General features: G+C 29.5%; 1 protein-coding gene and 1 pseudogene across 2 annotated transcripts; one reads left to right on the top strand and one right to left on the bottom strand.

The window, feature by feature from the left end:
* The window catches only part of LOC113375916, a 5,746-nt pseudogene extending 4,533 nt beyond the window's left edge, over positions 1 to 1,213 (bottom strand).
* Positions 1,214 to 52,304: 51,091 nt separating this feature from the next.
* Positions 52,305 to 71,658, top strand: LOC113376941 (nipped-B protein). 2 transcript variants are annotated; one of them, XM_026617062.1, is made up of 30 exons: positions 52,305 to 52,487; positions 52,942 to 53,059; positions 53,872 to 54,040; positions 54,158 to 54,297; positions 54,618 to 55,097; positions 55,293 to 55,438; positions 56,549 to 56,677; positions 56,869 to 56,962; positions 57,126 to 57,245; positions 57,317 to 57,472; positions 57,590 to 57,771; positions 58,064 to 58,307; positions 58,495 to 58,721; positions 58,937 to 59,401; positions 59,953 to 60,147; positions 60,855 to 61,083; positions 61,219 to 61,502; positions 61,595 to 61,840; positions 61,992 to 62,285; positions 62,452 to 62,724; positions 62,890 to 63,127; positions 63,290 to 63,450; positions 63,519 to 63,783; positions 64,051 to 64,241; positions 64,316 to 64,509; positions 64,867 to 64,990; positions 66,037 to 66,392; positions 68,373 to 68,544; positions 70,245 to 70,511; positions 71,187 to 71,658. In XM_026617062.1, the coding sequence occupies exons 2-30, from the start codon at positions 52,984 to 52,986 to the stop codon at positions 71,361 to 71,363; spliced, it is 6,294 nt and encodes a 2,097-aa protein (XP_026472847.1). In that variant the 5' UTR covers positions 52,305 to 52,487; positions 52,942 to 52,983; the 3' UTR covers positions 71,364 to 71,658. The 2 variants fall into 2 exon arrangements, with proteins under 2 accessions (XP_026472847.1, XP_026472848.1); XM_026617063.1 differs by having other exon boundaries at positions 52,305 to 52,494.
* The last annotated feature ends 431 nt before the right edge of the window (positions 71,659 to 72,089 follow it).

Here is a 72,089-nt window from a genome sequence, read left to right as displayed (position 1 = left end):
TGATTCTTGTATTTTTTAAAATCAGATAAGTTTGAAATTGTTGTTTTAAAAATAAAATTCGTTCAATAATTTTTCGAAAATTACTAATAATTAATTAAAATAGAAATTCAATATACAGCAATTCAAGTTTTTCAAAGATTGTGTAAAATTGTGATACTATTAAAGTGATAGTTCTAAAATTAAAATCGTTATTTGACATAAGTTATATGTGCAAGTAATATATAATAATTTTCATTAATTGGTAAGAAACTTGAAATTACAAAAAGTTCAATGAAAACTATTTGAATACATGAACAAATTTTGAAAGTAAGTAAAGTAAAAGTCATGTATTTATAGTTAGTGAAGAAACTTGAATTTGCATAAAGGCAATAAGTATATAGGTATATATACATATAATATATATATATATATATATATATATATATATATATATCTGGGTGTATGTGCGTGTGCATGTATATATATATTGCGATAAATTGTGTATATAATGTACCTGGAATTGGATCGTTTCGAACTATCTTTCTTGCCGGCTTGCAGGTTTGGCAGATCCTTTTGCCGTTTCTTCGTCTCCCGCCAAATTTTAAAATATAATATACACATGACAGTGACCGGCACATAGAACGCGGCGATCGCCGTCCCGAAGGTGATGTAATGATTTGTTTCAATGAACTGAATGTAACATTCTGTATTAGGCACTGTTCTCTCCCCCTCGATGTACGGCCAGCTGTAGATCCAAGGGGGCCAGAGGAGCAAGCTGATGCCCCACGCGCTTGCAATCATGACCGCCGCCCGTCCGGTGGTCCGTTTCGCGCGATACGTTAACGGGCGCGTGACCGAGAAGTAACGGTCGAAGCTGATGATCAGCAGGTTCAGGACGGAGGCATTGGACGCCAGGTAGTCTAGCGCCAGCCACGTATCGCATATGTGTGGACCGAGCGGCCAATATCCCAGGATCGTCGTTATCGTAAACAGGGCATCGATATCAGGCCAATCGCAAAGTCCGCCACAGCCAGCGAAAATAAAAAGTAATTGGAGATCGTCTGCAGCTGTTTGTCGATTTTAAACGATATCATCACCATGCAATTGCCAATGACCGTCAACAGGCTGAGGATCTGGCGACGATTGCAATGATGACCATCTGTGGTATCGAATAGCGGTAGCCTTGCGTGGGCAACGCGGTTGAAGATGCATTTAATATATCCACCGTTTCCATGGTGTACCGGCGGCTCGCGTTTGCACTTCGGGGGATCACATGGTGCTGACCCCTGCACCCGTTCAGGTGCTCGCCAAGCGTCAAGCTCTGCCATAACAAAAATTCAAAATATTAATACAATCGTTACACACAATAACATAGGGTAGGGCGGGGCTAGTTGAGCAACTTTTTACTTAAACGGATGTAGCTCCTCAATGAAAAGTCTCAATAAATTGCTATACGGCTTAATGGATTTGTTGTTTATCGCTTAACAAAAGTGTTAATACTATTTTTTGGCAATAAGTAAAATTTAAAAGCTACAGCTGTTTAAATGCAAAAAGTCAAGTATGCTCAATGTACCCCATAGGTGGGGCAAGTTGAGCACTAAGAAATTATAATGAAATTATAGGTTCAATGTCGATTAGTGATGAAATAAAATTAGTTTTTAATAACCAGTTCTATATTTATAGTCTTTATTGACAGAAAAAACAAAACTTATAGTAATTTTCTTTGAATAATTAACCAAAAGTAGAATCAACAAAACAATATCGTATCTTAGGAATTATTTTACCATTAAATTCAGTCTTTTTGTTTAAAATCATTATTTCTTTATATTATTACTCATAGACTTAGCTTAAATTTTAAAAATAATAATTAATTTTTGGAAGTTAATGGTAATTGTCTTAGTGACAAAACAAGTTTAGCAACTATGCTCAACTAACCCCAACTCGGAATTTCAAAATAAAAGTGAGTTTATAAAAAAAACCGCGAGAATTATACCCAGAATCTCTGTGCATATCAAAAGTACTATAATTATATGGAAGAATATCATTTACCTGATTAAAAATAAATAACATTTGACAAAACCAGACGAAAAGTCGTGATGAATTACGTTTTTACTTTTTGGTCTCAAAATAAACAAAACGCCCGCGAGCCTCACTCAGTTGTCCAGCTTCCACTAGCGATCGCGGGATGTTTATTTCTCCCAAACCTCTATCTTACCGCCATATGATGCCTAAACGGACGGTGAATAGTTTTCGAGATATTTCGATTGCTCAACTTGCCCCTATGCTCAACTAGCCCCGCCCTACCCTATGTATATCGCTTCAGATTTTCAATTTTATATAAGAAAATAATGCAAAACATACTATAATACATTTTAAAAAATACGGCAAAAAATGAAAAAAACTGTTTAAAAGTACAGAGCTATAAGGAGCTATATATTCCAACGCAACAAAAACAACAATAAAAGAACGCAAATGAATAGATCAGAAAAATACATAATTATAAATAATTTTTGTTTATACATTTTTGTCAATTTAAGAAAAATTATTAATATAACAGCTGTCATTAACCATCAACATTCCACAATTCCAGAATTCTTCAGCCAATATATGGACGGATAACACACGAGTAAATCGCACTTTTGAATTTTATGTTTTCATATTTTCTACGTAGTTTTCTATTTAATGAAGTATACGCAAAATAATTATTATATTATCTATTCGAGAACTGTTTACAACAAATACAGCTGCATCTGTTGCATAAACCGAAATAATGAATTTTCTATGAATGCGAATTGAAAATTATAATATAATATAGATATAATGATGGATTAAAATCCTCTCGGCAGCAATTGGAATCAGCAGATCGAATGATTCGCATCACTAAAATCGCGTCATTTGATTCGATTGAAATGAAGTGAACTCTACTGGCTTAATTCGGATTAAGCGAAACAAACTAGCCATTGAGCCAGATATTTGTATTTTGTCACAGATAGTACTAATTAATTATGATATACTTTTGAAACGAAGGTTTATGAAAAAGTTAAGTCAAAAATGCTAATTTGAAATATGTAAAATATAATTATAACTGGAAACCTTAGTTTGCCTTCCGATAAGGCACAAAGGTCCAATTTAATTTTGAGCAATTACGTTGTGAAAACCAAACCAATTAGATTAAAAAAATAACACATATCAAACAAACATGTATCTGACTATGTTTAGTAAAACTCCTAGCTAATTGTAGAAATATGTTTTTTCTGTTTTACAAAAATTTGTCACCTGGTCCTTTTTACCCGATAATAAAATAGGAGAGCTAAGAGGCAAACAGATTCTTAAATCAGGTAAACAAAGTCTTATCTTTAATTTAAAAAAACAATTACAAAATAATAGCTAAAATATTCAATCAATGCAAAATATATATATATTTCATGGGTACATTTTTTACAAAAATAACACTGTATATAACCTTGATCTGGTATTTTGTCAGAAATATTTATCACCAGGATTTTAATAACTATTGATTTAATTTGTCTTTTATAAAATTGCTTTTTTCAACTTAATTTACTTTTTTATTTACTATTTTTTAAACTTCCCGTAGGGCAAGTTATAGTAATCGCAAAAAATCGAAAATGAAAATTTTTATATATCTTTACGTTTCAAAACCTTCTGAACATTTGGGCATACCTTAGAAAAAATGGATGTATGTGTGTCTGTATGTATGTGCGAGTGTGTATGTATGTGCGGATACAAATTTTCGTCGACGATTTTGGGAACACGGATCAACCGATTTGAATAATTCAAAAAACATTCGATTCGTATTGATAAGGAGACGTGTTGATTAGTTTTTGGCGAAGGCAGGTTTAGCCGTTCCGAAGATAAATGCCGAAAACGGTAACTCAGTTTTTAAGAGAACGGAGCGTCCGATTTGAATAATTCAAAAAACATTTTACTTGTATTGAGAAGATGAAGAATTGATCAAATTTTCATAAAGGCAGGTCTAGCGGTTTCAGAGATCTAATGAAAAAAGTAAAAAAATCCCATTTGGCGGTTAAAAATGATCATTAGACATATGCACATCAAATTATCAGATGTTTTATAGAGATTTCAACAATAAGTATATTTTTTTTTACATTTCTATGGGTTCCGTACCAATGCTTTTATTTATTTTTAAGAATACCTTATTGAATTGTTTTATTAATGTTTTGCTAATTTTAGGTATTTATTTACTCAATTTTGAGTTTCGTTTCGATAAATTAGAACTATCCCAATATTTATATTGTTGACTTTTTAATGTTGTTGCATTTTATTTTTAATGGGCTATCTAATTATCAAATTATTCAATGTTATTTATTCAAAAGATAGTTTACATATTTATTTGTACGGTTGCAAAAATTTTCAATTAAAAATATTAACTTAAAAATAAAATTACATTCATTAAGTGACAGAAAAATTGGAAATGCAACAGGGTGTAATGAATAATTTTACTTTTCTATTGGACATTATTGAAATTAATGAATTATATGCTCAGCCAATTTAAAAAGTGCTTAACTTAGTGATAACTTTATTAATTTTATTTATTGACAAAACCATATGTATCAGTTGAACTTTCTTAAAACAAAACTTTTATTTTGATACCTTACAGATTTAAATAAACTATTCAAAGTTCTTTCTTAATAAAATAATTACTTTTGTACATCTTGTAATATTCACGCATGATTACAAATCATAACACTTACAATAACTCCGGAAATTATACTTCGAAGTCAAAACTACAAATATAATTAAATCTCTTGTCAAAAATAGATTGCTCGTTGAAAACGTGATTGTTTTGAAAATATAAGTTAACAGGCCTGCGATTTTATAGTACAAATATGAGTTCTGCATAATAACTTAATCACAGAAATAAATGTATTTTTTATTTTCTTTAATTTTTTTAGAATGGATGCATTATTTAAGTTAGTGAATTAAAAGCTTAAATATTGTAATTATTTTTTAATTAGGGTAGGGCGTTGCTTAAAGGTCCGCAGTTAAAAATGACCACCACCGATATATTGAACAATAATTGAAAGTAGAGGGAAAAAGATGTATAACCAACCATCACCTTGATTCTTAGGACGTTGCTATCGGGATATAAACGGCAATGTTTGAAAATTCATATCTAAAGTATTTTGTTTTATTGTTAGTTTTTAGGTTGTGAGCAATGTCGTTTAGTTTTCGAAATCTTAATATAATTTTAAGTATACGTTATTCAATTGTTTTATAAGATGTATTGTTAATAGTTACATTCAACAGCTTTTACCATATAATCTTTATACAAGCTTACACGTGGATGGGGTAAAAAACCAACTAAACTTTTACCCTGGCAAAGATGTACACAATAAAAATAGTAAACAAAAAGTAAATTAAATAAAAATCAATTTTACTACAGATAAATTGAATTAATAGTTATTCTAACTCTGCTGCCGATTATTTCTGAGAAAATACCACATCAAGGTTATATACAGTGTTATCTCTGTAAGAATTGTAGTCATGATATTTATATTTTACATTGGAATAATAATGTAGCTATTATTTTGCAAAATTTCTTCAAAATTAAAATTGACACATTGAATCTGTTTGCCACTTGGCCGTCCTTTTTTCTTTACTTATGGGATAAAAAGAACCAGGTAACAAATGTTTGAAAAACAGGTTTTGAATGTAGTCAGATGGTTGGTTTAGTTTTTACAATATAATTGCTCAACGTGAAATTGGACGTTTGTGCTCCACTCTACTCTCTTGGTATCGATTCGATGGCATTTAGCCATCATACTTCTTTTCTTAATTATTTACATAATACATTTTCTATATCCTATTGCGCATCAGTCTATTCAATGTTTTACATCATATTGGTTTTTGCATAGTTTTAACATTTTTAATATTTTCAATCTTAACTACAATCAAATTGAATCTCCATATTATTTATAACATCTTTTTCATTATCAGTATTGCAATTCAGTATTATATTTATGGACTATGTCAAGATTGTTTCTATCTATGAAATTAAAATCATAATGTGATTTGAAATATGGGTTTGTGCCTATTATTTGCATCTTGAACTGTTTCTTCATCTACGTCCTTGTGCATTTTATTACATACCATAGAATATTAGTAATTTGTTTTAGCATGTTTAACAGCTTTGAAACTAATTTAGTTAGTTATAATACTTTTATTTATATAAATATTATACACATATATATATATATATATATACATATATAGTTAAATATAATATAGTTATAAAATAATAATTTGTTGTAACAACGTCCAATGATGCAGTGAAGATGCAAAAAGGAAAAACATAAAATGAATTTTGCTTATTAGTATACTTAAATTAGGCCATTAAGATTTTTGTGCTCTTTTTGTTTTAAATTTGATTTAATAACTACCTTTCTATGCTATTAAAATGTTCAGTCAATCTGTTGTGTCTATGCATGAGTATCTCATTTCTTACGGAGCCTTGAAATTAATGATTATATTTTCTGGCGCATCTCTACAGTTCGACAAATTGCGCTAATCGCTACTTTATTAATAAGTTCTTTTACTTTGTGGAATACATTTTGCTTTTCGATGATAGTTTCGAGCTTCGTCTAATCAATCGATATAAAGCTTTTCCAATGCTTCCATTTATTACCCAGATTTCTTTATAATTGGTACATAAGGTATAGTTTTGTATGTAAGGTGTATTTTGTTGTTTGTCATTTGTAGCATCCTAGAAAATCCGATTTCTTAATTTTATGTTTTCTCGACGTTTCAAGACATCGTTTGACACAAAAATTGTTAAAAGTATATATTTATATTTATAAATTTATATGCATGCGTATTTGGATCAAAATTTGAAATTTTGTTGACGTTATCCTACAAACAGCTGAACCAAATTCTAGCTATTTGATTTAACTCGATAAAGACTCGTGGTTGATCACATTTTCACGCCAATCGGTCGACCAGTTTCTTTAGAATTAGCAGAAAAACAAAACAATGTATTCGTCTAGTTTCAGCAAGAAAACTAGCTGTAAGTGGAATTCTGTCTTAAGGCAATTAAGGCATCGTGCCTTAAGGCAAATTGCTGGAACTTCCCGTACCAAAAATTATTATTTTTTTAAAAACGATTAACATTTTTGAAAAAAATTTACTTTGAAAAAATAAGATTTTTGAGAAACTATAAATTGAACAAAAAATTATTTTTTTTTTGAAAAAAAAATTTTTTTTTTTAAATTTTTTTAATTTTTTTTTTTTTGAAAAAAATTTTTTTTTTCTTTATTTTGACATATTGTGGAAGATCTGAACTTTTTTTTCAAAGCAATCGTACTGCTTTAACTGCATAGGGACAAAATATAAAGCGCGTAAGCGCCGCGTCGCTGTCTAACGCATAAGCATTGGTACGGAACCCATAGGAATGTTAACAAAATGTATACTGATTGTTAAAATCTCTATAAAATATCTGATAATTTGATGTGCATATGTCTAATGATCATTTTTGACCGCCAAATGGCTCATTTTTTTACTTTTTCCTCCATATCTCCGAAACCGCTAGACCTACCATCATGAAAATTTTATCGATTCTTCACCTTGTCAATACAAGTGAAATGTTTTTTGAATTATTCAAATCGAATGCTCCGTTCTCTTAAAAACTGAGTTACCGTTTTCGGCACTTTTTGCCCCGTATCTTCGGAACGGCTAGACCTGCCTTCGCCAAAAACTAATCAGCACGTCTCCTTATCAATACGAATTGAATGTTTTTTGAATTATTCAAATCGGTTGATCCGTGTTCCCGAAATCGTCGACGAAAATTTGTATCCGCACATACATACACACACATACATACATACATACATACATACATACATACATACACACACACACACACATACATCCATTTTTTCTAAGGTATGCCAAAATATTCAGAAACCTCTGAAACGTAAAGATATATAAAAATTTTCATTTTTGATTTTTTTGCGATTACTATAACTTACCCTACGGGAAGTTAAAAATTCGGAACTGATCTTGAAAACTTAAAAACCTTTCAAAATATTTCATTTGGGAATCGTGCTGATTAGTTTTAACTTCCTGAAAGATAAGTTTGTTTTCATAAAAAAATCCGATTCGCTAATTTTATGTTTTCTCGACGTTTCAAGCTATTCTGAATCGAATGAGACCAAATTTGGAAAAAGTATGTGTGTGTGTGTGCGTGTGCATAAACAGATTTTTTGACGTAAATCGTTTGTCACTTTTGTGCTACGATCGGCCGAGACGTTTCTTTATAAATAGCAGAAAAGTGAAAAAAAATTCGTCCACGTTTTAGCCCGCCGTTTCGAAACCGTTCGAAAAATATTGGTTGGGAATCGTGCCGAAGTATTAAAAAAAAATTTTCGATGGTTTTTATTATTATTTTTTTGACGGTAGATGCCATAGTCTTCTAGATCATATTAAAATATTACGGCCCTACGACAATTTGTTTAACTTCAAAAATTCGTCAAAGTTGGCAAAAATTGGTATCGTTTTTATTGGCATTTGTCAAAATTAGACCTTTCATCGACGTTTTCTCAAAAAAGCCTGAACCTATTTCAAAAATTTAAAAGCCATTTGATGTATCTCGTTGAGGACTATCGTTTGTCAGTTTTGTGCGGCGATATGCCAAGCCGCTTCTTTATAATTTGAAAAAAAGTGTTAAACTTTTCGTCCATATTTAAGCTCATACTGCCGAATCGATTTTAAAAAAACAAAAACTGTTCGAAAGATATTAGTTGGGAATGATGCTGATTAGTTTTAGGTAAAAATTTACCGAGCCGTTTTCTTTTAATTAACTGTTGAAAAAAAAATTTAAGCTAATTTTTATGGAACTTTTTTTAGCGATATATATAATCATGGTCTTATAGAACTTACTGTAATATTACGGCCTTACGACAAATAGTTTAATTTTAAAAATTCATCATAGTTTGAGAAAATGAGTAGTTTTTCTGACGTTAGCTAAAATTGAAATTAGATTTACTTGGTATAACAATAGAGTACTTGGTCTTAATGAACATACAAAATCATTAAAGTCCTACGGAAATTGGTTCAATTATAAAAATTATTGATTCTTGAATATTTACTTTTAGAAAATACTACGTGTTAATGTGTTCGTTCGTTTTCAATTATGTATAATAAATCCACTCGAAATACTTTTAATCACTCATAAATTAATTCATTTCTTATTGATTAAGTCGATTATTTCAACATATCGGGAAGTTCGTGTAACTTGCCTCAAGGCAAAATACCAATACCAAATAGTTTGATATAGATTTGCCGTGCCGTTTTTCGCAATTGTTACATTTTTTGGATGATTATGATGAAACTTTGTATAATAATAGAGATCATAGACTTGACGAATATCATAAGATATTAAGGACCTGCGAAAAGTGATTTATTTATAAATATTTATTAAAGTTTGGAATATTGGACTGCGTCAAAGTTACAAACTTTTATCGTTACAATATTAAACTTACAATATCTGGAACTTCTCGTACAAGAAAAAAATATTCGAGCAAAAAATCTATTACGTAATAATCAATAAATATTTTCAAATAGATAATTATAATTACCATATATCTAGTCGTTCATATCATATACAGTAACGATCCTATCGCTCAAAACACTTAAAAATGTTTACATTAAGAAGATATGTCGAATGAATCTATCTGAAGATATATTTCTTACGATTACAATAACGCATATAAAATATATACATGTTTAAACTGAATAGAAAATTTCAAATTTATATTTAAATTATAAAACTTTGTATATTTTTGGAAAATATGAAAAATTTGAAATTTGTTTGAACCGTATAAGTAAACTTTAAAAATCAAAAATCTTGATACGGAACCCAAAATTTTAACAAAATTAGTACTCATGTTTAAAATCTCTTTAAAATATCTGGTAATTTGATGTGCATATGTCTAATGATCATTTTAGCCATATAACTTTTTTTACATTTTCCTCTGTTTTTCCGAAACCGCTGGAATTGCATTCCCAAAAATTCAATCAATTTTTCATTTTGTCAATACAAGTAAAAAGTCTTTTGAATAATTAAAATCGAGCGCTCCGTTACCTCAGAAACTGAAAAACTCTTTTTGGCACTTTTTGCCCCGTATTTTCGAAACGGTTGGACCTGTCTTCGCCCAAAACTAATCAGCACGTCTTCCCATAAGTGAAAATCGAATGTTTTTTGAATCATTCAAATCGGTTGATCCATACGCCCGAAATCGTGGACGAAAAATTGTGTCCAAGCATACACGCACATTCATTTTTTTCTAAGGTACGCCAGAATGTTCAGAAATCACTGAAACGTAAAGCTATGCAGAAATTTTCATTTTCGATTTTTTTGCGAATAACTTACCCTACGGGAAGTTAAAAATGCTAACTTTGAAAAGTTTAAGTAATTTTCTTTAAGCATGATGACACATATCATACCCTGACGTCCAATCGCTCGATTGGCATACGATTTGAAATTTCCAAATACTATATTTACTAATGTTCCATTACGGAATAGGCGCAAATATAAAATAATAACTAGTGGGGCGCATGGCATCGTGCCTTAAGGCAAATTGCTGGAACTTCCCGTACTGTAATTAAAAATTCGAGGAATGAAAATAATTAATAATTGTTTTGAATAATTTCAAATAGATTATTTATTACATACTGTAAACTTATAAGTGTTTTTTAAATTGGGCGACTAGCGTATTTTATGAACAACTTATACTCGTATATACGTTTACAACTGTCCATTTTTTTTAAATTTGATTTTTTGATAATTTAGATTTTTTTTAGAAGTTTTAAATTTTTTGGAATTAAAAAAAACGTTTTTTCTAAATATTTTGAGAATTTGGAAATTTTTGAAAATATTCGATTTTTTTTTTAAATTATCGAAATATTCTCAAATTTTGTAAGCAAACTTTTTTTTTGATCTTTTCAAATTTAGTTTTTTTGAAAATGATGAAAAATTTCGAAAATTGAATTTTTTTGAAAATTTTGATTTTTTTTTTGAAAATTTTCAAAATTATTAAATTTTCTGTAAATGCATTTTTTGCACACCGTCTACTCAAGCAAAATATTTTTTGAATTAATCTAATCGGATGATCTGTTCTCTCAAAAACTGCATAGCCGTTTTTACACTCCGAAACGGCAAAATTGCCTTTTGCAAAAACGCCTCGCGATCGAGTACGAACCGAAGGATTTTTCAATTTTATAAATATGTTATTCCATACTGTCGCTGGACCTGCCTTCTCAAATATTTTACCAGTTGTTCATTTCGTCAATACAAGTGAAATATTTTTTGAATTATTAAGATCGGACGCTCCGTTCTCTTAAAAACTGAGTTTTTAGCACTTTTTGTCCCATATCTTCGAAACGGCTAGACCTAATCGGCCAAAAACTAATCAGCACGTCTCCTTATCAATACAAATCGAATGTTTTTTTAATTATTCAAATCGGTTGATCGGCGTTCCCGAAATCGTCGACGAAAATTTGTATCCGCACACACACACGCACACACACATATACACACACATACATCCATTTTTTCTAAGGTATGCCAAAATATTCAGAAACCTTTGAAACGTGAAGATATATAAAAATTTTCATTTTCGATTTTTTTGCGATTACTATAACTTGCCCTACGGGAAGTTAATAATAATGCCACTTACAACGTTACAACTAATGAATAAAGCTACAGCTCGAGTATTATGGGGCGAGGTCCTCGCCAAATCGTACAATCTTATCAACTAAGACGAGGAGTCCAAATTTATTGAAAAACTTACGTAATAAATGGACGTCCTCTTAGTAGAGAAACTACTGTGATAGATAGGACAGATAAAGTTATGTCTTTGTTTGGTACCATTAGCAGATTCAGAACTATGAAAAAGTGCTTGTAGTTTACTCTAAATTAGATCAGTAAGCACCATTGACTCGCACATTATTGTTCTGTTTTTATGATTTATTATACGTTTATTATTTACTTACATAACTCACAACAGTGCTTCGTATATATTCTCTGTCGTGTATATATATTTTTAAATTCCATAAATTGATAAAAAATGTTGAAACGTGTTTTTGCACATAATTAAGTTTTGTCACTTTGTCACATTGTGTATGCGCGGAACACAACTGAAACGATTTCCAGAAAGCGATCTACGATTCTTGAATTTATAGTCGGAACTCTGGTAGCACTTTTACAGCAATTGTGCTTACAAAAGAATAATGTATTTTTTAACGTACTATTGCCTGGTAACTTAATATGGATCTATTGAGGGAGTTTTTAGTAAATTAGCTTTTACCACAAATGGTGGCGTTTGGTGTAATTCAATTCAAAGTTTTGAAGCGTACCAAAGTAAGTATTGTAAAAAAATATGAAGAAAACTAGTGGTGTATGGCATCGTGTTTTAAGGCAAATTGCTGGAACTTTCCGTACCAAAAATTAAATTTTCTAAAAAGATTAATTTTTTTTAACTTTGAAAAAAAAAAAAGATTATTGATAAACTTTAAATTTTTGAAAAATATGGACTTTTTTGGAAAAAAATGTTTTTTTTATTTTGAAATATTTTAGAAATTTTGAACATTTTTTCAAAGCTGCATAGAGACGCAATATCGAAGCGCGTAAGCGCTGCGTCGTCGTCTAACGGACAAACGATGTTACGGGACCCATAGAAATGTAAACAAATTGACACATTATTGAAATCTCTATAAAATATCTGATTATTTAATGTGCATATGTCTAATGATCATTTTTGACCGCCAGTTGGCGTTTTTTTTTGCTTTTTTTTAATAGATCTCTGAAACCGCTACCCTTCCCAAAAATTTAATCAGTTCTTCATCTTGTCAATACAGTAAAATGTTTTTTGAATTATTAAAATCGGACGCTCCGTTCTGCGTTGAATATAATGTTCTCACTTTTACTAAAAACTAATCAATGCGACTTTCAATTGATATGATATTATATCTTTTAAACAAACTTATAATATATGTAATTGTATTAATTATAATGCGCAAACACACAATTGTCCTAAAATCGCAGCTTATTATACCAAACTTCAATGAAATTTTATAATTCAAATAGTTTTCGTAGCTGTATATACTATATATGTATAAAATTATATATGATAGGATGTTCATTTAGGCCATATTAAGTTCTATTGCCATATTAAGTTTTATTAAATAGCAAAAATAGTAATTCTCTCCTAATTCTAACGAAACGCTTCGACCGATCGTCGTGTAAAACTAATCATCGCTATTTAACGTAAAACTCGAAGCTAATTCGCCATTGTAGAAATATATTATTTTGCTATTTTATAGAAAATTAAGAAATTTTAAAATTTTTAACTTCACTGGTTTTTGAGATATCGGTGGTGGACCTTTTTACCCGCAGACTTTTAAGTCCCTCCTTACCCTATTTAATATTATTTATTATTTCATTTACTAAATATTGTGTTTTTTTCAATGATCTTGAATGATTTTATATGATTTATATTGACGACTTAAAACATTCACAAACATTTCAACTAATTGAGTGAAATATTCGATTTAATAATTGAAAAAATTGATAAAACAAGTTTGGCTTTTTGAAGGGTAAGAGCTCAAGTGGTATGGCCTCGGCATTGCAACCACAAGATTTTGTTTTCAAATCTCGGATATCAAGATCTCAATTTTTGCTTGAAAATAGAGATATGTTTCCAAGTATAAACAGACGTTTTGTTTTAGTTACATCGTATCTGGTTAATTGGGCAATAATTTTTATTTATTTTTTTTAACTACATTCTACAATAGGTATTGGGTTCGAAAATTTTATTTGTATGTTGCTACATAAATTCGTATTAACTTTCCGTAGGGTAAGTTATAGTAATCGCAAAAAAATAGAAAATGATTTTTTTTCATATTTTTACGTTTTAAAGGTTTCTGAACATTTTGACGGAACCTTAGAAAATTAAATAGTTTCGCCCACGATTTCGGGCGCATTAATCAACCGATTTGAATGATTCCTACTGATGGAAAGATGTGCTGACTAGTTTTTGAGGTAACGGAGCGCGCGATTTGAATGATTCAAAAAACATTTTATTTGTATTGACGAAATGAAGAATTGATTAAATTTTTGTGTAGCAGTTTCGGAGATATAGAGAAAAATGTAAAAAAGAATGATATTTTTTGGCGGTCTCAAATGATCATTAGACATATGCACATCAAATTATCAGATATTTTATAGATATTTTAATAATAAGTTTTATACTTCGAATATAAATTTTAAATTTTCAATTCAATTTAAAACTGTATATATTTCATACGCGTTATTTTACTTGTAAGAAATATATCCTCAGATGGATTCATGCAGCATTTCTTCTTAATGTAAACATTTTCAAGTGTTTTGAGTGATAAGATCGTCACTGTATACTATATGAACAAAAAAATACATAGTAATTATAATTATCTCTTCGAAAATATTTTAAAAATTGTTATTAATCATTGATCAATATTAATTGATTATTAATTTTTTTGCTCGAATATTTAATTTTGGTACGGAAAGTTCCAGCAATTTGTCTTAAGGCTCTAGTTTTTTTTTTAAATTCTATTGAAATTGTTGCAGCTTTTTTTGAGAAAACATCGATGAAAGGTCACATTTTTCACACACACTTTTTTAATCAACCGTATTTGGTTCCAAAAATTCATAATGACTTGAAAAATTAAAATATAAAATTAGGAAATCGGTTTACTAGCAAAAAAGCAAACTTCTTAGCAAAGTTAAAAACTTGTTTCTGCTTCATTTATACAAAAATATGTAATCTTTGTAAATATTACTAAAAAGAGTGATTTTGATTTTTGTTATGTAACAATCGTAATTTTGTAATTATCTTCCAAATTAAAAAAAATAAGTTTTCAAGCATTGCCGAAAAAGAAAAAAATATTCAAAACTTCTAAACTTTCAATACTAACCAACTTTTTTTTTCAAAAAACCAAATACTTATATAACATATTAGTTTATAAAACTGGAATCTCCATCAGTAATTTAAATTGAGGCACAATGCCATACGCTATTAGTTTTTATTTTGATTTCAATTACATTCGCGTGCTCTCGTATTAGTACACGCTCAAGTCATTAAGATACCGCGTATATATACATCATTTTAGAACAATCATTTTCAACACAAAATATCATTGAATGATTTCATAGCAAATAATACTCGGAACATTAAATTCGGGTTAATCAACAAACTATGTTGTACAATCTAATGGCACCGGCAGTCATTAATTTTATTAAAAGGAAAAACAAACTGGTAATTATACCAGCACATAATACGAACTAATACATACATAACATACACACACATGTGTATATGTAGTATATAGTGCACTGGATATAGGGTAGAGGGGTATATATATATATATATATATATATATATATATATATATATTTGTTCTTGGGCATCCAACCAATAATTAAAGAAATTTAATAGAGGAAATGTGTTTATTATAGTAGCAAACGTTTCGAATTTGGTTTGATCTATCTTCAGTGCATACAAATATTTAAGAGATAAACACAAAAATGTGAACACTAATCAATATAACATATAGGTATATAACAAGAATTGTTTAATAAATAATAAATTAAAATAGTAAATGTTAACTGTTCGAAAGTTTGTATGCATGTCAATTTAAATTAATAAATGCATACAAAGTTCTTAACTTTACTTATTTTTTAGATATCGGCGATGGACCCCTAGACAATATTAGAATACGATGTATTCATAATGGACCTATTTACCCGCGGGTCTTAAGCCGCGCTCTACCTTATATATAAATATGTATTAATATATATATATATATATATATATATACATATATATATATATATATATATATATATATATAAGACTAGGATAAGATATATATATTAGGGTGGTCCTTAATATGGACATTTTCAAATTTCTTTGCTCCCAAGGGCTCCAATGGTTCCGAAATGATAAAAAACAATTCTCTTAAAGTTTTAGCTCTTAATATTGTTTTTTAGATAGTGTGCAATTCAATCAAAGTTTTGTATGGAAATAGCATGAAAAAATTTTCAAAAATTTTGCAGAGCAAAATGACACGAATTTTCACTTTTAATTCATTTGGCGCTAAGTTAACCTAAAAAAATTTTTTTTTTATTTTCAAAAATTTTTCCATGCTATTTCCATACGAAGTTTATTGAATTGCGCACTATCTAAAAAGTATTATTAAGAGCTAGAACTCTAATATAAAATAAAAGTATTATTAAGAGTTAGAACTATATATATATATATATATATATATATATATATATATATATATATACATATATCTTATATATAAAAATGGATCGCAAAATGTGTTGGTAAGCGCATAACTCAACAACGCCTGGACCAATTTGGACAATTCTTCTTTTAAAATGTTCGTTCATGTCCAAGGATGGTTCTTACGGCGAGAAAAAATCGAATAATTGCCGGGAAAAACCTTAAAAACAGCCCTTTTCTTTTTTAATCGAGTAGGCAACGAAATTTGTAGAAAAAACAATGATCTATGTCATGACATTTTGTGTAGTTTTTGATAATCTAATTTTTAATATATTCATATCAACATAGAAATATCTTTCTATTAATTAACGAACTATATTGGCAGCCAAAACATTGATGCAAATAAATTGAATTTCAAAATTGAAGAACAAATTACAGGCGAATCAGTTGATTCGGCAACTAATCAAGACGATCCACCGGAGTTTTTAAACTCGCTGGATTTGATAGGATTGTCACCTCACAATCTTCAATTAAAGGTTGGATCGGCAATTATAATGTTGCGAAATATTGACCAACCGCGCCTTTGCAACGGCACAAGGTTAGCGATAAAAAAAACTATCAAACAACGTGATGGAAGCAACTATATTGAAAGGATTATACTATATTTACATATTATACTATATTTAAAGCAGAAGATGTTCTCTCACCGTGCATCCCAATGATTTCGACTGATGTGCCATCTGAGATTAAACGACTGCAGTTTCCAGTGCGTTTATGGTATCATTAAGTGTTTGTGGTATTAATTTAGAAAACCCATGTTTCTCACATGGAAAATTGTATGTTGTCTGTTCCCGTATTGGAAAACCATCAGATTTGTTTGTCTATGCGCCAGGTAATCAAACAAAAAACATCGTTTATCACAAAGCACTACAATGAAAATTGAACTGATTTTTGAATTATGATTTACATTATTAAAATTACTTACTTTTAAATGCTTATAGTGTTTTATTTAATTATTTTTAATTCACACCGAATTATTACCACGGTGACCTTTCTGTTCAGGATAATTTTTTGCAAAGAATAGAAAAAAGGTAGGAACAGATCACCGCCACATTACAATTTTTTTTTGACAGGACGAAGTCTGTCGGGTCGGCTAGTATATATATATATATATATCTAAATATTTATATTTATATATATATATATATATATATATATAGGTTAATGTTGATCAAGTCGTACAATCATCTAAATTGTACTCCGGATATATTTTGTCTGAATATTATGAACTATATCATCTGGTACTGTTAAATAGAACTATTTAGTTGACTAAGCAAACGTTTACAATTGGAAAGCTCCCCGACTTTGTGAAACAGAAAAAAGTACTATTGAACAGTTGTGAAGTCTCTATTAATATTTTGGACTAAGTTGTAATATAATAATTTTAAGTACTTTCCTTATTTTTGCAATTATTATTTTACTTTAGGTATTATTTTATTATACTTGACTTGGTAACTAATAACTAAAGAAAAGTTGATCTCAGACTGAATTGTACATAGTTTTTAGTAGTAGATACGACTAAGGTTGCTGGTGGAAAGACAAAGACGAGTAATCTCCTTAATTGTACCTGAAGTACATTTTTGAAGAACGTATAAATTCTTAATTTAAAGAAAAATTAGTGATTATCAGTCGAAAGCAAACTAAATATATTTTCAATAAACGCCAAAGATTATCTATTACTTTGATTGCACTAAATATTAGCGAGATTCATTTCAATTAAAATACAAATCAAACATGTTTCCATATCAAAGTAGCCTATTTGAGCATTGCTGCAAGACTTTGAAATATTATCATAATAATAATAATAGAACCTTTAGGTTGCTTTCTAATAGAAATCTTATATATAAAAATGAAAAATGTGTTGGTGTTGGTAAGCGCATAACTCAACAACGCCTGGACCAATTTGGCCAATTCTTTTTTTAAAATGTTCGTTGAAGTCCAAGGATGGTTCTCACGGCGAGAAAAAATTGAATAATTGCCGGGAGAACGCTAAAAACAGCCCTTTTCTTTTTCACATACAAACGTTTTCTAACTAAAACGTAGAATCAATTTGAGCTTTATTGCTATTATATAAAGTTCATATTAAATTACAAGCACTTACTGTATACTCCTCCTAAACGATTATTCGGATTTTGATAAATCTTTCTGAAGTTTGTTAAGAAAATTTTCTAAGATGTATGTGTTTATAAAGTACTGGGATGTATGTGCAACATTGTAGAAATAAATGGAAAAAAATGCAAAAACGACATGTCATTGTTTGCATTGAAAACAAATGAAAACTATCATCTGTCAAAAATTTTAATTTACGTATGAACCTAGACAATACTAGAATATGTATAATAAATTTATGATTATGAATAAGAAAAATGAAATGTCCACATTATTATTGCCAAAAAGCAGCTGAGATGTGCCAGAAATTAAAATAATATAAGATACGGTATACGTATGGAAGATAGAATGATACACATATGAAAAAATTAATTCACTTAAAATATGAAATTAAGTATTAATCAGGGCCGGTCCTACCTTTATTGCGATGCATCATAAAAATAAATACGACACTAATTTGGTTGCATTCTAATAACAATTAGTAAATAATAACTATCACAAAAAAATTAATTATTACAACAGATTATAGAATACCAAATTCTGATTGATGTTCAAAAAAGAAAGAAATATACAAATATTCGAAAATTATTTGCTCTTTTAAATTCTTGCGTGCAACGAATATATGCAAAAGCTTATGCAAAAAGCAGTTTTTACGAGAGGTATAATTATGCGAGGAGATAGCTACATTATGCAACCAAAGCAAAAAACTAGTGGGGCGCATGGCATTGTGCCTTAAGGCAAATTGCTGGAACTTCCCGTACCAAAAATTATTATTTTTTTTGAAAAGATTAACATTTTTGAAAAAAATTTACTCTGAAAAAATTAGATTTTTGAAAAACTATAAATTTTTGACAAAAACTTACTTTTTTTGAAAAAAAAGACTTTTGAAAAATAATGTTTTTTTTTATTTTGACATCTTTTGGAAATTTTGAACTTTTTTTTAAAGCAATCTTACTGCTTCGACTGCATAGAGATGAAACGTCGAAGCGCGTAAGCGCCGCGTCGCCGTCTAGCGGATGAACATTGGTACAGAACCCATAGGACCTTTGACCGCCAAATGGCGTTGTTTTTTTACTTTTTTTATTAGATCTCCAAAACCGCTAAACCTGCCTGCATGAAAATTTGATCAATTCTTCATCTTGTTAATACAAGTAAAACGTTTTTTGAATTATTAAAATCGGACGCTCCTTTTTCTTAAAACTGAGTTACCGTTTTTGTCACTTTTGCCCCGTATCTTTGGAACGGCTAGACCTGCGAAATTTTCATAAAGGCAGGTCTAGCGGTTTTGGAGATCTAAAAAAAAAGTAAAAAAAGTGCCATTTGGCGGTCAAAAATGATCATTAGACATATGCACATAAAATTATCAGATATTTTAACAATAAATAGAAATTTGTTTGCATTCCTATGGGTTCCGTACCAATGTTTATTCGTTAGACGGCGACGCGGCGCTTAGGCGCTTTGACATTTTGTCTCTATGCAGTTAAAGCAGTACGATTGCTTTGAAAAAAAGTTCAGAATTTCCAAAATATGTCAAAATAAAGAAACCATTTTTTTTTCAAAAAAAATTTTTTTTAAAAAAAGTACATTTTTGTTAAATTCCTAGTTTCTTAAAAATATAATTTTTTCGAAGTCAATTTATTTCAAAAATTTTAATCGTTTTTAAAAAAATAATAATATGTGGTACGGGAAGTTCCAGCAATTTGCCTTAAGGCTAGATGCCTTGCGCCCCACTAGTTAAATTATTCAAATCGGTTGATCGGTGTTCCCGAAATCGTCGACGAAAATTTGTATCCGCACACACATACACACACACACACATACATCTATTTTTTCTAAGGTATGCCAAAATATTCAGAATCCTTTGTAACGTAAAGATATATAAAAATTTTCATTTTCGATTTTTTTGCGATTACTATAACTTGAGAACGGAGCGTCCGATTTGAATAATTCAAAAAACATTTTACTTGTATTGATAAGATGAAGAATTGATCAAATTTTCATGAAGGCAGGTCCAGCGGTTTCGGAGATCTAATGAAAAAAGTAAAAAAAAAAGTCATTTGGCGGTCAAAAATGATCATTAGACATATGCACATCAAATTATCAGATATTTTATAGAGATTTTAACAATAAGTATATTTTTTTTTACATTTCTATGGGTTTCGTACCAATGTTTACGCGTTAGACGGCGACGCGGCGCTTACGCGCTTTGATATTTCGTCTTTATGCAGTTAAAGCAGTACGATTGCTTGGAAAAAAAGTTTAGATCTTCCAAAATATGTCAAAATAAAGAAAACATTTTTTTTTTTTTTTAATTAAATTTTCTTTTTCAAAAATGTTAATTGTTTTTAAAATAATAATTTTTGGTACGGGAAGTTCCTGCAATTTGCCTCAAGGCACGATGCCTTAATTGCCTTAAGACAGAATTTCACTTACAGCTAGTTTGATATCAGATTGCACAAATCCACTGGCTTTGAACTTGAATCTTTGTGGTTGCAAGATCAAAGTTATATTATCGCGCCACATATTACCCATATAGATTTTTAATATTAGTAAATAAAAGTGACATATTTTTCAAATTGTGATTTGAGCCATAATAAGTATTCATGGTATAAGTATTAAAGAAATGATACTTTAGTAAAAATATAAAACGGTTTATTTTAAATAAATTTATCGAAATATATGATTTTTTATGTTATGTCCAATTATTAGACACTTTTAATAAATATGTCAACATCAAACTTAGAATTATACAATATAATATACAGGGAAGCTAAGGGTTATTATTACAGAAAAAAGTAGTAACAGGTGTTTTTCAATAGGATCTTAAAAGATATTAAAATATTTTTTGTCTCGAATGAACATGTAAACCACCTTCATCATGTTGTCATATAACTGTCCCGCAGGCCGACGCAGTATACGAAAGTGTGCAGTTGCGCCGTTTTTTGACGTTTATTATAAAATTGTACTATCATAAAATTTCGGTTTGCGTTATTATTAAATTCCCGTAGGATAAGTTATTGTAATCTTCCAAAAATAGAAAGGGAAAATTTTGCATATCTTTACCTTTCAGAGGTTTCTGAACATTTTGGAATACATAAAAAAACTGATGTGTGTGTGCGTGTGTATGTATATGTGAATACAATTTTTCGTCGACATGCCGCTCAACCGATTTGAATAATTTCAAAAGCAATCGATTCCTATTAATTGGGAGATGTGCTGATTAGTTTTTGAGAAAGGTCGGTTCAGCCGTTTTACGAAGTAAAGAGTGCAGAAAATGAAAATTAAGTTTTTGAGAGAACAGTGCATCCGATTCGAATGATTCAAAAAACATTTTCCTTGTGAAGAAATCATTAGTGTTTGGAGAAAGCAAAAAAAAAAAAATATTGCAAAATGTCAAAAATAATTCGGATTTTAATTTTAATTCTAAAGTTAAAAATTCTAAAATCACTTATATACTTCAAATGAATAATTTTTTTAACTTAGCAATTGAGTTTATATAATTTTTAGAAATAAGAGATAAGATCCTTCATTCTAACACCGCTTGATGAAGTTTTAGTCATATACTTTTCATGTAAACATATATGAAAGTCATTGTCCTATTTATAAGTTCTCAAATTTTTCCTATAAATTACGAATAATCTATTTAAAAGAATTTAATATTCTCCTAATATTTCATTACGGTAAGGAAAGTTCCAGCATTTTGCCTGGCACAATGTCGTGCACCACTAGTTATCGACTAATTTTAAATTTTATATCTCCTATTTCGTTACAGATTTATCAATATTTAATAATGTATAACAATTTTTCTGATTTCTAATATAACTATTACATTAGGTTGTCAAATATCTCCCTTCCGCCTTTTTGTATTATAAACCAATTGCAAAAAAGCGGAAGGGAGATATTTGACAACCTAATATTATATTGCTCAGTATGTAGTGAATCTTATACAGATTTATATGAAGCAGAAGCAGACAGGGGTGTATAGCTTGTGAGCACTTGTAAATTGTATTACAGGAACAGGAGACCCTATATTTTATTTGTATTAACCCCTTAACTTACAATTTAGATTCGGAAATGTTGGGCCAAAGTTGTACAAGCTGGCGCAGCGTTTGTGACTATTTTCCCGCACAGTGTATATATTTTCACAAAAATAAAAATAATTTTTTTTTATAGTTCTGTATAAATGAATATTTTGTGATACTTATGGTTGCCGTACCGGGCTATGCCCGTAATATTTATGTTTGGCCTAGAAATCGCAGGCGGGCTCTGCTTGTCATTTTAAGTTAAAGGGTTAATTGTAGTTTACGTTGATCTAAGATAAAAATTACCCTACGGGAAGTTAATATATATTGCAGGAAACACTAGGGTAGGGCAGGGTACAAACGGACAATATGATTTTGAGCAATTATATTGTGAAAACCAAACCAATTATATCACAACAAATAACACATATTAAACAAACAACTATCTGACTATCTTCAGTAAAACTCCCAGCTAAATCATCATTGTAGATAAGCATTATATTTGATGTTTTTCAAAAATTTGTTAACTGGTTCTTTTTACCCCATAGGCGGTGTAAAATGGGACGGAGGGAGAAATAATCTGGTATTTTGTCAGAAATATTTATCAGCAGAGTTGGAATAACTATTTATTTAATTCATCTCTTTTTAAATTACTTCTTTAAACTTAATTTACTTCTTTATTTACTATTTCTTATTGTTTACACCATTGTCAGAGTAAAGGGTCAGTTGGTCCTGTTTACCCCATCCACATGCAAGCTTTTATGAGGGTTATATACAAAAAACCGTTGAACCTTTGGAAATAACAATGCATCTTATAAAACAATAAAATAAAGTATACTCAAAAATTATATTAAGGTGTCGTAAACTAAACCACAGATACGAAAGAAGATACTTTTCGTTACGCATTTTTAAACTTTGCCGTTTGTCTCCCGATAATGATGTCGTAAGATTCAAGATGGTGGCTGGCTATGCATCTTTTCCCTTCTACTTTCAAATATTGTTGTTCAACTAGTGGGGCGCATGGCATCGTGCCTTAAGGCAAATTGCTGGAACTTCCCGTATCAATTTTTTTTTTTAAAGATTAACATTTTTGAAAAAAAATTACTCTGAAAAAATTAGATTTTTAAGAAACTATAAATTTTTGACAAAAAAAGACTTTTTTTGAAAAAAAAAAGACTTTTTGTAGAACAATTTATTTTAAAATATTCTGGAAATTCTGAACTTTTTTTCAAAGCAATCGTACTGCTTTCTGAATAGAGTCGAAATATCGAAGCGCGTAAGCGACGCATCGCCGTCAAACGGATAAACATTGATACGGAACCCATAGGAATGTAAACAAAATTTATACTTATTGTTAAAATCTCTTTAAAATATCTGATAATTTGATGTGCATATGTATAATGATCATTTTTGACCGCCAAATGGCATTTTTTTTTACTTTTTTTGTTAGATCTCCGAAACCGCTAAATCTGCCCTTATAAAAATTCGATCGAATCTTCATCTTGTCAATACAAGTAAAATGTTTTTTGAATTATTAAAATCGGACGCTCCGTTCTCTTAAAAACTGAGCTACCGTTTTTGGCACTTTTTGCCCCGTATCTTCGGAACGGCTAGACCTGCCTCCGCCAAAAACTAATCAGCACGTCTCCTTATCAATACGGATCGAATGTTTTTTAAATGATTCAAATTGCTTCATCCGTGTTCCCGAAATCGTCGACGAAAATTTGTATCCGCCCACACACATACACGCACATACACACACACATACATTCATTTTTTCTAAAGTATGCCAAAATGTTCAGAAGGTTTTGAAACGTAAAGATATATAAAAATTTTCATTTTCGATTTTTTTGCGATTACTATAACTTGACCTACGGGAGGTTAAAAATTGGTAACTTTACTGATTTTTAAGATACCATTTCCATACCAAAAATTAAAATTTTTAAAAAAGCTTTAAAATTTGCGATAGTAACAATTAGTTGGATCTGGTGTCAAACAAATTATTACAGGAAATGTGTTGTACGATACTTGGACATATTTGTCAACTGATTTCCGTTCATGAAACAATATTTAAAAAAAAAGTATATTATATGTCCTCTAATTCTTAACCAACTATCTTTTAATGTTCCTAGGCTATCTTTGCGTTCACAATTATTTTTCAATTATCCTACTCCTAAACCTAATTCTCTCTTAAACTCGTCTATTCTACTTATGTCATCTAACTTTAACTTGATTCATAATGATATTGATATTAATAACACTGCATCAAATAATCTCAATCTGCTCAAATTAACATTTTTATTTCTTTTCAAATATCAAAATTATTTTATCTTATTCTATGTATATAAAAAAATATACTATAAATAAGAATTTAAAGCATAATTAATAAATTGATTAAAAAAATATTTTGTAGACAGAAGTATGAAATAATGAGAAATATGTAAATGCCAAAAATTAAATATTATTGAAATATTCGCAAAAAAAATCAAGTTTATTGCAAATACACATTTTTATTTGACCAACTACAGCATTCATAAAGATATCAACATAAAAAAGAGTAAAAATATATTCGGTGGATTTTAATAAAAGCTACAGCAAAACGTGGCCGGGCATGCTAGTATATATATATAAACATGTAATAACAAAGATATCATTGGATAGGAAGATTTACTATCGTCTACGTTCATAAACATTCTATTTGCTTTTGATCTCGATGAAAATTGTAAATTGAATAAACATCGTCAATTTTATTTATAAATTAATTTAATGATCAATCTCACGATAAATAATTATCTCTTGAAGTGCAAATCGTTTTTTTTTCAGCACGTAAATAAATTTTGAGGAAGGTTTTTAATGTGTAGTTTAGTGATTTTTAATTATAAGAGACTTTGATGTAGCATTCCATGGTCCATAAAATGCATTTACGAGCCTTAATGCACCTAAACAGCTTGGCACCTAGGGCAATAAAACTTCAAGTGATGATTGATTTTAAAAAGACTGAAAGATTTGAAATCAAATTTATATTACAATAAAAAATAGTAAATGAAATTATTAATAGACTTTTATACGCATTTTTAATTAATATTAAAATTGTTCTTGTGCGTACTTCATAAGTGCATAAGTACGTAGTAATATTTATTGCAAGGACTAATTGCAAGATTAATTTATGTAGAAGTCGTTTGTTACAGCAACGCAGAAAATTTGCAAAAATAGTTAATTTATCATAAACATTCTATCACTTAAGCGTTTTGTATAATATTTATGTCAGACCAAAACCATATAAGATAAATTTTTTACAATTTTGAATATCTTGCTAAAATATAAACAAAATATATATGCAAATTTTGAACCATAGTAAAGTTTGAATTTTGCCAATAATTATGCACAATTTTCAAATATAAAATAATTAAAGATACGAAGAAAACAATTGTTGCTTAAGCAATGTTTTTTTTGAAAATACATTCGTAATGTATACATATGTAATGTTTTAAACATCTCGTAAAAAAATAAAATATTTCAAAAATTATTAGTTATTCGAATATATTCAAATAATTATTATTTGGAAATTAAAGTTAAAATAGAAAATTAATATTTGCAGTAGGTAGAGAAGCAATAAAAATAAGGTGACCATATTTTTTTAAGTCAAAACCGGGACGGCAAATTTTAGTTTTGTTAATCCGGGACACGGGGGGAGAGAGTTGGCTTTAAAAAAACAAATACTATGTATTTAACGATGCTCTGAAAAATCAGTTTCTTTATATGAATCTTTCTTTTCAATCGGAATAGCGAATTTTTAGTAAGAACTTTCTTATTCAATTATATGTAATACTTTTTTATCTATGTTTTTCTCGCTTTTAAACCTTGTATAAAATTCTATTCAATTTTCTTTATAATTAATTTGAAAAAAATAGCACTTGTTTATTTATTTTTATAATTTTTGTTAATTTACCTATTAGTTTTCAAAAACGCGGGACAGTCCGGAACAAAACATCTAAATCCGGGACAAATATTGCTTTTACGAAAACCTGGGACGCAAAGTGGAAGTCCGGTAAAACCGGGACGTAAGATCACCTTACCTACTGCAAATTATAACGTATGGTTAAAAATGATTTTTAATGATATTTTTAATTATAACGTATGGTCACCTACCTACTGCAAATATTTAATTTTTTCTTACCAGAAAAAATGATTTTTATTAAAAACGTTATAATTAAAAATATCATTAAAAATCATTTTTTCTGGTAATAGAAAAATAAACATTTGCAGGAGGTAGAGAAACAATAAAAATTATTTTTTCTAGTAATAAATCTATTGGCTTAAATTTGGTAACCATTGTGGCATTGTAACACTTGAATTAGAAAGAAATATTATTTTGTATTTCATATAATAATTATAATTCTATTATTCTATAAAATCACACTCAAAATATTTGAGTTAGCGTGTTATTTTTTTAATTAGTAACAATAATTTTCTTAAATATTTAACAGAAAAAAATGTCCGTAGACGTTATAAGAAATTAAGGCTTGCATTGGAGGAATACTTAATAATAAGCTATTTTGATTGATATTTAAAAATATTGATATTGAATGAAAAAATTATTAAATTATTAAAAAATCGAAGTCCTCAACAACCCTTTTTTAATGTTAAAATATAATGAAAAGAAATATTGAAATATGGGTAAATATACAATGCATATAATAAATATTTGGAAAATATACAGATTTCCAGTTTCCAGACAGAGTACCAGTCAAGCTGTAGTTAAAATAAAACTAATTAAATAAAATCACAAAAAATATATTTAATTAATTCAGATATTTTGAGACGAGTGTATTCACTTGTAATTATGCAAGTTCTCTTTTTTTAGATAGAATAAATAATCTTAAGCGTAATAAGCGCATGTTTACCTTATGTCTCACGTTGAAATTAATTGTTAGAATTCATGGCATTGTGTCTGGTTTATTATGTAATCACAACAATAAACACACACACACACACACACACATATATATATATATATATATATATATATATATATATACATATATACATATCATATTGAGATTTTGCGTGCACATGGAAACTGTTATTAGCATGCCTTTTTATAGTATTTTTGTTATAGACAAAGGGAACATTCTTTCTGATAATTATTAAATAATTAAAATTGTTTCTTAAACGTATATCATCCTGGCGTTTGCATTCACTTTTTAATTTTATTGATAAATGATTATCCGCTTACAGACAAATAATAATTTAATTGAATTTCAATTCAATCCGGATAAATATAGAATTTAAAACATAACTATATTAACATGATAATTGAACATAACTAGCAAAATTCTGGAATATACTTTTCAATATTATTTTTGGAACAATTTAAAAAACATGGAACGTTTAATAAAAAAATAATTTTGAGTGTGTATAATTATTTCGATCTTATTGTTATACTTTTGAATGGATAGCAATTAGCAACGCAGTAGCAATTGTGATTAATTAACTATACTCAACTCACAGTAATTGTTGAAATTTTATGATTATATATGCAGCTATACCCACGAGAGGCGATTTTCACTTGAGGCTATATTTTAGATCTATAGCCTCAAGTGAAAATTTGACATCAAATCTGTCTGATGTCGGATTTGGCCATGGCTGGGATCGAACGAACGAACCCGGGACCTACGTCAGAACTGATTATGCCACCGCTTATTGAGGTATTTATAAATATGTTAATTTTATTGAATAATTTAAGAATATATATGTGTATGTGTTTCGGTTTATATTTATTAATTTCCCGTAGGGTAGTTATAGTAATGAGCCGAAAATCGAAAATTAACATTTTTGCATGTCTCCACGTTTCTGAGGTTTCTGAACATTTTGGCATACCTCATAATCAGAAAAAATGGATGTGTGTGTGTTTTGTGTGTCCGCATTTTTTCATTTACGTTTTCGGTGATACGGAGCAAAGAGTGCAGAAAATAGAAACCGAGGTTTTAAGAGAACGGATTATCCGATTTGAATGATCTAAAAAACATTCAATTTGTAATGATTGAGAGAAGTTGTACTTAGTTTTTGGCAAAGGCAGGTTCAGCCATTTTGGAGATACCAAGCTAATTGTGCAAAAAATGGCAGTTTTTAATTTTCAATTTTTTTGTGTATCGAAAATAATTCAGATTTTAATTGTGATTTTGGCTAAAGTTCTAAAGCTCACTCATATACTTTAAATAAATAATTTTAACTTTGCGATTCAGTTTATATAATTCCTGTAAATATTAGACAATGTTACAGTATTTGTAATAATCTATTTGAAAACATTTAATATTCCTCGAACATTATTATTAAATAAAATACTAAACTAGTCATGCCCTCTCATTGATAATCTTTTTAACTTTCTGAAGGAAAAGTTTGTTTTTGCCAGAAAATCAGTTTTGTTAATATTATTATTTCGCAAAGTTTCAAGTCATTCTGAATATTTTGAGGTCAAAAATTGGTAAAGTTATGTGTATGAGTCTAAACTTCACTTTGGGTGAGTTTGATTTCGTCTACGTTTTTCCAAAAACGGCTGTACCGATTTCAAAAATTTAAATGCTATTTGATAAAATTCAATAAGAAATCGCGTTGATTAGTTCTTCGCGACGTTCGACGATTCTTTACTAATTAGCTGATAAGTGCAAAAAAAAATCGTATACGTTTTAGCCAAAGAAATAATTGAAATAATTGGAATAATTGTTTTAGCCAAAGAAATAATTGATTTGAATAATTCAAAAAACATTTTATTTGTATTGACTAAATGAAGAAGTGTTCGAATTTTCATGAAGGCAGGTCTAGCGGTTTCGGAGATTTAATGAAAAAAGTAAAAAAAATGCCATTTGGCGGTTAAAAATGATCATTAGACATATGCACATTAAATTATCAGATATTTTATAGGGATTATAACAATAAGTATAATTTTTTTATATATTTCTATGGGTTCCGTGCCAATGCTTAGGCGTTAGACGGCGGCGCGGCACTTACGCGCTTTGACATTTCGTCTCTATGCAGTTCAAGCAGTACGATTGCTTTGAAAAAAGTTCAGAATTTTCAAAATATGTCAAAATGAAGAAAACATTTTTTTTTTCAAAAAAATTTTGTTTTCAAAAAAAAACTTTTTTTTAAAAAAAAGTAATTTTTTGTCAAATGTATTGTTTCTCAAAAATCTACTTTTTTTGAAGTATTTTTTTTTCAAAAATGTTAATTGTTTTTAAAAAAATAATAATTTGTGGTACGGGAAGTTCCAGCAATTTGCCTTAAGGCACGATGCCTTAAGACAGAATTCCACTTACAGCTAGTTTATGATTTTCTTACGATATTGATAAAACTTTTTATGACGATATAGATTATGGTTTTAATGGATATCCTAAAATATTATAGGTCTACGAGAAGTAGTTTAATTTAAAAAATTCGTCAATTTACTATTGTGATGTGGGTCAAAATTTGAACTTTAGTCTACGATTTCTCAAAAACGTCTGAATCGTTTTCAAAAATCGATGTCAATCGATGAAGTTTGCATTGATTAGTTCTGCGATACGATCGGCTTAGCCGTTTCTTTAGAATTAGCAGATAATTGCAAAATTTTACGTCCACGTTTTCTCAAAAAACTCTGAACCCATTTTGAACATTTAAAATTCATTCTGAAGATATTACTTTAGGTTTGGATTGTTAAGGTATTGACAAAGATATGCCGGCAGTTTCTTTGAAAATAGATGTCAAAAAACTAGGATATGGTCAAAACAAGCACCTTAAAATGTGCGTTCTACGAAAAGTGGTCTTTTAAATTTGAAATAATGGACCTTGCTCTTTTATTACATACAAGCGCGTGTTTGTGTATACTGATGTAATTAATACAATTACTGATTGTTTGAAAGATATTAATTGAAAATTTATTTAATAAAAAAAATGTAATAGTTCAAAGCTTCAGTGAAATTAAATTTCAGTGAAAACGAAGCCTTTATTTATGAAAATTATTAAAAAAAAAAAATTAAATAGCTAAGTCTTAATTATTATAAATTAAGTCGATTATTTATAAGTATCAAGTTCATAAAGCAAAATGCCACTTACACCTACTATATAAATTGCATTCTATATTATAGGATATTAGTTAAGAATGAACACTTATCACGTGTAAATTATGAATATATTAAACTTTTATTTAAATTGTTGTGATATGCAGTAGTATTATCATAAATATTATACTTCAATATAATATGAAAAATTCTTATTTTAGAATATAAGACTTATAATTTCATGATATAGAGAACGTTACTTGCCAATATGTATGGTATATTATATTTCAATCAAGTTTAATCATATTTATCAACATAGGATACATATTATTTATGAATGCAGTAAAATATTATTCATCGGTATGTGCTTAATAGCATATTTGCCAATATAGGCATAATGTTGCTTAATTTCAACATAATATTATCTGCTTAATATTGTCAAGCAACATTTGAGGCATGCATGATTGGTAAATAATAAACATGTCTACTAAATAATAAATAATTTGAAGGCTTTGGAGATCATTTGATGTTGAGAATTAAATAGTTGTTTGTATATTGTCTCGTGCAGATAAATGTTGCATCCAAATCACTGTACGCATGGCAACAATCAGAAATGGTTATTAATAAGAGTCCTTTCATATAAAATACCAATAATGAGACTCTTAATAGAGAAATTGTAAATAATCCTGTTGGTCTGAAGATAAATTAATTATTATTTTAGTCGTTAACAAAAAAGATATGATTCAAGTGTACAAAGGGTTGATCCGGTTGATATATCTACTCACGAATTTTTTCATATATCGATAGAGTTGGAAGCAGTCGTAACTAAAATCGAGTAATAACACCATGGGCGCGTCATCACGATGTCATGTCAGCGCGCACTCGGAGATCACAACACAATGCTGAACGCACGAAAGGCACAAATCATGAATGGAAACTGATGGGAATCTGGCTTCGTTTACATCTAAACATGCAACTAACAACTTAACAACAACATATCACCGTTTACACTCACGCGGTTGTAAGACGTCACATCGTATCGCGTTTCTGTCGATTCGAATTTGTAATTTTCTAAAGTACCAGGAAGACGCGCTCGATTCCCGCACGGCTCACAGGCTCGACACTCACAACTACCGTACGCTTGAATCGCGCGATCGTTTTATAAACGTCTAGCGGTAATATCATTGTTGTAGTTAAATTCGTTAATTTCATCCAACCCCATTGGATTCAAGATAGCCCATTATTTTAACCGTATTTTGCACGTTGAATTGTCTCACCTTGTCGTCGCGGGTGCTCGCGCCGACATGGCTAATGCTGTAGGCTGATGCTGGACAGTGACTGCATGCATTTCTCTCGGTAGCTAATGCTAATATCCCCACTATGAACCTCCCTGTCATTCAAAAACCGCGCCCGGGCCCCGGGGTTCCCCGGCCTTTGCCCCTTGCCGGAGGGCGCACGCGCTGCTCCAGCGACGCGCGCATTGATTTTTCATCTCGCGGCGCGCAGCTTCCCGCCCGACGTCGGATGCCGATAATGATCACTCTCTCATTTCTCTCCTTGCACAACAGTAGCGTACCAAAGGGCCTGACCTGACTATCAACTCTCTTGCAATTAATAATATTACGTCTATTTTTTATTTTAATAAAATGCGTGTCGAACACAATTGTGTATAGACATACCCACCTACACAAACATTCCCACACACATACACACTAACACACACATATATATATATATATATATATATATATATATACAGTGGCGTCGGAACCGTGTGGGCTGTGTGGGCTCGAGCCCACCCATCAATTTCAATAAATTATATGGGCTAATATCTCTAAAAAAACGCCCACTGGCTGTCTATCAAAAAAAAAAAAACTAGCCTACCCATCAAAAATTTGGTTCAACCAAAATTTGGCACCAAAAAATATATGGTGTCTGATTGTAATGCAACGAAGTAAAATATTTTTTTCATTTTCATTTTAAATGTTATTGTTTAAAAGCAAAAATGTCGGTTCTAATTGGCCACCTTTGACACGAATTGTGGCCTCCAAACGGCCGAAAAAACCATAACACGGTGCACGAAACTAACTCTGGGGTATTTTTGCCCAATCCAGGCAAGGCGCCTTCTTGTGATGATCGACACTTTGGTATTTTTTAGTGCAGACCTTACTCTCCAAAATGACCAAGGCACAAAAGTCTAACGGATTTAGATCCAGAGATTTTGATGCTCATTGTGCGATGGAAATGAAGCGAAAAACCTCTTTTTCAAGCCATTTTCGGTAGACGCGTGCTGAGTTTGATGGTGCTGAGTCCTGTTGGAATATCCATGGTCTGCGGCCGAAATGTTCGTCTACCCAGGGCTTCAATACTGCCGTTTAGACATTTTCCCCATAAATTTGGCAATTATTTTGATCCCATGGTTGATGAATACGAGCAGAATGTCACCATCGATCGTTACGGTGGTTACACCATTACCGTCGGCGGCGATTGAGTTTTGGTGGCCAATAATCGATGGTGTAAATTTTTAGCTGACCTCTTTGACAAGAAAACCGTATCATTTTAATTGTTCACAAATTGCTCAATTTGGAATGATTTCTCATCGGAGAAAACCAAATTCGGTACTTAGCCACTTTCGTGCAAGCGAAAACTCCTTGGAACTCTTTGGCTCTTATCCATCTAACTTTTTTCTGTGCATCGATGAGCTCTTGCACTTTTCGGAACTTCAATGGCTTTAATTCAAGCTCATTTTTTATTATGGGTTGCATTCGTTCTCCCGATATGTTCAGCTCACGAGCCATTTTTTATTGTGGTTAACTTTTATAATTTTGTTCATTTAAACTTTGTAACCCTAACCGTGAATAACATTACCAGGACCACAGTAAAAAAATACCCCAATTGCCGGAGGTTTTCAAGTTGAACTATGAATTTAAAATTTTTAAAATCGGTCGACTTTGAGAGGCCCTTCTTTAAAAAAATGTGCTAAAATGTGTTGGCATTTAATCAGAATTGTGAAAAAGTAAAATACTTGATAATTTTATTATTAAAAAAAATTGAATAATAAAAAAACAAAAAATGGTTCCATAATTGCTAACGCATTCAAATCTTTTTGTTCGGTATAAGTACTTGGTAGATTCCTAATTTTACTCCAAAATAACGAGAGATGGTTTGTAGACATATTTTATATGACAAAACAAACCAGATACTGACGCTACATTTATCAATTATCATTTGTCATCACAAATAAGCAAAATTAATGAAATAATGAATACCTATTTTGGTTTAGATTTATTGGAATAGAAGTCACATAGAAAAATACATTTTTTATTATAATAAATGTTTTATAATAAACTAGATGACCCGACAGACGTTGTTCTGTACCCATGTCTACAATTTTTTAATATAATATACTAATATTTACCGTTTACCTAAAAATAATAATTATTGTTTTTTAAATTACTCTTCACGCCAAAATGCATATACCTTTATAATATGAGCGATGTTAAATGCAAAAATGCTTTGAATAAAATGATGAGTCTCAATCCCCACACTATATTGGAAATGGAAGTCTTTTAAACGGTATAACATAACCATAACCATAACATAACACTGGTACTTCATGTTTGATTAAAATAACTTAATTTTTTATTATTTAATTTAATTGCATCTTAAACTTCTCCTAATTGATATCGTGGGGGGCGAATTGTATGTATTCATCTTTACTTTACAATTTGTTGTTATAAAGTGAAATTTTTACGAATTTTAAAAATATTGTGGAAAGATTAGTAAAAGATGCAAAGAACTTATATATTGAAAAAAAAACTATATTGAAAATTTAATATCCGAATCTTGTGTTATCGCCCCCTAAGGCGTGCGCTCGTATTTTTCGCATGAATCGCATTAAAGGTAGTACCGGCCCTTTAAATAATTAATTTGTCATATCCTGTACACATATGAACATGATATGACATGTATTCAATCTGCCATATATATACTGTATCTTATATTATAATAATTTCTGGCACATTTCAGCTGCTTTTTGGCAATAATAATGTAGACATTTCATTTTTCTTATTCATAATCATAAATTTATTATACATACTCTAATATTGTCTAGGTTCATAAGTAAATTGAAATTTTTGGCAGATGATAGTTTTCATTTGTTTTCCATGCAAACAATGACATGTCGTTTTTTACATTTTTTTTCATTTATTTCTACAATATTGCACATACGTCTAGTACTTTATAATTACATACATCCTAGAAAAACTTCAGAAAGATTTATCAAAATCCGAATAAGAGTTTAGGAGGAGTATACAGTGAGTGTTTGTAATTTAATATGAACTTTATATAATAGCAATGTAGCTCAAATTGATTATACGTTTTAGTTAGAAAACGTTTGTATGTGAAAAAGAAAAGGGCTGTTTTAGGGTTTTCGCAACAATTATTCGATTTTTTCTCGCCTTAAGAACTATCCTTGGACTTCAACGAACATTTTAAAAAAAGAATTGGCCAAATTGGTCCAGACATTGTTGAGTTATGCGCTTACCAACACATTTTGCGATTCATTTTCATATATAAGATGATTACGGTATATATATATATATATATATATATATATATATATATATATATATATATGCACAGCTGGGCATTAACTCGTTAATCCGTTAATCGTTAATTAACGAAGTTAACATTTTGATTAACGGATTAACTTTTAAGTTAACTTTTGAAAATGTTAACGGACACGTTAACTTCCGTTAAAATGCCAGAAGTCCGTTAATCGTTAATCCAATGCCCAGGACCGTGCCTGGCCAGCGTGCAGTGCGTGAACCGCACGCAGGCGGCCGCCTTTTGAAACGGCCGAGGGGCGGCCAAATGAAAAAAAGAACAAATTCAAAGACGGCCATAACAAAAATGGTCGAAATAAATAGCTGTTGCATTAAAAGTCTACTGAATTAAAAGGCGGCCAAATTAAAAGACTGTTGGATTAAGAGGCGGCCAAGCTCAAAGTCCGCTGAACTCATTCGCTGCCGTAAAGTCCGCTGTATATATCTAAAAGACCAAAAATACCGTACTAAAAATCAGCCAAAGGCGGCCCTATTGAATGCGACTCTGTTTCTAAATAATTTATAAGTTATAAACTTGGTGTAAGTGGCAACTTTGCCTAAATCAAGTTGCATGAAGTATCCAACATGTGTTAATAATCGACTTAACAATGAAAATATATTAATTCATGAGTACATTGCAATGTGAAAAACTATCGCAGATTATTCAATTTTGTACAAATTTTCTAAAAATATTAGTTATGTTTTATAAATAGTTTAAAAATTACATATTATTGAACAAGAAACAAACTGTAGTAAATTAAAAACAAGATCCAAATTTCCAAAGCAATTTGTTAATCAATAACTGAAAAACGACTCGTCGATTATTGACAAAATTTAATCAGCAAGATTCTCAAATGGAAAACGTTTGTAATGGTTTTTGAATTTTTAAAATCAATTCACTAATTAAAAATTTGAGACTTTTTTGAAAATTCTAAAGGCAAAACTAAGCAGCACGAGTGCTTATCGAATTTACGAATTTTGACGATTTTTCAAATGGGATTGTGCATTTTTGAGAAAAGGTCCACTAAAGATGAAATTTTGACTCACGTAAAAAAGCGCCGCTCATTTTTGCAATCTTTGATAGTACAGATTTTAAAAATTAAAATGACTTAATGTGGGTCGAAATATGTAGTTATCTTAGAGACCATGATCACTATCGCCAAAAAAGTTTTATAAATATCATCGTAAAGCAATATTCACCAATTAAACACGAAGAAACGAACCGACCGATCTCTTAGAAGTAATCAGCACGATTCCTAAATGATATCTTTCAAACAGTTCCTGAATTTTTAAAATCGATGCAGAATTTTTGGCTAAAACGTGTACAATAAATTTTATATTTTTCTGTTGATTAGAAACAGCTTGGCCGATCGTCGCACAAAACTGACAGGCGCTAGTCATTATCTAGTTACATCAAATGACTTTTAAACTTTTGAATTGGATTTAACCGTTTTTGAGAAAACGTTGCCGAAAATTCAAAAATCGGCTTTCAAACGATTCAGAATGACTTAAAATGTCGAGAAAACTTGAAAATTACAAGACGATTTTTTTCGTGAGAACATATTGGATATTTTCCTATTATGCTATTTTTAAGGGCGGCCATTTATATGCTCGCACGCAGGCGGCCACATACCCAGGCACGGCCCTGCCAATTATTACTATTTACCGCACGGCACAGCTTTAGCCAATGCCTTATTAAATGACATAGAGAAAAGATTTGGACCACTCGTGAATGATGAACAGTGCCAACATGTTCAAAAGACTTGTTCAACGATGCTGCATTCCTCGGGGAACAGATATTCATAAATCAATTTATTAAATACAATTCTGCTATACCCTCAAGCGCTGCAGTTGAACGTTTGTTTTCCACGGGTAAAGACATTTTGACACCAAAACGAGCCTCGCTTTCAGACGAGAACTTCAACATGTTAATGTTCATGAAGAGAAATATGCACCTAATACCCGACGCTTAACCCGTCGCGCGTTTCCTATTTTTCGCAAAAAAACTCTTTCCCTTTATTTAGAAAAAAATTCTTGTAAAAACAATATGCAATCATAAAAACAGAAAGTTGACTAATAGCGTTATTATCACGGTGTGTGCATAAAGCGCGTCGCGCCATTAAGGGGTTGAATTACACATTTGAATTATACAAGTATTTTGTTTTATTCATAACCTGTTAACTTCCAGAACCTAAACCAATAAGTTTTTTAAGTTCACTAACGCAACAATATAAAAATGTAATTTTACACATATTAACGGATTAACGATTAACGTTAACTTGCGTTAATTATTCCGAAATGTAACGCTTTAACGTTTAACGAAGCTAACTTTTTTTGTAGCGGATTAACGATTAACGAAGTTAACTTTTTGATTAACGGTGCCCAGCTATGTATATATGTATATATATATATATATATATATATATATATATATATATATATTAGGGTGGTCCTTAGAAAGGTCATTTTCAAATTTCCTTGCTCCCAGGGGCTCAAATGGTTCCAAATAGATAAAAAACAATTCTCTGAAAGTTTTAGCTCTTAATATTAACGTTTAGATAGAGCGCAATTCAATCAAAGTTTTGTATGGAAATAGCACGGAAAATTTTTCAAAAATTTTAAAAGTGTTTTTTAGATGTAATTTAGCGAACAAATGAATAAAAAAACTCATTCATTTGTTGCTAAGTTATACCTAAAACATTTTTTTTTAATCTTTCAAAATGTTTTCTATGCTCTTTCCATACAAACTTTGATTGAATTGCGCTCTATCTAAACGTTAATATTAAGAGCTAAAACTTTCAGAGAATTGTTTTTTATCTATTTGGAACCATTTGAGCCCCTGGGAGCAAGGAAATTTGAAAATGACCATTTTAAGGACCACCCTAATATATATATATATATATATATATATATATATATAACAAAACGATCTAAAGATGCAAAGAACTTATGTATTGAAAAAAAAAATATTTTGAAAATTTAATATCCGAATCTTGTGTTATCGCCCCCTAAGGCGTTTAATTTTTTATAAATTCATAAATTTAAATTTTATAAATTTCATTTATGACACATTTAGTAATTGTTTAGTTAGTTTCCTTTTTTACAGATCGAGTATTTTACATGTTGGTGAATATATTGCTAAATAGTAAAACAATGTACTTGTGTGTTTATAAATTTTAATAAATGTACATACGAAATTTAAGTTATTCTATTAAAACATTATATAGAATTAAATGCTTTTGCGATAACATTTCTTTCACCTTAAATCTATTAGATATTTCTGCATACAAAATGGTCGAAAAATACTGTTAAGTGTTGTCATAATATGTCACAATAATAATATGACAACCGCTGACCTTCCAAATAAGCTGTACTCTAAAATGTCACATCACAACAATTGCTAAATGTTTGTAATTTGGACTTTAAAAACTGAGCATGTCCAAGATATTTTATGTTTATTATGGCCGTAAAAAAATAGTAAAATCTATATCTTAAAATAGGAAATTATCTGGGAATTTACACATTCATAGTTTGATAGCTGGTTATTTGATCCGTGTTATGTTGATTCAGACAATATAATTACTGAAAAACAAATTGGTCTTTTATGCCCCGCACATTATTAAATTTAGGTTGATACAATTTTGAATTGTTTCAATCAATAATGTTTCATTTATTGTTATAATACTATCCGATTTCGTATAATATTAGTAATTAGTATGAATGTACATAAAAATATTGGAGTATCATTTTTTCTTAGTTCTTTCGTTGTATATATTTCACGTTTTAATCATTATTTCTCATGCTTCCAAATTCTGCATTAATCTCAGACATCTTTAAATTCTTTTTTTTCGTTCCTGAGTTCATGGCAAAATACGTTTTTTTTTTAATTTTTCGCTGCGCATTTTGGTATCTTTGTCAGATTATTAACTTCTTGTGGAACTTACCCTACAAGAAGTTAATAGATAAACAACATGGTGAGTAATCGCAAAAAAATCGAAAATGAAAATTTTATATATCTCTGCAAAATGTTTCTGAATATTTTGGCATGTCTCAGAAAAAATAACGTGCGTGTTTGTAGAATGTATGTATTAGAGATGGGTAACTCACTCCGGAGTTGTGAATCCGGGCGGAGTTGTGTCGGAGATTTTGTCATATCCGACTTTCCTAAACTGATATTAAATCTGTTACTGCGTTTTTGCTTTGGGAAGGAAGCGGTCGCTTTCTCGTCTCACAGGCAGTTTTATGACCTTTTGGATATACGAGTCAAAATAATGCCATTGTGTACTTTCCAGAAAATACAAAAATATTACTTCAAAGATACAGAACAATGAAATTGTGCTCAAGTGTGAATAGCTCAAATGTATAATTTATTGAAAAAATTAGAAAGCAAAAGTATTAATATTTGGTGAAAATATTTTATGATAAATGTTTTGCTTTTATTACAAAGTTTACTACATTATTTTTATATAAAGTTAATCCAAAAAATCAATTATTTTCTCATCAAAAGGAAATAATTAAATTGAATTCGATTCTCAAGTTTTGCGTTTTTACTTTGGTCAACACTGCTAATATTACAAGTAATTGAGTCGATCATTTTGGTCGACCGAAAAATTTGTGAATTTTTTAGTAAAATTATTTTATTGACGTTTATTCATAAATTTTCTAGTCGCATGATGCCTAGTGGACACAAAATATTTACTCTCTCAGCATGCCACTTGAAATTTGCAAACATATAGAAATGCTTAAAATCGTGACTTTTTATAATAATATCAACAAATATGTTTGAACTGTTTATAAAAGAATTTCAAATAATTAATGGGATTTGACAAATCCTTAGATACATAAACAACGCTCTATAGAACAGATTTGTGTCGAGTATTTCGGTTTCAAAGTTTTCGAAGTCGTGGAGTTGTTAAGCGGATATAACTCCACTCTGAAGCGGAGTCAAATTCTAACCGATCCGGTTTCGGATATGATAAGCCCATCTCTAGTATGTATGTATGAATGTATGTATGCGGAAACAATTTTTTGTTTTGAGTAATTCAAAAAACATTCGATTCGTATTGATAAAGAGACGTGCTGATCAGTTTTTGGCAAAGGCAGGTCCAACCAATTCAGAAATACGGGGCAAAAATTACCAAAGACGGTAATTCAGTTTTTGAGAGTACTGAGCGTTTTATTTCAACAATTCAAAAAACATTTTACTTGTATTGATAAAATTAACATTTGATTATGGAAGATTGTTTGGGGAGGCAGACAGGTTTCGGAGATACAATGAAAAAAGTAAAAAACATGCCATTTGGCGGTCAAAAATGATCACATCTAATTATCAAATACTTTATAGAGATTGTAATATAAAATGTGTTTACACTTTTATGGGTTTCCTACTAAGATTTATAATGTTGAACCGTTAGGCTGTCAAAAGGCGCTTACGCGCTTGGATATTTCGTCTCTTATACAGCTGCGCAGTGCGATTGCTTTAAAAAAAACCTTAATTTTCAGAAAAAATAGAATACAAAAAATATTTTTTTTCAAAAAGGCGAATTTTTTTAAACTTTAAAACTTTTAAATAACGGTACAGGCTGGTTTAGCAATTAAATTAAAACTAGCTTGCTATTGATTTGACTCCAGCAAAACATTCCAAGCGCTCCTGATAGTTTTTGACCGCTTTTCTCAGATGCCATTCAGAAAGTGTACAATTAGTAATTTTTATCTCGCCGCGTGTCGACGCCAATGGGCCAGCTACGCTCTTGTCGCCGTAGCCGAGAGGCCGAGAGTAGGGCGCCCGGCTCGTAGTGGGAAAAGAAATGAGACGTATCACACATACAAACCCATATTGTTCACTCTTCTCATTTCTGCACGAATCCTTTGACTTGTTTGATTATTTGATACATGATACGAGGCGTTAGTCACCGTTGCGGAAACTTGCACATGAACTACATGTCCTGTTACTAACATGTCCGATAGCTACTGGCCAACTACAATGATCAAAATTACCCTTTAAAATCCCTTATTGGCGTCCCTTAGCTCAAATTGCTAAGGCTGAGAAAAAATAGAATTTTACTTTTATTCTTGAATTATACTGTGAATTAAAATAGAGTAACAGAAATTAAAAGAAAACGAGTTCATTGATATAAGACTGAGTACCCCTCCCTCTCATACAATTTTTTTTGCTCATAAAAATCTTAATGATAACTTTTAAGATAAAATCACTATTAAATTGTTATTAAACATCATAAGTAAAATTTCGGAATAAGCCAAAAAAACGGATTTTTCAAACTAATTTTATTACTGTTTTTTCGAAAATTACTTAATATGCAGGTGCATGCTGCGCAAAGATTTTGTATTAGGTTATAACTTACTGAGCTTTAAACTCAAGTCTTCACGTTGTTTTATTTCAAGACTATTTCATTTTTATCAATAAATTATAGCAAACTATTGTACATATGTTTACATTTAGGCATTTGATTTCAGTTTCTTCATAAAGCAATTTCTTAACGAGTCTTAGCCAGTTGACATTTTTTTTAACTCAGAACGAAATTATATCTAATTTTTATATGTTTTTTGTTGTTAAATGATATTTTTTAACTTGCCATAGGGTAAGTTATAGTAATAGTCCAAAAATCAAAAATGAATTTTTTTGCATATCTTCACATTTCAGAAGTTTCTGAACATTTTGGCATACCTCGGAAAAAATGGATGTGTGTGTGTGTTTTGTGTGTCCGCATTATTTCGTTCATGTTTTCGGGCGCACGGATCAACCGATTTGAATGGTTTGAAATTCATTCGATTCCTATTCATAGGAGATGTGCTGATTAGTTTTTGGCAAAGGCAGATCCAGCCATTTCGAAGATACAGAGTACTAAATGTACAAAAAATGGCGGTTTTAGAGAGAACTAAGCATCCTATTTGAATTATTCAGAAAACTTTCTGCTTGTGTTGACAAAACAATTGCTTCTGGAAAAAAAATCTTTTTAATTTTAATTCTGGCTAAAGTTTTAAAGCTCACTTATATACTTTAATTAAATAATTTTAACTTTGTACTTCAGATTGTACAGGTAATTCTTATAAATATTCTTATAACAGTGTTTATATCAATCTAATTTATTTAAAATATTTAATATTCCTCAAACATTTCGTTACGGTACGGGAAGTTTCAGCAATTTGCCTTAAAGCACGATGCCATACACCACCAGTTTATTTTAAAACCGGAACGAAAATTTATAGTTAATAGGTTGGCAACTAAGTAAGAGCGCATGTTTGCTAAAAAATTGTAGTTAACGTTGGCAACTAAAGGTAATTTTTGCGTGGAATTAAATAACTTTGTTCTGTAATGTATTGACCATTTTGATCGATGATCTTTTGTTATTTCCCAAGAAGCATCATTATAAAACTACGTTTATAAAACTGATAGTTTTTATTAGCAAAAACTAAATTAGGCACAATTCGACATCATCTCATTTTTTTAAATTCAAGGGTTTTAATCAAATGTTTTATTTTTATTTAATTTTTATACATAGCCAAATTGTATCTATTAGCCGAATCGCTTATTGCTTTAATTAAGTTGTCCACAATTTTATCTGGACAGTCAGAGCAGCATTGAGTGTGCTGAGTAGACTACCTCAGCAATTCCAAAGATTTATTTGAAGAAATCTAAGAGTAAAAATTGCACTTAGTTGTCAACTTTGTACTATTCAATAGAAAAAATAAGTTTGTTTTAAATTAATTCCATCTTTAGTTATAGTTACTGACTGTGAGTAAAAAACTTACGTCATATTTTTAGTTAACGTTTTTGCTGCTTGTAAAGCCTTGTATAAAATTCTATTCGCGTTAAACTTTGCTATTAACTTTAGTAAAAAATGTCACTTTTCTTGTGCATAAATTTTGTCACTGTCCTTCGGGCACTTGAAGGGCTATTTAGATTCTGTTAGAATTTTTGCATTCCGCAACATTTTCTTTGATAATGTTTAGTTTTATATAAGCAGTTTATCGCATATATTATTTCCCGATTATGATAAGTAGATGTATTTTTAATATATAGTAATGAGGAAAATTCAAATTCAAGCTAAACTTTTTAAAATGCCAGATCAACCCGGAAGAGAAAACATGGGCACCGGGGAAGCAACGTTAAAAACTAGAACTGTCCCGACCAAACCGGGACACCTTAGTTAGATCTAAGAAGCATTTTTTCTTATCTTATTATAATGATTTTATTATAGAATACATATGATATAGTATTATTAGAATATATATATTACATATTTTAATCTAGGTTACTCGCAGAGTGAATAGTTTTCGCTGACATATTCTTACAAAAAATTTGGAATGAAAAATTATGTTTTGAAAAATAAATACGACTCTTTGGATTTTCAAATGTTATCGACCTTTCTATTGAGAAAATGACTGATTATCTCAAAATACATTATTTAAGTTGAGGAAAATTCTTAAATAATTTGATACATTTGAATAAAAAAAAAACAAATGTATTATGCATATAGATAGTAGACTGAACAATCTAATTGCTAGGAAACTATTAATTTGATTATAAAATAGAAGAATGAAAAAAGATCTAGCAATATAATTTAATTTTAACTTTACAAACCCTTAAGAATTATATTTTTCTGTTTTTTTTTTGTTTTTTTTTTCTTCATGAACAACTGTTTAATGTTTAATGCAATATAAAATAATAAATAATGTGTATAGATACCTTTATAACACAACTTGAACTTCAGTAAATAAACGGATTATGATATTTATTTAAAATGTTGACGTAAAAGACAAATATATTTTTATGGAGACAATATAACGATGCTTGATAAACATTCATTGGCGCCTCTCTGATATAGGCACGTGTAAACATATAACTTATTGATTTCTGCAAAATATACCTTAGTTACTACACTCATACAATAACATATCAATTTTAATATTGTTCAACATATAAGTCGACATAAACATTTACATATTGAATATTTTGAACAAATTACTTAATATTAAATTTTTATGCAGGAATAAACAAAGAGTAAAAGTGTCCAGGACGGTAAGTGAGACTGGGTACTTTTTTTTTGATCAGCAATAATTTTGTTAATATATCAGTTAGCAGAAAGAAAAGTAAATTAACTGATAATTGAAATACGAGGAAATGCTGCATAGATAACTTTGTTTCTTATTTTGCTGTAAGTTGTGAACATTAGTAGTTAATTACCAGCAAATAGTTTTGTTTAACTTACCATTTAATTTATTTTTCTTCTAGCTAACTGGTAAATTAACAAAATTATGGCTGATCAAAAAAGTGACACAGCCGTGAACCGTATCTCGTTCCCCCCCATCATAAATCCCCGATTATAAGGCGATGATTTATAAAATATTTATACCCTACATTAAAATGTTATTGTTAAAAATGCCATAATATAATAGTTTTTGAGGGAATAATGGTGGGCCATTTTACTAGCCAATCGCCCGCTCTACCCTATATTCAGAATATAATGTCTCTCGTCTGATGTTTAAAACTCTTTTTAAAGCTTTATGATAATCTAGTTGAAGGTTTTCAATATAGAACTGTATTTTATTTATTTCATAATTTAAAAAAAGATTTTTCGAAGACTAGACAATTTTTGCTTTTATAATACTATGTTGTTATAATTGCCATAATTGTGTGTATGGTATTGTGCGTAAACCTAAAGTCTGTTCCTAACCTTTTTATATACAATTAAAAGATAAACAAGGTTTTTGAAAAAAATTTAACAGAATTAAAAGTTAATTAATAGGTCATATATTGCTATTTTAATTTAAAATAGTATTTTATATTTCTTCAACATTTTTGGAGATTTTTTAAATTAATAGTCCAACATAAAAGATTATCACCAATTAAAAAAGTTAATTGAGTTATTGTGTTTAACTTCACTTTAACAAAGGTCTAAAGTGAAATGAGAAATAATATTTATTTCTCAGGTGAATCTGATAATATTTATTATCAGATGAATCTTTGTAACTGGTTTATACATCATCGGAGGCACAGATATGGAGCATGGAAGTTGTCCAGAACCTATCATCAGGCGAAAACGATAGCGACCAGATCTAAGAAGATAAATATAAGGGTTACTTTATATCATATGAATCTAATCCACGAGTACGAAGAATATTTTTTGTGGGTACAAGTATATGTAATGTCACCGATGCAGTAGAGTGTAGAATTTAGGAAATGCGGAGGATTACTGATTCATCCATAAAACAATTAAATGAAAAAGTCCTGCGACAATCAACCAGCTTACAAATACCCATATATCATGATCAACGAAGGCGATTGATGAGTCATATCGACGTACAGTTCTATAGCATTACGTGACCAATTCTTCGTTTTGCCTTTTGAGGTGGTGTACTCTGCCTTGTACCGAAAACAGCGATACAGTTTAATGTCTGAAAAAAGTTAGAAGCTGAAATATTTTGTTGTACATATTACATATCCTGAAGACTGAATATAAAATAGTAATCTACATTTAAATATTCTGTGAATCCAGGTTTGACCGCAGCCGTACGCAAATTAGAACTTCTGTTCTGTAAGTTGTACGTGTACTTCACCTCTACAGCCAACGATGCTCATGTTAGTATGATTAGGCGCTGACTATTGCACTTTCCGTAAATACCTAGATATATCAGATATGGTTTTTAAATTGAAAAAATATAAGCTATAATTATTTGACAATGATTCCGAGTTTATTAACTACCGAGTAAGGTAAATGTTTGTAATCGTCCAAAAATCGAAATTGAAATGTTTACATTTCTTTACGTTTTGAAGGTTTCTGAACATTTTGGCATACCTCAGAAAAAATGGATGTGTGTTTATGTGTGTGTGTATGTATGTATGGATACAATTTTTTGTCCTCGTTTTCGGGCGCTCGGATCAGCCGATTTGAATGGTTCAAAATATATTCGATTTCTATTGATAGGGAGATGTGTTGATTAGTTTTTGGCAAAGGCAGGTTCAGCCGTTACAAGTATACCGAGCAAAGAGTGCAAAAAATAGAAATCGAGATTTTGAGAGTACGGAGCATCCGATTTGAATGATCTGAAAAACATTCAATTCATAATGATGGGGAGAAGTGGTGATTAGTTTTTAGCGAAGCCAGGTCCAGCCGTTTCGAAGATACGGATCTAAACGAACAAAAAATTGTAGTTTTTGAAAAAAATAAGCATCCGATTTGAATGATTCAAAAAACTTTTCGCTTGTGTTGACGAAACAATTGCCTTTGAAAAAAAAATTTTTTTCAATTTTTTTTTGTATATCGAAAATAATTCAGATTTTAACTGTAATTCTTGCTAAAGTTTTAAAGCTCACTTATATGCTTTAAATAAATAATTTTAACTTTGCAATTCAGTTTATATAATTCTTATAAATATTAGACAAAGTTACAGTATTTATTTATAATAATCTATTATTTGTTATTTATATTTACAAAATAATCTTCTATTAAATATATATTATATTTATGATGTTTTAAATTATTTTCGAAATAACTACGAAACTAGAGCAAATAAATAATTACGATATGACATTATACTTATACTCGTGTTCCTTTTCCTGGTTATTTGATTCCATGTGCTGGTCAACTAAAACATATTTTATTATTTTACTTTTAATGCGTCGAAATAAAATATAGGGTAAAGCGGGGCTTAAAGGTCAATGGGTAAAAACTCGCACCATCAAAAAATTATAGTATAGAATTTTTTAACGATACTATTCTAAAGTAGCAGACTATAGATGTATAATTGGTCATCACTTTAATTCTGGCGACATATCTATCAGGAGATGAACACTCATGTATCAATATTCATAACAAACGTATTTACTTTTATTTTTAAATAACCAGATGACGAATTTTAGCTGGAAATTTTACTGAACATAGATCGAAAGTTGTTCGTTTGATATGTGTTAGTTAGCTCTGTTGTAGTTGGTTTGGTTATCATAGTTATAGGTAAAAAATAAACTTATAAATCATTTTAAACGCCAAGAGACTCCTGCAAAAAGTGGGGTTTGTGCATAATATATCAGAACCAGAATTATAGTACTCATCTCCAGCAGGTAGATGTCGCACTAAAAATTTTACTGATTTGACTGATCGTGAGTTCGTAATATATATATGGAAAAGTTTGGAAAAGTTAAAGATTAACTTTTAAATCTTTGTCTTTTATTTGATGTATTGCCCTTGAAGAACTTACTCTTATATATATATATATATATATATATATATATATATATCCAATTTGATTTTTACTAATCATAGTGTGAAAACCTAGCCAACCATAAATAACACATATCAAATTAACAACTATTAAACTATATTCAGTAAAATTAGTTAATTAACCATTGGAGAAATATGTTTTTTTGCTATTTTTCAAAAATGTGTCATCTTGGTGACAGCCAGGCCAGATTTTACGTAACGATAGCTGCATTATTTCATCAATAATGCGATGCATTTAAATTATAGGGTTGTTCGAAAAGTCACTTTGTTTTTTTACCACCAGAATTTAACTATATTTTTTGAGCCTAACAACACACTTAAGCCCTATAATTATTATATGATTTGGAAAGTTATATTTTAGGCTTGTGTTTAAAAAACCTAATCAATTGCATGCAGTAGTTTTTGGATGCCACTTTGAATACGGAAAGAATTAAGCAGCATTTTCGACATGTTTTACTTTTTTGCTATAGAAAAGGTAAATATATTGTTTAAGTCAAAATGAAATCAACCGATGTGTATGGAAATGCGGTGTTGATAGTACGACAGTGCCAAAATTGGTTTCCTAAATTTCATTTCTGGTATTTTGATGTTCAAGATGCACCACGTCCAAGAAGTAAGGTTGAAGCTGATAAAGATACGAAAAAGGCATTAGTAACGCAAACTGGCGAATAACAATACATGACATCTCATTGAGTTAAAATTTATCAAATTTAACAGTTCATGACCACTCAATGTATAGTTCTCATAGAAAGACGTCCGCGATTTGCCTCTGAACAGTCTTGAAAATTATCAGGTTTTGAAGCGAATTGTCACTAGTAATGTCAAATGGGATGTAAAGAATACAATACACGCAATTGCCCATGAAACAATTCGCTGAAAGAAGAAGAACCTGCTCAAAACAGGTGCAAAGCTGAAATTTGCCAGAAAAAGGGGATGCAGTATGTTTGGTAAGGCTTTAAAAGAGTTGTTCATTTTTCAGTTTTTTTAGGATAACAGAACGATTAATTCAAATGCCTTATATCATCAGCTGGATAAACTAAATGATATTCTTCAATAGAGAAGATCAGAATTAACCCACAAGCAAGGCGTAGTCCTGCATCAAGACGATGCAAGACACCTTACATTGGTCAATTGCCAGAAGCTTTTGAAGCTTGAATGGGATCCAACGACACATTAATCATATTCTCCAGACCCGCCATCGTCGGACCAATATTGGTTCCGGCAACTAAAAAAAAATTAGGCTCAAACCAGCATGTCAAAAAGCACTTTGATCAGTTTTTTTGCCAATAACGACCAAAAAATTTATGATCTCAGAAATATGACAAAAGATGTTCGATAAAAACTGTCACAACATAATTTATTAAAGTATATGTTTATTTCACGAAAATTATGGGCCAATGGCCAAAATGTCTATAAAAAACGTAGTTACTTTTCAAACAACCCAATATTAAGTTGAACAACAAACTTAAACATTAAAACTTAAACAAATAATGTCAAATATAATAAACTAAAATCTTCTTCAGCACATACTACTATCATAAATCTTGCTTTTGAAATTCATTGTTTATTGAAATACAATTATTAAGGTCATTACTCTTTAATATACAAATACTTCATATACAACCTTCGCCAGAAAAAATATCATTAGAGTAGGAGTAACTATTAATTTATGATATCTCTTGTCAAATTGTCTTTTTTAACTTATTTTACTGTTTTATTTACGAATTTCTTATTATTGTTGTTTACACCATTACACCTTTGGTTTAGTTGGTCCCTTTGGTAAGCTTTTATAGAGGTTATATAAAGAATAAAAGAAATCTAGCTCAATAATAATAGCACACTTCACAAAACAATTAGATAACATGTACTTAAAAATTATATTAAAATATCAAAATCGAAAGAACAATGCTCGAAACCAATAGAACTAACCACGAAAAAAAATACTCTAGGTTTAAGGCGATGGTTACACGTCTTTTGCCGTTCACATTAAAAATGATATTGTTAAAAAATACTAAAGTTTACTTGCATTTGAAATAATGGTGGTGGGTTTTTTACTCCTTTAAAAAAACGCTTCACCGATCTTCATCGAAAACTAAGTACGACCTTCGACTGACGTTTTACGAACGGTTTTGGAATCTTCAAAATCAGTTCAGGTTTTTTGCAAAAACGTGTAAATTTTGCAGCAATTCCGGGTAAGCAATCCCAGGTAAGAGCCATTTTCACTTGAAAACATATTGCTATCAATATTTCCAAGTGAAAACCGATGTCACTACTGCATTCAGATGCCATTTGCCTATGAGCGAGCCTGGAAAATTAATAAAATTATGTATATAAAGAAGATAAAATGCGATGATAGTTAGAAAAGGAACCATCCTAGATCTTTACAAACAATCTGACCCATTCTGGAAAAACAATGCTATGAAAAGATGCAGGGAATGAACGTTTGGAAGCAGACATCTCCAAAAGTTTGAAAGGTCATGTGGAGAAATGAACAATATACAAAAGTGGTAAAGACTTATTGAATAAGGTTGTGTTTCATCTCACAGACGTTGTCTTCGAATTGAATTTGACTTACACATTATCTAAATATGTACACAGGGCCGGTTCTGCCTTGCATGCGATGCATGCAAAAAATCGGGCGCACGCCTTAGGGGGCGCCAAAACGAGATTTGGAAATGAAATTTATAATATATTATTAACATTTTTTTAAATATAAAATCTAGAATACTTTATAGGTTATAATAAACAATCTAACTTCTATGAATACGGGGACACAAAAAGCATATTCAGTTTGCAATGTGATATCAGTAGAAACAATTCATTACTCTGCAAATTTGTAAATTATTGTTCTGTTTATTGTTTAATATACTAATTAAATTTTTTCTTCGTTTGAAATTAACGTAAAATCGAAAAAAAATGATCTAGGGTTCATCACCTAAGCGCAAACCTACAAAAATTTAAATTAATTATTGGGCGTTATTGATGAAAAATTGCGAGCTGATTTATTTGAAACGGAACTTGTTAAAGAAATATATACTAATTATAATAAAGAAAATGAAAATTCGGGAGTCAGTGTTTAGAAAATGAATTGTTTATTTCGAGAAATTGAATTGTAACTTAAATGACTTTGGAACAAAAATTGTTGAGCTTTTTTCATACCTAGTGGTGCCTATGCTCTAAATTTATTTATTAACTATTTAAAAATAATACATATACAAGTTGAATCAGTTTTTTTTTTCGATATTCAGGAAATATGTAATTTCTTTGCATCTTTTACTGATCTTTGGTCAATACTTTTAAAATACGTTAAAAATTTAACAACAATCTGATTCTCTGAATCTGATCGGAATGTAAAGATGAATCAATTCGGCCCTTACGATATCAATAAGGAGAAGTTTACGATGCACTTTTGGATATTGTAAATACTGAAAAAATAAATTGAAATAAAATTTAAAAAATCCTGCGTGTAATATGATGTGTTATGTTCAAAAATGAAAGGCTAGTTTTTTTGCTCTTTTGGCTCGATTTACTTAATAGAATAAATCGCATAATAAATAAGTAATATGCTCAAATGTTATTAATGTTTAAAACCCAAACATTTATATTACACATATGATAGAAACACTTGAAAATTTAAAAATGTTTGATTACGATCAACCGCGAATTGCCTAGATTTTCTAAATAAATTTAAAATGTATGTATTTTATACGCTTTTAAATTTTATCTAATTTTTTATTACGATTAATAATTAATTGAAAAAATGTACGTAAATATTTATATACTTTTAATGATAAACTTTTAAAACAGTTAAAATTATTGGAGGGGGGGGCGCAAGAGCAAATCTTGCATGCAGGCGCTGACGACCCCAGGACCGGCCCTGTATGTACAAATGTATAAATTGTATATAACATTTGAATTATTATTATATTATATTTTTATTGTTATTTATCTTTCCAGTAAACTAACTACTATAACTAATTAACTATAACTACTAACTAATTATATTATTATAAATTTATAAGTGTATATATGGAAAATAACTAAAAAAATGAAAAATAACTAAACAAAGCATAAATATTCAAAGCATTTATTTATTTATTTATTTATATTTATAAGCAGTAAAAAGTAATATTATTTGCCGCTCTTATTATTATTTGAATGAAGTATGTAAAGTAAAATTATTATTTATTAGGTTATTTACATTTCAAATTAATTAATATTTTATAGTATATAGTATATAGTATACAGTATATATTATAGTATATAGTATATCAGAACAAAAAAATAATATATTATAAGTTTGATTGTTTTAGTTTTCAAATTCTAATAAAAGTCTCAATTTCATCTGCCATGGTAAAGTAGTATTAATAAATAACGAAATGAAGTTATACTAAATTAATAATAAAGTTATACTAATTAATAAAACAGTATAAAAAAAAACAATTTCAGTTAAATAAAACGGTTAAATCATTTAACTTAAATGGTTTGTACAGATGAATGTATGAATGAAAATATTTATTGAAATCGAATTGAGTAAACTCCGTGATATCAATGACATAAGAATAACAACAACAACAGGTAGAATGGGTTGAATGAAATTGTTTCTTATCTAATAATATTGAGTGTAAATTCATTCATACAATTTCATACGTATGCGTATGTGTCATTAATTAGTTTGTGTCCGGTGTTACAGTTTGCCCGAATGATGAATGAATCTGCCATTTACGCGCCAAAGCCGTATAACGAGTAACGACTTCATGAACCAGAAACTCATTCAATTCTTTTGATATCTATTTAATTGTTAGATGTCGTATCATCGCGTGTCAGATGATAACGTTACGAATTGAGGTTTCCAATCCTCAATGTTATTGTTATTTACTTCTGTGTGTCCAATCTTGATGAATAAAGATGTCTGTGCGTAATCCGCTAGCTGTTTAGATCGTCGCCATTTAATAATGTATATAAGTGTATTAAATACATAGTAAATTTATGGTTTAAAGTTTAGAACGACCTATTTGAAAGTGTTTTAGTGCATATTTAAGATTAATTAACGATGGGCAGATAATGACTGTCTGTGATATGTGCTTGTGTAAATGGATATAGCAACAGATAAACTCACAGATAATGCTAGGTAACAGGTAACATATTAATGTTTTCTTATTGAATTTCAATATTTACCTTTACGCGGGAATGGTATTCTGTTTACAAATATTGCGTATTTTGCTTTGAAATATGAGGAAAACATTATTGTTGGCCAGTGTTTTGTTTTTGTCCAAAGAAAGTTGACAGTTGTAGTGTCATTTCACTTAGCCTACTTACAAATATCTTTACACAATTTTTATCCCGCTCAAAATGTAACGTGGAAACAATTTATTTTGAGTGCAATATAAATATACTTATTTTTCAGTTATGTTGTGATAATGTCACAATTGCCTCCAAACTAGTGTTTTTCTTAACCTCTAACAATAATACAAAAAATAGCACGACATACTTTTGTGGAACATCGTTTAGCCTGGATTAGTTTACTATAATAACATTATGTAAGATTTAAATACATAATTCATTTTTTAAATTTAAATTTTTAGGAGTCGATGACTTTCATGTAGGCACTTAAAAATACACATACCATGGCAAATATGAATGAAAGAGATATTCCTAGTGTTCCCATCACAACACTAGCAGGGGTAGCCAGTTTAACGGGTTGTAAGTATGAAATTATATATCTTCTTGGTAGTGAATTTATTTTGTTTTAATTTTCTCAGTGGTTTTTTCTTAGTGGCAGTAAATAATACATACCATCGATGATAGTGAGATTCAAGTGTGTATATTTTCACTCAAACTGCAAAGTGATATATAGTTAAAATAAGTGCATTTTAAAAACCTGATATTGAAAGTTTAAACTAATAACTAAAATGATGTCATATGACACCAGTAAAATAACGAACTGTGTCCAGTGATTTAAATGTTAAAGTGTATATGCATATAAGTTTTTTTAATAGAAACTCTAACTAAGTTAAATATATGATCTTTTTTTGTATTTTGTGGTTTCTGTCAACATGTGTTATAATATCTTCGAAGTGAGATTTGTTAATAAAAATCCTGCAGTGTTCTTTTGATCGACAACTCATACCTATACAAAATATCAGTTCACAAAATAAAAAAAATAAGCATAGTTAATCACTAAATTTATATCAATTGAATGCAATTTTTTTTCGTACTATTTATTTAGGTACTATTTAAACTGTCAAATGTAAAGTCATCTAACTAAATCATTTTAATGATACGGTTCATGACATAAAGTTCAATATGTTATAAAAACAAATACAATTTTTTATTATGTATAAAAGTCATATGTTATTTTTTAAGTTGCAAAGAGTGAAAATTATTTAGTGTTTGGTAGTATCGTAATTTTTGCAACATGAATTATGTAATATAAATATGACTGTTTAATATTAAACTATAAGAGAGAAACAAATATTCTTCAAATATATAATATAAGTGTTTGTTCTCTTTAGTACTACCTGAAATGCCGCTGCCTACGCCTTTAGCTCAAACTTTGAGTACTAAATCATTGTTATTTCATCCACGAGTGGCAGAGGAGGCTTTAAATTTGCTTGAAGTGCGTGGTGAATCTTTAGTACCTGGTTTAGTTCAATCTTTGGGGCAAACATCTGCCAATCATATGTAAGTTTTCTAAATATAAATATCACTCTGTTTTTTTTTTAAATAATTATGAACTCTTCATCTTTAAAGAATTAATTAATTATATTGAAAAGCAAATAAATGTGTCAAACTTTTCAGAGAACTCAAAGATGAGTATATTGGTTCTCAGTACTTGACCGATCCACATAATACGAAGACACCACAGTTACTGCAATCAATATTGGAAAAAAATCCAAATGCTTTCAATGGTGGTAATTTTCCTATGCATCTCGTAACAAGTAAGTAATAATGCTATATCAATCAATTTATTTTAAAGATTGAGCTTAAATATTACATGTTTTGCACATAGGTTGATTTATTTTTATTTTAATCTATATATTGTTATAACTCAGATTATTATGTAATTATTACTAATCTAATTTTGTTCCAAATACTTAAGCCTTTCACAAAACTTCAAGATAGAAAAGTAAATTATTTGTAAACATTTGCAATATTAAATAAAACTTAATTAAAAATAAACAAAATTAATAAATAAGAACTTATTAAATTAAAAAAAAGGTGAGTTTGATAAGTGGATAAAGCTTTCGTGTTTGTTTAGATCATATGCCTTGTGTATCGAGTCAGAATTGGAACCACAATTCAATGTCACCGAACATGGGAAGAAATATCATGACAAAATATGGCCAGATATCTCCATGCGGTTCTCGGCAAATACCTCAGGGAAGTCCAGCAGCACCTGCATCAGCCACATTGCCATTTCTCCCACCTCCTGTGTCGATGACAAATCATGTACAATTTAATCAGCACGACCTTAATAAAGATATGAATTTAACAGATAATACTAATGAATTGTCACATGCCTTCAATAGTGATAGACAAGCTGCTGTTAATATGTATAATGGGATGTATGTAGACAATATGAATAATTTAAATATGAATAATATTAATGCAAATGTCGTAAGCAGTCCTCATGTAGGAGTAATACGTGATCATGAGGAAGGAAAATATGTGAACCAACGAAATTCTATTAACTATATGGGCAATGATCAAGGAGCTGGCCGTTTTCCTAACATAAGAGGTGATAGGCTTTTCTCCATTAACATAAAGTACTATTAAAATAATATTTTGAGCATAAAATATTCAAATCAACAAAAAAAAACTTTATTGTGCAAATAAAAATTTATGATACTCGCACTTTTTTTTAAGCTTATAATGCAATGCTGCCATACCTATATATTAATAAGAAAATATATATAAATGTAAATTTTAATAGGACCATCTCCAGCTCAAGCTAGTGATGCACCTATGGCAACTGGAGTATATACCACAACACCATTTGAAGTAAAATCTACTGTCGCAATTCCTCCACCAGATATATTCAAAAATTCTTTGGTATCAAATATAAATCAATCAAATGAGGTAAATCAAGTAAAAATGTTATGTAATTCAAAATATGTGATTTCTGTTGACCCCACAAAATACTTGAATAGTATTTTGTAGGGTCAGCAGAATAGTAAACAAATTTCTGAAGGTTATATTTGCAAATATATATATGTATACAGTGGTAACTCGCCGTACGAGCGACTCGACGTGTTTTTTGACATGCGAGCTGCCGAGGGGACGGCTTGTTTGCTTTTTTATATAAGCAAAATTTGTGATACGAGCCGCCAAAGAAGCGATATGCCGGTAGTACACAATGCAAAGTGTATTCGGGAATGAGCGAGTGAGAGGCGTAATGTAAACTTATGGCGGTGCGAATGAAACAGATTCATCAAATAGCAATTGTAACTAGGATTTTCGAATGTGTAGTCGCATTTAATTATCATACAAATATTAAAAGTAAATTATTTTGAAGTTAGAAAATTCAGTTCATTAATTTTAATGTTATGCATTTGTTTGCAATGTTGAATAAACAAAAAATTCATGGATAAAAATTACCCCGAAAAAGATGCAGCTGGTTGAGCATGAGAGTTGTTTGACGAAACATGTCTAACTCAGTTTTGCAATACTATGAGTTGAAGAAAAAAATAATGCTCATTGGATAGTTTTTTTAAACTCAAAAACTAGTATAATAATAATTTTGTCATTTTTTATTTAGAAATTTGCTTTTTCAAAATATGTATTCATTTATTTTTAGCAATAAATGTTTCATTTAATTTCATTAATACAAATCTTGTACTAGAACGAATTAATAGCATTTTAATGTATTTATATGAAAAAAATTGCTTTGAGATACGAACAATTCGGCATGCGAGCGTGGTTACTGAACGAATTACTCTCGTAAGGTGGGGTACCACTGTATATATATATATACATTACTCATTGCTTATTAATACTTACTTTTGTCAGCATAGTGCATTAACATTTAACTTAATTTAATTGATTAGCAAACCTGAATTATAACATTTTTTATCAGCTTTTATCCTTATCATTATATTATCTGCTTTTGTAATAATTTTATTTCATATAATGAAGTTCTTTTAGGGAACTATAATTAGAAAATTATTCAGAAATATGATTATATTTCAGAACAATACAGTTAATTGTGTAACACAACCTCAAAACTTTTCAAATTTAACAATACAACAAACAAATGTTGAGCCAAGCTTATCAAACCCTCCTTCTGAACCTGTGATCAACAAAACCCTTGAGAAAACGGTAAATATAGTACTATTTTTATATTAAAATAATACATATGTTTAAAAATGTTTTGCTTCAACATATTTGTACACATAGTTTAAGTATCTCTTTTCTGTATGCTAATTGTTGTTCATAATGTTATTTAATCATAACTATTCAATGTATAATTATTATAATAATAAGTAAGTGATAGTAAATTTGTCATACAGGAACCAGAACAAGAGCAAAAGAATGTAGTTGTACAAAGCAGCCAGTTAGAGATGAACCACACTGAACCTGTAGAAGAAAAGGATAGTTCAGATGGTACTAAACTTTATGAATAGCTCTTATATTTATTTATTTCACTAGAAAATAATTACCTATATATATCAAAACGTGTTATAAACAATTTTATAAATGGTTTTTATATATTTTATGTTTTTATATATTAATGGTTTTATATAATATTCATTTATTTATACTTTAGAAAAAGTTAAGCAAGATTCAGATCCAGAATTTGTGCCTGATGAACAAGTTGATAATTTTACTGCCTTACAAAGAAAACGTCCCTACAATAAAGTTCAACCACCTACTACTGAAATACCAAGTTAGTGTTGACAGGATATAGTAATTTTTTTTATATTTCATGTATATTATATATTTTAATTAATATTCTAGTTGTTAAGCCAAAACTGCGAAAGATTGAACGGAAATTTGTACCTGTTATTCAAAAATTATCACAAGAAGATTTAATAAGATCGAATACTTACGTTCAGTTTATAAAGGAAATTAATAAAGTTTTAGAAAATGTCGAAGATTACAATACTGAATATGGTAAGTGTTCATGTTAAACAAACATCAATTTTATTTGATTGAATCTATCATTGCCTTATTACAGTAAATCTTTGTTCTGGATTTATTATGTAATTTGTGAACTTATTCATTTTTCAGATGAACTATCATCAGATTTATTCATACCTCAACATCAGCTAATTGTTCTTTCACAAGAAGCAGCAAAATTGAAAAATTCTGGAGCTATGTCTTCCATGCCTAGTCAGAAAATATTACGGATTTTAGATATTTTAACCCACAATATAAAAGGGGGATTGAATGTTTTGCCATTGGCAGATCCTGTAAGTTAAATGCATATTCAAAATATAATTTAATTTAATACTTTGATAAAAAAAATATAATGGATAAAATATTAATATATAAATACAATATTTCAAAGCTCGAAATGGATTTATAATGCACTTGGATGCAATGAATATGTGTATAAAGTAGAATTTTTAACAACTTACAACTTACAACAAATTTAGTTAATATTAAGGTCATACGCTATAATCATAAAAACTGAAATATAATTGAATCCATATTTTAGTTTTTATGATTCTTTATGCTCATTTATTTTAATATCAATTCTAGGATGAAGATGATGATTCATCTGAAATGTGGTTAAATACAGCTATGGAAAGAGTAATGGGAGCAACCGAATCATCTCTTATCACTTTGTATATTATGACATCCAAAGAAATGCCAAAGAATGTTTATATTGAAGATTTAATAGATCATATTGTTCAATTTGCACAATATCAATTACAAAACACTATCTATCCAACGTTAGATGCTACACACAGGATAGAGAATAATACCGTAAACAAACAAAAAAGTAAGACATTTTTTTTATTTTTTTTTTTTTTGCATATTTATTATTTGATTATTATTATTTATAAGTCAACATGAATCAAAGACTTGCTCAATTAAAGTCTGATTTATAAGACAATTAAGATCAATTGCTTATGACAGAAAACTACAAATTTCTTATATTATTATAATGTTTTGCATTTATTTTGCAGTTGATAAACGGAAAAAACACCAGCAAGTTGTAAATGCTCAACAGAGAAAAAATATTTTATCATTTTATACAAAATTATTGGAAATTGTTCGATTACTTACTGAACTTTTAAGTTTACAATCTTTAACAGATACAACTATACTGCATTTATCATCAATGAGTGTTTCCCCGTTTTTTGTGGAAAATGTTAAAGAATTACAACTAGAGTCACTGAAACTAGTTACCACAGTAAGTTTACTAACACATCTATTTATGTACAACTAATTTGTTGCAAATATTACCTTGATTTTAATTCATTTAGTACTTCATAAAAGTACAGAAAAACAACAAATATTTTTTAAGAACTTTCAAGTAAATCAAGTTTTTCACATAATAATCTACCTTAATGTCTACCAATTCATAAAACTTCTGACTATTTTATTTCTTATTAATTTGTCTTTTAGATTTTTACAAAATATGAAATGCATCGTAAACTTCTTCTGAATGATATTTTGGCTTCGATGGCACGTTTGCCTAGCACAAAGAGGAATTTACGGTCATACAAATTAGACACTGATGCTGATATACAGATGTTAACAGCATTAGTATTACAACTAATTCAATGTGTTGTTGTGCTTCCTGATAAATTAATGGAACCTGATGCAGATACCAAGAAAATAAACTCTGATAGTACAAATGAAATAAAATTAACCGTAGATAAAGATGTGTTTGTGCAACAGAAATATACCTCTGCTGTTAGTATTGGTGGAATGTTTCTCGATACATTTTTAAACAAATGCAGAAGTCGACAGGAAGAAACTGATTTTAGGCCTATGTTTGAAAATTTTGTTCAAGATTTACTTGTTACTGTCAATAAACCACAATGGCCGGCTGCTGAACTACTCTTGAGCTTATTGGGCACGATGCTGGTATTTATATAGTTTTTATTTAAATTATTTACTGTATGCTTGAGGCAATGGTGTATATATGATTTTTAAATTTATTTTTCAAAATGAAACATGGGATTCATAAGTATAGTTATAATTCAGTTTCTGCAGTATTTATTCATTTGGAATCAGAATCTAAAAGATACTTGGCTGAATACATTTGTAATTTTTTAATGGGAGTAAATTATTTTATAGATACAATAATTCCAACAAAATTAATTACAGTTTTTTATATTTGATTAATAAATAAAACGTTCACCGTTATGGTATGTTTGCTGTGAGGCGACGCGTGGTCATTGCCTTCGAAATGCGCACCACCGGTGGATCGCGCCGCCCGGTAGAACAGCCTAGTGCGGGGCACCAGTGGCTCACGCCTGCGTCAACGTTTTAAATAGTATTAGAAGCACACATTCAGTAACAAAAGAAAGTGCTTATTATGTAATTTTAATAAATATATTAATTCAATATTGGGTTAACTTGACATTTTTATGCATAACTTGAACTGTATACATAAAATTGTTATCTATTTTAAGATCAAATATATATCAAATAAAAGCATGGATGTTGGCATTCGAGTGACATCATTGGAATATTTGGGGTTAGTGGCAGCAAGATTACGTAAAGATTTAGTTTATTCAACTTGTAAAGTGGATATGGTGGATAAAATGATCGCAGATATTAAAGCAGAGGAACAAAAAGAGGGCGATTTTGATTCTGATGAGAAAAAAGTAAGTTTTTTTAAAACAAATTTATCATGTTTGCTTTGTTTTAGATTAATTTTAAATATATATCTAAATTATAACTACAGTAGAAGGACGTTGAGGAGCCCTGTGTTGGACTATCGAAAATTTCGGAATATCTGGTGGTAACAATTAGTTTAATAATTAAACTACAAAATCAGTAGGAAATACAAACAAAAAAGATTATTTTACATTTATATATAATACATATATTAAATATTTTTGAATTTTTAAAAAACATGTTCAATTTTTAAAAAGACAAAAGTTTGATGATTTATAGTTTCTGATTGAGTGTTACGTGTTTTAGTTTCAGTAGACAAACTTGAAAAACGGTCGAATATTTTGTTGAACAAATGGGATACATATTTCATATAAGTACTTTGTTCATGAACCTTAGACACAATGGAATTTACCATAAACACGATTACCGAACAATAGTGAGTTCTTCTGAATTATTTTAAACCAATAACATTTGAACTTTCTAATAGTTCTGGAGAGTTTTTATTTGCTCGATAAAAATCGAAATTTTCAAAATGCCGGACTATCGCTCATTCCGGACTGTTGGGTGCGGGTCTAAAGGACTTCTACTGTATAACATCAATATTATTATTTTGGATATTGTTATTGTTGCGGAAATGTTAATATTTTTTGTATTATTTGTTGAGTTGCTCATTTAAGCTGTTTTTAATTTATAGACAAATGTGGTACTAAGTGCCGAAGAAGAAAGAGTGCAGTATCTGCAAAGTGTACTGTTGGATTTTTTAGCAATAAATGCCGAACAAGATATTTCTTGGACACATGCGAGGCATTTTTATTTGTGTCAGTGGTATATTGACAATAATACTGAGAAAAGTAGGATAGCAGCTGGAGGTACTCATAAAATGCATTCTAGAAAACAATCAAGAAAAAAGAGATCTAATAAAGGTATAACAATTGATTTCTTCATTCAAGGTTTATCTTACTTGCTCAAACTTTTCTTGATCAAATTTGAGTAATTTTAAATTTTGTTAATTAATTTAGTTTTTTTTTATTTCATTCTTTTCATATACATTTTTTTAGGTGAAGACACAAGTGATGAAGATGCATATTCAGATCCAAATGAAGAAATAAACAGAATGACAAGAGTATCAGATCAACAATTGAATTCTGAAGTCTACAGTTTAATTGAGCATAGGAAAAAATTTTTACTGAATAAAATCAAGCCCTTTCATGATAAATATTCTGGAGGCATTAAAGTACAGATATTTAAAACTTATATTAATTATAGCAATGCCGAACTAATAGCACAGTACCTGGCTTCAAATCGTCCATTCTCGAAGAGTTTTGATAAGTTTTTGAAAAATGTTAGTATATAATATTTAATTCATTTATTGATATTGCTGTGGATTTTTCTAAGCTCTAAATATTTCATTTAATGAATAATCATGTCTTACAGATGGTACTTGTACTTTGTGAGAATTCAATAGCAATTAGAACAAAAGTTATGAAGTGTATGAGCATGATTGTGGAAGTAGACTCAAAAGTTTTAGCGAGGAGTGACATGGCCTGTTCTGTGAAAAATTCTTTGTTAGATCCAGCAGCTTCAGTTCGAGAAGCAGCTGCTGACTTGCTAGGAAAATTTATGTTAGGACAACCCGAAATTATTGACCAGTACTACGATAGATTAACGGGGAGAATTTTGGTTAGTAAGAATAATATTTAGTGAAAATATGCACAATTAATACAATTATTCTCTTGTACACTCACATTGAATAATCTCTCATATTTTCTTTAGATTAATTAGTAATATGCAACAAGTATAGCTTTTCAAATTTAAATTTTATTTTATTCAGGATACTTCAGTCGCTGTGAGAAAGAGAGTGATCAAAATACTGCGAGATATATGCATTGAATTACCAACATATAAGAAAATTCCAGAAATATGCATTAAAATGATAAAGCGAGTAAATGATGAGGAAGGCATTAGAAAGCTAGTTGTGGACGTTTTTCAAGAAATGTGGTTTAAACCTGTGCATAGTTCTCAGGAATCTGAAATATTGACAAGGAGGGTGTCAAATATTACAGCTGTTGTTATGGCTTTGAAGGACAACAACAATAATGAGTGGTTTGAACAATTACTGATGAATGTAAGTAACTTGTTGAAATCTATAACAATAGTGCATAGCCACAGACAAATTTTAATGTAATTAATGCTAGGATATGATGTATTCAAGTTTTATTTATTTATTTTCTATACTTTTCTATTCAAAAATCTTATGAATATTTATTCTGATGTTTGTAATTTCATCACAGTTATTTAAACCTAAAGAAGATAAAGAAGATTCAACAAAAATGCACATTGAACCTCCAAAAGTGCTGATAAATGCTTGTACGCAAATAGTTGAATATTTGATTAAAACAATTATCTCTCTGGAGCAGTGTCCAGAAGACAATAAAGAAAGTCAACAAAGGAGTAGCAAATTGGCTGCGTGCATGAGCACACTTAATTTGTTTACAAAGATCAGGCCTCAAATGCTAATTCGGCATGCCATTACACTAGAACCTTATATGATAATTAAATGTCAAGTAAGTTTCTATTAATTTCTTTTAAGTGGTAATTAAATAAGAAAAAAATTACATTGTTTTGTCTAACATTTCTCTGAGCAATTAATTACAGTGTTGAATTAAGTTTTCAAAGTATAGATTTGATATTATTATAAACATTTTTCATGTAATTTTTTAACTTTACAGACACCAAACGACATTGCAATTGCAAGTGCAGTGGCTAGTATAATGGAGCTTACAGTTCCTTTGATGGAGCATCCCAGTGAAACATTTTTAGCAAGAGTCGAAGAAAATGTTATCAAATTAATTATGTTCAATTCAACACCGAATATTGTTATAAATTGTTTCTCTTGTCTTGGCGCTACTGTGAATAATGTTACTCATAACTATAGATTAATAAGAGATTTTTTTTCTAGATGTTTTGGTGAGTGATAGTATTCTATGAAAAAATTTCATGCTATATAAGACTTTTCCTTTTGTTTCACTATTTAGTAGCAAACATATCATTTTATAAATAGGACTCTGCTAATTTAATTTGCATGTTTCAAATAATATAAGATATTTAATGTTTTATTTGTGTTAACAGGCCATTTACGTCAAATTAGAAATCTTTCTAGTTTAGAAACAGGACTTTTTAATTCACCAAGTCCAAATTTTAGACCATATCTACGAAGGTTTTTATTTATAATAGGACTAATGTTACGTCATTTTGATTTTAATGACCCAGTTGTAATAGAAGGTCTGGAAGTAAGTTGTTATGAAATATATTTTATAATTTAATTTGTACTTTTAATATGATAAGAACAATCTTTCAGCCCGATATCAAAGATCAAGTATTCGAAACGTTATTATTTTTTATACAAATAGAGGATTTAGATTTACAACTACACACATTGAGAGCAATTGGCTCCGTTTGTGTGAGGCATTATGATTTAATGTTAAAACCTGAGTTGAAATCGTTTTATCACAGAATGTTGTTGGGTCCTGATTCACCAACCAATATGAGAATAGAAGTTCTTAAAAATATTGAAACATATTTGCAGGAAGAGGAAAAAAGAATGATAAAACTGAACTCTGAATGTAAGTTTTTAAATTTATTGATATTAATATCTTAGTGGTAATCAAAATAACATGTAAATGCAGTTAAGTATAAATATTTCATAATTTTTTTTTCAACTATTGTGTATATTACTTTTTTTTATTTACTAATTTTTTGATGATTAACTTTCAATATTTTTTTATGTGCTAAAGTAACGAAATCTGTTTTATTGTATAAATTTTGAATTCTGATACTTCTTGATTAATTCTTATAATAAATGATGTTTAAATAATATTGTTTAATGTTAGGGCATACAAGAGGAAAGCAGGAAGATTTGAAAGAGATGTGTGACGTCTCATCTGGAATGGCGAGTACAGTTATTCAAGCTTACCTTAATCAGATATTACAATCACTACTTACTGATAATGTACAAATTAGAAAAGCTTCAATACAAGTTATTAAGTTAATATTACATCAAGGTTTAGTGTGTCCTTTAAATGTAAGTATTATATTATAATGTTTTGTGAAATATGTTGATTCATTTATTTTATACATTGCCTTTTATCTTTGCAGATAGTTCCTTATTTAATTTGTTTAAGTACTGATACAGAAAAAATGGTCTGTCATACAGCAGATAATCAGCTGCAAGATATTCATAAAAAGTACCTTGGTTTTGTACATATGAAAGCAAACGATGGCATTACTCTTTCATACAAACTTCAGTCTATAATTCAACATAATGAAGATCAAATTATTCGAGGATATAGGTAAAGAAAATAAATACATTTATTTGAATACAAAGTAATTTTATATTAGCCATAATGTCAATTAAAATCCATAAATCATCAAATAAAATATTATATAAGTAGTATCTATTTGTTGGTTAGCTTCAATTAATGTTCTTTTTGTTAATTCACTTTCTGTCATAGTATCCAATCAATATTCTATATCATATGATTTTGTATTTTGATAGCTTCATTTTTGACCAAATTATAATTTTTATCGTAAATATAAATCATATTATTGATTTCTCAATTTTTTATTCTTGTTTATTTATTATATTATAGTATTTTTAGTTCAATTCAATTATTGAATGAATAAATATATATAATTTTTATTCGAAGGCATACAGCTGTAAAGGGAGAAGCACCAGTAGCATTGAACGGTTTTCTGTACACTTTACTTAGGAGTACTAAACCTCAAAGGCGAGGTATTCTTATGTCTATATTGAAACAATTTGAGGAAAAGGTTTGTTATATATTTTTAATTTACAAAATAATTGTTTTCATATAGATATGTATTATCTTTAACGCACTATAAATAGGGCAGGTAAAAATACCCGCATCGAACATATTTTATGTAAGGGGCCGTTCAAGTATTACGTAAGCACTATAGGGGGGCGGGAGGGTTGTTGATTTGCTTATTTTGGGTTGACATGGGGGGCAGGGGAGTCTGGATGATGATTACGTCATAGGTAGTATTTTTATTTTTTTACATTAATTGCAAAATGTTTATGTAAGCATTTGGTAGGGGGTAAGAGCTTTGCTGGTAAATAATTGTAATAAATCTGCTTACGTAATACTTGAACGATCCCTAACACACTCCTATATGAAATGCAATCTGAATATTTTGTTAAACTTTAATATTTTGTTTTGAGAATTTTTAAAAAAGTGTGTTGGAAATCTATATTTTTTTTTTTTTTTCGATTAAGATTAAAAATTTTGGTTTATTTGGCTACATGCTCATAGTGTTAAAATATATTGCTTTACTATGCGGTATAATTTTAAGTAATACTGAAAATTTTAATATGCATAATTTTTTTTCAAACATAAATTACATCAAAAATATTCAATAACTTCTTATTCATAAATAACACTTCTTTTTTGTTTTTGTTTATATAAAATGATAACATATCAATACAATGATTGTAACTTCATATATTTTTTAAATTTTTAAATAAAATTTGAAAATAAATTTAAGAAAGGGTTTTTATATTTTTGTGTGAACTAATGATATATTAATATTATTGGTTATAATAATTATGATAACTTAATAATTATTGTGACTGCTTGACACTAAATATTAATATTGATCAATGTGATTTATATTGAATAAAATACTTGTTTTACTTTTAGAATTCTGTTTTGTAATCACCGTAAGATTGAGTACAGGCTATTGTATATAATTTATCTCATATTTTAAATATTAAAATATATGTTGTTTTAAATTATATTATATATGCATATATATGTATGTATATGTATATGCTTAATTCAATTTTTTATTTTTTTCAGGACAAGTCCCTATCCAACATGTTGTACCTTGCCGATAATTTAGCTTACTTTCCATATCAAGTGCAAGATGAACCATTGTTTGTCATTCATCAAATTAACATAAATATGTCATTAAATGGCTCATCATTAATAACCGCCTTCCATAAGTCATTGAATCCAGTGCAAGGTGTGGGAGGTGTTGTAGAAAAGTCGGATATTTTAAATGATGAAGATGAAGATCATAATGTTGATGAGCTATTACAAAGAATGCCAGAGGATACAACGCACCTTCAAAATTTAATAACTGCTGCACAAGGATGTTTGTTATTACTATTTCTAAGGGATTATTTAAAGACTGTCTATGGCTTTAGTGATAGGTTTGTAATGTGACTTTTAAGTTTGAACTGAGTAGCAAATATTAACTGTTACTATTAAAATAAGGTTTTTGAATATTATTTACGCTTGTGCAAATCTTACAACAAATTTAGTCTTTTATTATTGCTGAACTATTAAAATATTAAATAGTTATAAATATATATAAAATATATATTTAAAATATAGCGAATTGCTAAATAAAAAAATAATTAAATTATTACTATATTAGTTCTTTAAAGAACATATTTTTCAATGATTTCACACTTTAATTCAAGAGATATGGTTCATTTGTTTGGAACCAAGATTATAAACGTAATATATTAACGGTATAAGAAGTATATAACACCACTTACATTCACTATGAACATAAATAATTTCTTGTTGTATATAGTGAACAAGTGTAATGGAAGTTATTAATGTAATTAATTGAAATTTTTAACTATAGATAATTGACTTTAAATATTTGTATGTGACTTCACATACGAAAATTTTTGTTAAAAATTATATTCAATAAATCTGTTGCATTCACACTCCTATAAGTTTACGTTACGCCTTTCACTCGCACGATCTCGAATACGCTTGGAGTGATTTTTTGCTTTGTGATACAAGGGACATCACTTCTTTGGCGGGTCGTATCACGAATTTTGCTCGTATAAAAAAGCAAACGAGCCGCCTCTTCGGCTATAGTAGTTGACCTGACAGACCTTGTTTATCCATAAAAAATATTTCTAGAACAATTTTAGTAATTGCGTTGCAACATCCTGGAGCATATTGACAGTCATTGCATGTGGCTGATTTCTAATGCCTAATCTGAAACTGATTTCATTTAAATTTGATTGGCATATTTTGATGTTGAGGATTTTCATATATTATTACTGAGATTTTTATTACTTCACGAAATTTTGAATTGCGGAGCAAAACCCAAACATTCATTTTCATTTCATTCATTTTTAAATTATGCTGTAGTATGCCTACCGAATTGAGTCACATTTCAAAAAGTTTGCGATAGTTTGGTATGCACCTAGTTTCTTCTCAAAAACTATTGTACAATGGGATAAAGCTACGAATTTGACGCATCTAGTTTCATCACTGGTAACCTTTCCGTCACCAGTATCTAAGAAATGTTTCAAAATGTTTCAGCGAATAGAGCTGATCAATTTAAGCTTTTCCATGAGTTCAGAAAAATCTTGATCAAAAATCAGTGAAAAACGTTCATAAAAAAGACGATTATTGAGCTAGATGAAAAATGATATGACCATTATGAAATAAGAATTTGTGGCAGAAGGTTGAAAGTTTGTTTCAGTTGTATTTTCCAATTCCGCATCATAAAAATTAGAGTAATGAAAACTGATCCCAAAATTTAAAAAAGTTTTAGAGTTGGACAACTCTTGATGAGATTAAATGTTTTTTTTTTTCAAACTAAAATTTTTAGAATATGTTAATTACAATTCAGTGCAAAACATTCACTGACTGAAAGCGGGATGCAAAACTATTTAGTTTCTAAAATGACGATTACGAAATATGGATTTCTTTTGTGGGTAAAAATTTATGTCCGTATGTGATTTTTAGTTATGAATTATAACAAAATAAAAAAAGGAAGTTGGTTGAAAAACTGGAAAAAAAATCTTAAGTATGGTCAACCTTCTACTTCGGAGTATGCAAAATTGATCTTGTCTGTTTCACAGTCATATTGAATGTGATTTTAAAATTTCATAAGTCAGTCCAACGGAGGAGTATTGCGACGGGCAATATGACACGAAAATTTTATATACATATATATATATATATATATATATATATATATATATCCCCTTTATATAACAACTTATCATATCCCCTCCAAATACATTGATATTTATTAGGCTTGCACCGAATATTCGGTTACTATTCGGTATTCGGCACCTTTTTTAATATTCGGCACCTTTTTTAATATTTTAAATGTTAAAATCTTTTAATAATTGAAAATTTTATTCATGTTTTAGCAAACTGGTGCAGTACTCACCTTCAGAGGCATCTAAAATGTATGAAAAGGCTGTGAATAGAAAAAGTGTTTCAAAATTTAATCCCACGAATACAATAAAGAAATTGAAAGAAGCATCATCACAAATATTAAGTCTTGAGGATCGAAAGCAACTTATAGAAGAATTCTTATTTGTAAGTATCTATCTATTTGTCTATCTGTTGGAGTGAGTGCAATAATTCTATATCTATATGAATCGACAGTAATGATCATTTTTGACTTTGAAATGTGATGAATTCTGTATTCCATCAGCACAAGTAGATTGTTTTTTTTTATTATTCTTAATTGTCATTCTTTGCACCTTTCCTAAACGACTGGATCAGTCTTTGCCAAAACGCGCCTCGGCAATAGAAATTCTATGTTTTTTCAATCATTCAAATCGGTTGATTCGTGCTCCCGCAATCAGCGACAAAAGATTGCATCCGCACATACACATATACAGGGTGGCTGATATGTAATGCAACAAAGTAAAGCGCTATAACTTTCTCATTTTCATTTTAAATTTCATTGTTCAAAAGCAAAAATATTGGAAATAACATCAAATTTTAGAATCAGTTTAGATTTGTTCTAATTGGCCACCTTTGGCACGAATTATGGCCTTCAAACGGCAGAAGAACTATAACACGCTGCACGAAAGTGGCTCTGGGGTATTTTGGCCCATTCCCGGCGAGGCGCCTTCTTGGGATGATCGACACTTTAGTATTTTTTAGTGCAAACCTCTTTTTCAAGCCATTTTCGGTAGACGCGTGCTGAGTTTGATGGTGCTGAGTCCTGTTGGAATGTCCATGGTCTGAGGCCAAAATTTTTGTCTACCCAGGACTTCAATACTGCCTTTAAGACATTTTCCCGATAATTTCGGCAATTATTTTGATTCCGCGGTCGATGAATAAGAGCGGAATGTCACCATCGGCCATTACGGTGGTTCACACCATTACCGTCGGCGGCGCTTGAGTTCTGGTGGCCAATCGAAGAGTAGAAGTAAACCCTATCATTTTGTTTGTTCACAAACTGCTCGATTTGGAATGACTTCCCATCTGAGAAAACCAAATTAGGTAACTAGCCACTTTCGTGCAAGCGAAGCAACCCCTTGGCTCTTTCCCGTCTAACTTTTTTTTGTGTATCGATGAGCTCTTGCACTTTTTGGAACTTCAATGGCTTTAGTCCAAGCTCATTTTTCAATGTGTGTTGCATCCGTTTTTGCGATATGTTCAGCTCACGAGCCATTTTTTTACCACTGTGACACGAATTTCGACCGATTTTTGCCTAGACTTTTTGGATCATTTCTGGTGTTGTTCGTGTTTTTTTTCGTCCACTTTTTGGACGCGGTGCAACACTGAGTGTATCACGGTTACGAGATATTGTACGAGAAACAGAATATTTGTTCGCATTTAAATGCTGGAGGGCTCTAAAGATAGCCACTTAAGGTTTTTCAGCCAAATATGAAGCAATTGGCTTCCATCACGAATAACTTTTTTTCTGAATGCAATAGATCAAAATGCTTTTGTATGCTTGTAAACAACTAAATGAACAACCACTGGAATAAATCTGTCATGATGAGCGGTTTAGAAATGATAGCGGTCTGAAATTGGTTGCAATACATATCAGCCACCCTGTATATACACCTCACATAGATGAATTTATTCTAAAGTATGCCAAAATGTTCAGAAGGTTTTGAAACATAGATATCCGAAAACTTTTATTTCCGATTTTTTTATGATTACTATATTGGCTACCCAAAGAGAAGTTATAAATTTTTACATATAAATATGTATTTATATGTAAAAATATAGTTGAAAATAAATATTTAGAAATTGCTAATTAATATTTGTTTCAGTTCAAACAGAAAATGATACAGCAAGATGAAAATTCTGAAGACGAAGATAAAGATAACACTAAAGTGAATGGAATAAATACTAGTGGGTCAGGTGAAACTCAATTAAAAGTTCCAGTAGCTAATAGTGAAACAGTAGAAAACGACACAAGCAACATTGCAACAAATTCCCTGCCTACTAATGTTGATATTAGTGAAAATGCACATGTGCAACCAATAAATGCTGATATGCAAGATCCCTTAGCACAAGAAATATCACCAAGTAAAAAAGTAAGTCACAAACATGTAAATTATTGTTGAATATAAAATGTTTAAAAATACCTATATACAAATATCTATATATACGTGATACCATCCTATTTCGATGTTGCAGAGAATTTTAATATTCTTTAATATAATCACTTGACATACAAATAAAATGCGTATCGACGTGTCCGTAGGATAAAAATTAATTAGCTGATTCAGGAACACTTATATTTAAGTTCAGGAAAGGAACAATCAATTAATAAATATCATGAAATAATAATTTAATGATTGATTCTTGATATTTGCTGATACGATTTTGTTACCGGTATTTTTGAGACAAGGAGGGTATGCAGACAAAAGATTCTAAACAAAACAGCATCGATATTATGAACGAAATGGATAATCTGATAATAAACTGCTTGGTTTTAGCCAAAGACACTTCTTGATGTCGTCGAAGCCTACAATGGCACGTAAAATGGATTCGTCTCAGAGTCATCATTGTATGTCAAGTGGTTAAACAATATGAAAATACGGATATATAATCTTTAACTAATTTGTTTGCACAGAGTTCTGCAAATATTTAATCCTAATATTAATGCCTTCTAATTTTTATTTTTCTTGTGAATTTATTCTATTTTATAGTATGATTTATAGAAATTTAATATTCAAATATTTTAAACATTTGCTCTTGTTTGACAGAAAGTTCCACCACTTCGAATTAGTACAAATCGTAAATATAACACAAAAGTCAAAACCCCGTCACGTAACAAATCCTCAGATAAACAAAAAAAGCATCGACAAAAGAAAAAACGAAGAAGATATATGTCAAGTGATGACGAAAGTGATTCCACAAGTGGCTCAGATTATTACGTGTAAATACCTATATTGAGAGATCAATGTGTAAATCTGGTGTATAAGCATATTATTTATTGGATAAGTATTTTTTTTATTTTTGTAATTTATTGATAGTGTTATGTGCGTTTGCATATGTGGGTTGAGTGAGTGAATGAGTTTGTAGATATTTAACAAATAGTATGCGTATATGTGTTTGCAAGTATTGCATGCATGCACACAAGAATATTATGTGTGCATGTTTGTCAATTCATATTTTGCGTTTTTATTTTAAGATTACTATATTGAATTTACACATAACTTCAAGTAATTAGCAATACACAAAAGAGTTATGTGAGAATATGTTCAAATTTAGATTTATATAATATATATACATACATACATACATATATATATATATATATATATATATATATGTATATATATAAATAATATATAATTAAAGGTTATTAAAGAGGACATATGCTTACAGTTCATTGTAGAACATGTTTAAGTAAGCTTTCATATAAAAAAGTGGTCCACATTAAAACAAACTTCCTTCCTAATGTGTATCAAAGAAAATGTACATATTATTTATTAAAAAATAGATGTCACTTAATGACCAATTGTAGCTAAATTTCACAAAGGCAAGCATTTTTTAAAAACACCTTTTCAATATGTTACAAATATTTTAAGTATTTTTTTTTTTATTATTATTAACTAAAACAAAATAAAACCCAGTTTCGATTTTAGCTTATTTCTAATATTATA

This window comes from Ctenocephalides felis, unplaced genomic scaffold (genome assembly GCF_003426905.1).
Source record: "Ctenocephalides felis isolate EL2017-DRISC unplaced genomic scaffold, ASM342690v1 CF-g0.4_SCAFFOLD_01886, whole genome shotgun sequence".
NCBI classification, from domain to species: Eukaryota; Metazoa; Arthropoda; class Insecta; order Siphonaptera; family Pulicidae; genus Ctenocephalides; species Ctenocephalides felis.
The sequence above is the reverse complement of the archived record's forward strand: the minus strand, read 5'-3'. Positions and strand labels throughout refer to the sequence as shown.

Excerpts from the sequence above, each read along its gene's own strand:
- LOC113376941 (XM_026617062.1), top strand. The coding sequence starts at position 52,984 with ATGGCAAATATGAATGAAAGAGATATTCCTAGTGTTCCCATCACAACA. Across the intron at positions 57,473-57,589 it reads AGATTACAATACTGAATATG|ATGAACTATCATCAGATTTA; the intron begins GTAAGTGTTCAT and ends TTCATTTTTCAG. Across the intron at positions 70,512-71,186 it reads AAATATCACCAAGTAAAAAA|AAAGTTCCACCACTTCGAAT; the intron begins GTAAGTCACAAA and ends CTTGTTTGACAG.